This window comes from Protopterus annectens, chromosome 3.part1, assembly GCF_019279795.1.
Source record: "Protopterus annectens isolate FY-2018-M chromosome 3.part1, PAN1.0, whole genome shotgun sequence".
NCBI classification, from domain to species: domain Eukaryota; kingdom Metazoa; phylum Chordata; order Ceratodontiformes; family Protopteridae; genus Protopterus; species Protopterus annectens.
In genome coordinates, this window is record NC_056732.1 from 228,923,840 (window position 1) to 228,995,928 (window position 72,089).

Here is a 72,089-nt window from a genome sequence, read left to right on the forward strand (position 1 = left end):
GGAAGGTGTTGAGAATGCAAAGATCCAGGATTGGGCACCAAGAACCCTCTTTACTGGGTACCAGGAAGAGTCTGTAGTTGCATCCTTGAACCCTCTGTTCTACTGGAACTGGCTGAAGAGCTCTGATATTGAGTAGGGAAAGTACTTGGTTTTGAGCCTCTGCCCACTGGTTTGGAGGAAGGTCTGGAAATCCGCTTGGGGTTGGCAGTGAATGGAAATAAAATTTGTACCCCTGGGATACAATGTTGAGGACCCACTGGTCTTGAATGATGGACATCCAGTTTTTTGCATGAAAGACAAGTTTTCCTCCTAAAGACACAAGCAATTGGGCAGGGCTGGGGAGTGGAGTAAAGAAGTCATTGTGATCTTTTTCCGTAAGTAGGTGGCTTACCACTCCCTGCTTTAGGAGTGGGGACACTCCATTGCTTAGATCTCTGAATACCTTGAGACTGAAGTCTGGGTGGTCTGTTTCCCCTGGGTCTGGTTTGAGAAGGCCTGGAGGGGGCTGGAAATGACCAGTGTTTGGAAAGCCAATGCCTACTGAATATGGGGGGGTTGCACTTGTAAGAATTCTTTAACAGTCTGCATAGACTTAGCTTTTTCTTCCATCTTTTTTTAAGAACCTCTTCCGCTTTGGTCCCAAACAAACAGTCCTTATTCAAAGAAGTATCTAGTAACTTTGATTTGACATGGTCTGGCAAGGTCTGCTCCTTCAGCCAGGCATGTCTTCTCAGTACAGAGCCAATGACAGCTGCCCAGCAAGATGTTTCTAGGGTATCAAAGCCACACTGCAAAGTATGCTTGCTGACTTGGCTTGCAGAGTGCATAAGCTCCTGCAATTCTTTATTTTCTGCACAGTCTGAAAAGGTTGCCACTTTTTGTTTAATAAGTTACATAATATGTTGCTGGTAGTTCAGCATGTGAAACTGACAATTTGATGCCATAACAGCAAGAGTTGCAGAGGTATATACCTTCTTACCCCATCTGTCCAAAGTTCTGGAATCCCTGTCCAAAGGGGTGGGATTCTTGGTTGTAGTAGCCTTGATATCTTTAGGCCCCTGGGAAATGATCTCTGGGTCAGCAGTAGGATTCTTGAAAAGAAATTTGTGAGTGTCAGGTAATCTGCAGTACCTGTATGGTTTCCTAGGGCCAGGAGGTAAAGTGTCAGGAGTAAGACTGGATTCCATAAAAACATCATCCACAACATCCAGGACAGGGGGTATCGGTAATGGCCTGTGTTGAGGCAGTTGTAGAAATTCTCTGATTCTCTTTTTGGACTGAGGATAGTCTTATCATTCGCAGTGGAAATGCTCCCGTAAGGTATGCAAGGTTTCACCAAAAGAAAAATCCTCTGGAGAGGAGACAGAGGGAATGTATTCCTCTGCATCTGAATCCTCATAAGCAGATAAGGGCATGTCTTCATAATCAGAAATTTCAGAGTCATTGGACTCCTGGTCTGTAGAAGCTGAAGGGGAATGGACTCTTTGTCTCTTAGCAGGGGGAGGCTGACTTCCCCTAATCAGTGTAATAAGGCCTTCAGCCATTCTAAACATTTGTTTTTGTGGCATGGGAGCAGGTGCATGCACTTTGGTTGTCAGTTTTCTAGGCATAGTGCATACTCTGGGCCTAAGAAACTTGGTAGTTTTGGTTAAAAAAGAAGTCGTCAGTTTGAGTTGAACATTGGTTGAGCGAATAACTGCCTCAGAAGCCGGTGCCTGCTCAGCAACTCTGGACCCATCCAAGGTAGAGACATCCACAGGTTCCATAGTTGATGAAGTCTCACGGCATACTGGACTCTGAATGGGTCTCAGTAGAGGCCTGTGAATCCAATGAAGCGGGCATCAGGGGCTGCAAAAGCGCCTCACTGAGTACCGGTGGACTGGTGAGTAGCTTAACAGAAGTGTTGTCGACAGTTTTGGATCTATGCGGTCTGTCTCTGTCTTTATCTTTATGTTTTTTCAGAATATCGGTATTTGGATGGCTTACTGAAGCCATTTCAGAATACGGAGATCGACAGCAAAAGAATTTAGTGACAAAGAGAGCCCAATGATGAATGGTTTGGGCATTAAATAAGGCACAAAATTGACAGTGAGGGACGTCGTGGTCTGGGCCAAAACAGGTGATGCAGTAAGAATGAAAATCTCTGTGAGGTATTTGCTTTCCACAGGCAAGACAATTGTTAACTTTTTCTGGCATCGGTTAGAGCAAGAAAAAAGGATCCTCAACAGGGTACTTAGCTTTAGAAGACTTCAGGATTATTACATTTGTAAATGAAAATTCAGGTAGCGGTCAACCGGCACTTGCAAACTGCTTCTGCTTCTGGCTCCACAGCAAGAAAGACTGATGTAATGGTGTCGGCTGCCTGTTTTTATACCCCTGACAACCTGACGTCAGTCCTGGAGCGACAGCATCCGACGCAGACATACTAAGTCTCTGGTATTTGGGCTGATTGAGGGCTACCTGCAGGCAGATAACCCAAGTGCATGGGCGCCGGAACCATAGAGCGAGGGGGGAGGGGCACCCCCCACTTTTGCAGCACTTGTGACATCTTAACCATCCCATCACATGCGCAATTGCGTCAGCATGCCATGCGCCTGTTTGAATATGTCGCAGGAGGATTTACTTATTGTTATGCACTATGCCATTTGGGCAGGTGGATTTCTTTATTCTTTACGGATTGCCATTCGGGCAGAAGGATTTACTTTCTTCCAACTGCAGAGCTGAGCCATGGATTTGGAAGGTACTGTCTGCTGCAGCAGAGTGTGCATGTGTACTTGTGTTTTTAAGAGATACAGAAAGAGAGAGATACAAAATGAGCAAGTGAGTGACTGAACTAAATACAAGGGGTAGGAGACAGAAAGTGATCTACAAGTTTAATTGCAGCCACAATACTCCCTATATACTAAAAATAATGTAATTTTTTTCATCAAAAACACCAGGTTTTACTGGGAGTGTTCAACTTTCCTAATGCTGAAGATTAACTTTTTTCTTGGATTATATTTTTGAAGATGCATTGCTTACTTTGGTTTTACAGAGCCGAAGCACGGATTTGGAAGGTACTGTCTGCTGCAGCAGAGTGTGTTTGTGTGTGTGTGTGTGTGTGTGTGTGTGTGTGTGTGTGTGTGTGTGTGTGTGTGTGTGTGCCCGTGTGTGTGTGTGTGTGCCCGTGTGTGTGTGTGTGCATCAGAATATGTTAACCTCCCAAATACAAGACTAATTCGATCTGTCAAGCACTTTAATATAGACCTTTTTAAAACTGAACTGAGAGCATGTAATTGGAATTGCTTAAAATCACTTCCCCTAGAGGAAGCAGTACTATTCTTTAATACTACATTCCTATCAATACTTGATAAACATGCTCCAGAACGCTCTATTAGAGTAAAGACCAAATCTGCCCCATGGCTGACAACTAAAACTAAAAAACTTATGCATGCTAGAAACGCAGCATGGACAAAATGGAGATGCTATAGACTAAACCCTGATTTTATTAATTTCTGCCATCTTAGAAATCTAGCAAAAAATCAATACTCTGACAAGAAGAACTTCTACTGTAATCTTCAGGAAACTCATATTAACAACTCTAAACAGTTCTGGTCATCAGTAAAAGACTTCTTTCCCAGGAACTGCTAAAACTCCTTCACCTCAAAATTCAGACCCAGACACCCCTCTCCAGACTGCTAATGCCTTCAACTCTTTTTTCACAGAAACTATTCAATCCCTTGCCAAACAAATGAACCCTAACAACTTTCATATACCTACTAACAAAACTAGCTCCCTTTTCAATTTCTCTCTAAAGCCTATATCTACATCTTTTATCTACAAACTCATTCATAAACTGAAACCCTGCACCCCTTCTGCTGATAAACTCCCTTCTCTTTTCCTTCAAAAAGTTGCCAAAGAAACTGCTTATCCTATATCCTTACTCATCAACAGAACTATCCTAGAAGGAACCATCCCTGATATCTGGAAAGTCTCCTACATCATCCCACTGCACAAAGGTGGTAACTCCCTTGACCTTTCAAACTATAGACCTATTGCCCTTCTCTCACCCCTAGCAAAAATTATGGAAAAATGTATACATCAGCAACTCGTACACTATCTCTCTCATCACAACATAATAGCAAACAGCCAGCATGGTTTCAGACCCCACCACAGTACCACCACTGCCCTTCTATCCTTTGTAGATACTATCAATAAAAATCGAAACAACAATACACTCTCTTCCGCACTTTTCATTGATCTCGAAAGCTTTCGACATGGTCAACCACTCTCTCTTAATCAACATTCTTGAATCCCTATCTTCTGATAAACTATCCTCTGACTGGTTTAAATCTTACCTTAACAACAGACAACAAGCAGTAATATGGGAAAACCATATTTCATCACTTCTGCCTATTTCCATCGGAGTTCCCAGGGCTCCATCCTGGGTCCACTTCTGTTCTCCCTCTTTATTAACGATCTTCGCTGCTATCCCACAAGCTACCTGCATACAATGCAGATGATTCTACCCTTATCTGCTCAGCACCCTCCCCTACTGAACTCAGCTCAGTGACCCAAAACACCTTTAACACAGTAGAAACTTGGTTTTCTAGACGGTTTCTCCTACTAAATGCCAAAAAAACTAAACTCCTCCTCTTTTCACCCACCTCTCGATCTCCCCCATTAAACTTTACCATATCTTCAAATAATGGCACTATTATCTCACCTGACCCAACTACTAAACTATTAGGAATAACCATTGACAACCATCTCTCCTTCGATCAGCACATTAACAACACCATCAAGATTGTAAACAGAAAAATTGGATCCCTTTATCGCATCAAACCTTTCCTTACCCCAGCAACAAGAATCAAAATTGCACAATCACATCTCCTATCTACTCTCCTTACGCTTCCCCAATTTACACAAACCTTAAGAAAATCTATCTAAACAAACTTGTAACTTGTTACAACAACATAGCTCGTTTCGCCACTAGTAACCCATTTAGGACTCACCATTGTACTAACCTAAAACAACTCGGCTGGCTCAATTTCAAAATTACCTAATAATTCCTCAACTCACTATAGCCCACAACATATTGTACCTACCTGACAACACCCCAATACTCTCTCAACTTCTAACCCCTTACAGCAATCTGAACTCACTTTGCTCCTCTAGTAAACTCTTGACAAAATCAATAAAGGTAAACAATGCAGCAGGTGCTTCCCTTTTCACTAACACTATAGGTAAAACTTGGAATCTCTTACCTAGTGACATAACTTTGACTGAATCCCTGCCACAATTCAAGCAGAAAATCAAACTTTACTATCTAAATCATTGGCTTTGTTCCTGCAGCACACCAGACTAACCTTTTTTCTTCTCTAGTTCCCCTCACTCTTCTTATGCACTACCTGTCTCATTTCACCACCTTTTGCTCATCTAATCTAACTAAGTATATGTTAAGCAAAATAGTTGACATGTAATGAACTGCATATTGTAAGTTTGTTTCTCTGTGTTATTATCTTTCGCTCTGTGTGTTATTATGACTTTCAATTTGATGCTATTCCTTAACAGTAATGATTTTTTTATGTATCTTTCTTGGTAGTTTAGTGGAGCTTTTCTCCTCGGGCCTCTGCTGAAAATGGACATGTATCCAGCCAGACTAGCCCGGTCAACAAATGTAAAATAAATAAAATAAATAAATAAATAAAATGTGTGTGTGTGTGTGTGTGTGTGTGTGTGTGTGTGTGTGTGTGTGTGTGTGTGTGTGTATGTGTGTGTGTGTGTATGTGTGTGTGTGTGTGTGTGTACTTGTGTTTTTAAGAGATACAGAAAGAAAGAGAGAGACATAGAATGAGCAAGTGAGTGAGTGACTGAGATAAATATAAGGGGTAGGAGACAGAAAGTGAACTACAAATTTAATTGCAGCCGCAGTACTCCCTATATACTGAAAATAATGTCATTTTTTTAATCAATAACACCAGGTTTTACTGGGAGTGTTCAACTTTCCTAATGCTGAAGATTAACTTTTTTCTTGGATTATATTTTTGAAGATCCATTGCTTATTTTGGTTTTAAATGCCAGGCTGACTGAAAGTATGAATTTTCCAACTTAAATTAAAATTTTCATAGTCTGATAATTTTTTTGACCACTTTAGTCATAGAGTGTTTAATCATACATGTCTTATTCAAAATTTCCATAATAGACACAACTGCCATCCTGCAATGGTCAAAAGTTAGATATGCTGATCTTCACTTAAATGTTCTTATACCATCTGAAAAAATCATTTAATACCATAAAAGATTTAAAATAATACACATCTTACTGTGTTAATCCTTAGCATGCTGAGACAGCACAGCCAACTACTTTCTATCATAGAGTTAAATGCTGGTTTACTTATACACTGTTAAAATGGCTGTCTGGTTAATGAAGGGTTTGCTCATGGTGGTAAGATTTAGTTGAAACCAGTGATGAAAGTCAGCCATTGTTTAATTTGCATCGCCCGCAAAAAATGTATTATATTGTATTTATAAAATACGTTAGGTGTTTTGTGCTAAGAGGTTGAGAGCTATGATGAGAACTGAATTCAGTAAATGATAGCCATTTAAGTTTCAGTCTTCATGTCTTTCAAGAAACAGTTGATTTTGCATAGTGGTATGTTGCTCTGACTGTAGTGCACAGGGTTTTGGATTCAAGACTTGCCAGTGAAATCCACAGTGGTAACACAGCATTTTATGCAAGCAACTTTCCAAAACTATACAAGCAATGTTTAAAATGTGTTCCTAAGAAGCTGTGCAACATGCCTATGGCTTACACTACTGTGATTCTGTATTTATATATATATATATATATATATATATATATATATATATATATATATATTGTGTGTGTAGAAGTAGACTATCATGGAAATGTTCTGAATAGAGCAGTAGTTATTGGTGCATGCATTTTGCTTCATCGCCTATTGGAAAAATTTTCAAACAAATTTAAAATGCACTCTAACTTAATTATAACAAGTGTGCTGTATTATACAAGGAATATAATTTAATAAAGTCAGGAAGGTGTATCAAAGAGCATGTATGTTTCTTGTTTTGTGCGCAAGGGGCCTCTGATTTGAAAACAGCCCAAAGGTAATCTTTATCCACCACTGGCCAGATGCATTTTTTCTGGATGTGGTGTGGGTTTTAATACTGTTTCAATGAATGTAAGTTTCAAGGGCAGAGAAGTTTTAATGCCAAATCTATTTTCAGTGTGAGACAGTATTGCTTTGTTTAGCAGATATCTGTTAGTGTTTGTGCATTGTGCTATAAAATGTAAAAAAATGAAATCCAGAAAAGCAACTTGGATTTAAGGATGGGCAATAGAAAATGTACTCTAGGATTGCTCCTCATGCCACTAATGGATAGAGGCAGTTCCTAAATTCTGCATCCCTTATATGGGTCCCCTTGAATTATCTATGGAATTATCACAGTTATTCTCACTAGGGCTAATATACAATTATCAGCCACGGGATAGGTAAGATCAATCAGAAAATGTTAATTCAAGAATCAAGCACCAAAAGGGAATTGGTTAAGCTTAAAAGTCCTCCAAGTGAAGCTATGTTGTGGTAGTAAATAGTTATAAAAACTGCCCTTTTAGATCACTAAGTGCCCCTCTCAACCTCCACCCCAGTCTTCAACAGCTTCTGGTGCCTTTGCCCAAGTGTGATGACTGCAACAGTGAAACACAAAGAACATCTCACTGGGATCTTTTGAACTACATTTTCTCACTCTTCTGACCTTTAGGGTAACGTCTTGAAGGTACGCAAAAATGTACTCAATGGCAGACAGAGTTTTCCCTTCCTGCTCACATCTGGTGAGTGTGTCCTTGACTTTGGGTGCAAAAGTGAGGAACAATCAAAGGGGTGTTGGTAAGGTAGACTTGAAAGGCTTTGCAAATTTGCAGAAGTGCATCCAGGACTGTCTCCTCAGGAAACTCCTGAACCTGCTGCCCTGCTCGCTCCATCTGCTGCATTGGATGGAGGAGTTAACGATGGAATTTAAGAAAGATATCTCAGAGGTCACCTTTCTGACACCTCCACAGCCAATGAACCTTAGAGAGTATCTCCTAACTCCTTCAGGAGATCTCTTTGTAGTCTCATAAAGTGCATAAGGTAGTTTAGCGATCTAAGGTTAAAAGTCACTGATGAAAAAATACACTTCCCATATCTGTCCATTGTCCAGGAGTCCTTGTTCAGTGGACAGATGGGGATGTTTCAGAAAGCTCCTTCTTGGTAGGTGCTGCCACCACTATAGCATCTACAGGAACACCTTTCATGAAAAATTCTTTTTCAGAAAGGGCTGATAAGAACTTATTTGGCCTCCGAGCAACTGGTTCCATAGTGTCTGGTGACTGCCATGCCTTTCGACTAACCAACTCCAATAGTTCACCGAAAGGCAGAGATACCCAGGAGGCTGAAGGTTTAGATCCAAAAGCCTTCAAGTACACCAACTCCTCATCAGAAGGGTTGAGGTTTTTCCAGCCACTTCTCTGTTTCAGGATTTCTAGGATATCTACAAAGGAGATATCTTCAGAGGACGACTGTGGAGAAACTTCTGACTCCTCAAGGTCAGTGTCAGAGGTGATGGACTCATCAGGGGAGTCTATATGCTTCCTCTGGCATGTTCTCTTTTGAGGAACCTCCTCAGAAGGGTTTTCTGGGGAGGTCTTGGAAGAGTGGGGTTCGCTCAGTTGGGCTCTGTGAGGCTCTGAATCTCTACTGTCCCATGGATGGGATGGTGCCTAGACAGAAGCCGGTGCCTTGAGCAGAAGAATATTAGTATCCTTGTATAGAGCGTTAGGTGGGGACAGCACACACCTCATCAGCTCGAAGGCAGATTCCCCCCAGCTCCAAGGACACCTCCAGTTCCAAGGAAACAGAAGGAATCCCCGGCTCCATGGAGATCAGCTTTGAGGCTGATGTAGGAGCTGAGCTCAGCTGAGCCGAAGCTCTGAGAGATAAACTTAGAACCGAAGAAACTCGGGTCCAAGTGCCCCCCCCCTATGGCTATACATGCCTATGGCTTACACTACTGTGATCCTGTATTTGTATATATATATATATATATATATATATATATATATATATATTGTGTGTGTAGAAGTAGACTATCATGGAAATGTTCTGAATAGAGCAGTAGTTATTGGTGCATGCATTTTGCTTCATCGCCTATTGGAAAAATTTTCAAACAAATTTAAAATGCACTCTAACTTAATTATAACAAGTGTGCTGTATTATACAAGGAATATAATTTAATAAAGTCAGGAAGGTGTATCAAAGAACGCATGTATGTTTCTTGTTTTGTGCGCAAGGGGCCTCTGATTTGAAAACAGCCCAAAGGTAATCTTTATCCACCACTGGCCAGATGCATTTTTTCTGGATGTGGTGTGGGTTTTAATACTGTTTCAATGAATGTAAGTTTCAAGGGCAGAGAAGTTTTAATGCCAAATCTATTTTCAGTGTGAGACAGTATTGCTTTGTTTAGCAGATATCTGTTAGTGTTTGTGCATTGTGCTATAAAATGTAAAAAAATGAAATCCAGAAAAGCAACTTGGATTTAAGGATGGGCAATAGAAAATGTACTCTAGGATTGCTCCTCATGCCACTAATGGATAGAGGCAGTTCCTAAATGCTGCATCCCTTATATGGGTCCCCTTGAATTATCTATGGAATTATCACAGTTATTCTCACTAGGGCTAATATACAATTATCAGCCACGGGATAGGTAAGATCAATCAGAAAATGTTAATTCAAGAATCAAGCACCAAAAGGGAATTGGTTAAGCTTAAAAAGTCCTCCAAGTGAAGCTATGTTGTGGTAGTAAATAGTTATAAAAAACTGCCCTTTTTAGATCACTAAGTGCCCCTCTCAACCTCCACCCCCCCCCCAGTCTTCAACAGCTTCTGGTGCCTTTGCCCAAGTGTGATGACTGCAACAGTGAAACACAAAGAACATCTCACTGGGATCTTTTGAACTACATTTTCTCACTCTTCTGACCTTTAGGGTAACGTCTTGAAGATGCAATAAATGTACTCCAATGGCAGACAGAGTTTTCCCTTCCTGCTCACATCTGGTGAGTGTGTCCTTGACTTTGGGTGCAAAAAGTGAGGAACAATCAAAGGGGGTGTTGGTAAAGGTAGACTTGAAAGGCTTTGCAAATTTGCAGAAGTGCATCCAGGACTGTCTCCTCAGGGAAACTCCTGAACCTGCTGCCCTGCTCGCTCCATCTGCTGCATTGGATGGAGGAGTTAACGATGGAATTTAAGAAAGATATCTCAGAGGTCACCTTTCTGACACCTCCACAGCCAATGAACCTTGGAGAGTATCTCCTAACTCCTTCAGGAGATCTCTTTGTAGTCTCATAAAGTGCATAAGGTAGTTTAGCGATCTAAGGTTAAAAGTCACTGATGAAAAAATACACTTCCCATATCTGTCCATTGTCCAGGAGTCCTTGTTCGGTGGACAGATGGGGATGTTTCAGAAAGCTCCTTCTTGGTAGGTGCTGCCACCACTATAGCATCTACAGGAACACCTTTCATGAAAAATTCTTTTTCAGAAAGGGCTGATAAGAACTTATTTGGCCTCCGAGCAACTGGTTCCATAGTGTCTGGTGACTGCCATGCCTTTCGACTAACCAACTCCAATAGTTCACCGAAAGGCAGAGATACCCAGGAGGCTGAAGGTTTAGATCCAAAAGCCTTCAAGTACACCAACTCCTCATCAGAAGGGTTGAGGTTTTTCCAGCCACTTCTCTGTTTCAGGATTTCTAGGATATCTACAAAGGAGATATCTTCAGAGGACGACTGTGGAGAAACTTCTGACTCCTCAAGGTCAGTGTCAGAGGTGATGGACTCATCAGGGGAGTCTATATGCTTCCTCTGGCATGTTCTCTTTGAGGAACCTCCTCAGAAGGGTTTTCTGGGGAGGTCTTGGAAGAGTGGGGTTCGCTCAGTTGGGCTCTGTGAGGCTCTGAATCTCTACTGTCCCATGGATGGGATGGTGCCTAGACAGAAGCCGGTGCCTTGAGCAGAAGAATATTAGTATCCTTGTATAGAGCATTAGGTGGGGACAGCACACACCTCATCAGCTCGAAGGCAGATTCCCCCCAGCTCCAAGGACACCTCCAGTTCCAAGGAAACAGAAGGAATCCCCGGCTCCATGGAGATCAGCTTTGAGGCTGATGTAGGAGCTGAGCTCAGCTGAGCCGAAGCTCTGAGAGATAAACTTAGAACCGAAGAAACTCGGGTCCAAGTGCCCCCCCCCCCCTATGGCTATACATGCCTATGGCTTACACTACTGTGATCCTGTATTTGTATATATATATATATATATATATATATATATATATATATATATATATATATATATTGTGTGTGTAGAAGTAGACTATCATGGAAATGTTCTGAATAGAGCAGTAGTTATTGGTGCATGCATTTTGCTTCATCGCCTATTGGAAAAATTTTCAAACAAATTTAAAATGCACTCTAACTTAATTATAACAAGTGTGCTGTATTATACAAGGAATATAATTTAATAAAGTCAGGAAGGTGTATCAAAGAACGCATGTATGTTTCTTGTTTTGTGCGCAAGGGGCCTCTGATTTGAAAACAGCCCAAAGGTAATCTTTATCCACCACTGGCCAGATGCATTTTTTCTGGATGTGGTGTGGGTTTTAATACTGTTTCAATGAATGTAAGTTTCAAGGGCAGAGAAGTTTTAATGCCAAATCTATTTTCAGTGTGAGACAGTATTGCTTTCTTTAGCAGATATCTGTTAGTGTTTGTGCATTGTGCTATAAAATGTAAAAAAATGAAATCCAGAAAAGCAACTTGGATTTAAGGATGGGCAATAGAAAATGTACTCTAGGATTGCCCCTCATGCCACTAATGGATAGAGGCAGTTCCTAAATGCTGCATCCCTTATATGGGTCCCCTTGAATTATCTATGGAATTATCACAGTTATTCTCACTAGGGCTAATATACAATTATCAGCCACGGGATAGGTAAGATCAATCAGAAAATGTTAATTCAAGAATCAAGCACCAAAAGGGAATTGGTTAAGCTTAAAAAGTCCTCCAAGTGAAGCTATGTTGTGGTAGTAAATAGTTATAAAAAACTGCCCTTTTTAGATCACTAAGTGCCCCTCTCAACCTCCACCCCCCCCCAGTCTTCAACAGCTTCTGGTGCCTTTGCCCAAGTGTGATGACTGCAACAGTGAAACACAAAGAACATCTCACTGGGATCTTTTGAACTACATTTTCTCACTCTTCTGACCTTTAGGGTAACGTCTTGAAGGTACGCAAAAAATGTACTCCAATGGCAGACAGAGTTTTCCCTTCCTGCTCACATCTGGTGAGTGTGTCCTTGACTTTGGGTGCAAAAAGTGAGGAACAATCAAAGGGGGTGTTGGTAAAGGTAGACTTGAAAGGCTTTGCAAATTTGCAGAAGTGCATCCAGGACTGTCTCCTCAGGGAAACTCCTGAACCTGCTGCCCTGCTCGCTCCATCTGCTGCATTGGATGGAGGAGTTAACGATGGAATTTAAGAAAGATATCTCAGAGGTCACCTTTCTGACACCTCCACAGCCAATGAACCTTGGAGAGTATCTCCTAACTCCTTCAGGAGATCTCTTTGTAGTCTCATAAAGTGCATAAGGTAGTTTAGCGATCTAAGGTTAAAAGTCACTGATGAAAAAATACACTTCCCATATCTGTCCATCGTCCAGGAGTCCTTGTTCGGTGGACAGATGGGGATGTTTCAGAAAGCTCCTTCTTGGTGGGTGCTGCCACCACTATAGCATCTACAGGAACACCTTTCATGAAAAATTCTTTTTCAGAAAGGGCTGATAAGAACTTATTTGGCCTCCGAGCAACTGGTTCCATAGTGTCTGGTGACTGCCATGCCTTTCGACTAACCAACTCCAATAGTTCACCGAAAGGCAGAGATACCCAGGAGGCTGAAGGTTTAGATCCAAAAGCCTTCAAGTACACCAACTCCTCATCAGAAGGGTTGAGGTTTTTCCAGCCACTTCTCTGTTTCAGGATTTCTAGGATATCTACAAAGGAGATATCTTCAGAAGACGACTGTGGAGAAACTTCTGACTCCTCAAGGTCAGTGTCAGAGGTGATGGACTCATCAGGGGAGTCTATATGCTTCCTCTGGCATGTTCTCTTTTGAGGAACCTCCTCAGAAGGGTTTTCTGGGGAGGTCTTGGAAGAGTGGGGTTCACTCAGTTGGGCTCTGTGAGGCTCTGAATCTCTACTGTCCCATGGATGGGATGGTGCCTAGACAGAAGCCGGTGCCTTGAGCAGAAGAATATTAGTATCCTTGTATAGAGCGTTAGGTGGGGACAGCACACACCTCATCAGCTCGAAGGCAGATTCCGCCCAGCTCCAAGGACACCTCCAGTTCCAAGGAAACAGAAGGAATCCCCGGCTCCATGGAGATCAGCTTTGAGGCTGATGTAGGAACTGAGCTCAGCTGAGCCGAAGCTCTGAGAGATAAACTTAGAACCGAAGAAACTCGGGTCCAAGTGCCCCCCCCCCCCCGGAGCTGACTGGAGAACTTCGGCTCCTAGACGCCCCAGATGGCACACTGAGAATGTTGGAGCAGAGATCAGTTCTGAAATCTCCTGAAGGGGTCTCAGAACCGAAGAGTCTACAGCAAGCGGTACCTGGCATTCTGGCTCTGAAGATCCAGCTTGGCTAGGAGGAGGAATAGTCATGGATGTAATAGTCTTGGATGGCTCCAAAACCAGTTTGGTCAGAGCCAAAAACAATTTTGCCAGTGCTGGCAACTTCACAAGACTGTGCACCATCTTGTCCATGTTATCTTCCGATAAACCCCTAGAGGACCTGGAAGAGAGGGTTGGTGAGCGAGATTTCTTCAGTATAGGAGATCTCAAGGTAGGGGAGATTGGTAGAAGTTCTGTGGACGAGCTCCGAAAAATAGTCTCTTTCAGCTCCGAAGGCTGTGGAGCTGAAGGACTTGATTTGTCCAAATCTATGACCTCTCTCAGTTCTGAGGGCTGTGGAGCCAAGGAGGCCAAAGTATCAGAAGTTGTAGTACATTTTTGAGGAGGCTCCAAATGAACCAAAGAAGTGGGAGATGGTCTCTTTGTAGGCTTGTCACTTTTAGACTTGCTAGAAGAAGAAGTACTTTGTAGAGCTTCATAAAAGGAAGGTTTCAGGAGTCCCTTGAGAATTAACTTGCTTTTTCTTTCCTGTAGTACACAGGAACTAAATGAATGACAGAATGTACATGTCACTTGGAGGTGAATGACCCCCAAACAGTAAACACAAATATTATGCCCATCAGTTATAGACATTTTTTGTGCACATTTCTGGTACTTTTTAAAGCCTGATGACTTAGGTTCCTTCTCTCTAGTTTCTTTAGATATAATAAGAAGGAACACAACTAATACCAAAAGGAAGTAAGCAGTAATATACCTTTATATAAAACTAACACACAGACAAAGGTTAATATTCTACCAAACATTATAACGGGCACTAGTCCCTCTAACTTAAACGGACCTAGTAGAGCTACAAAAAGGAAACAAAGAACAAAACCTTTTAAGATAAGCTGGTATTTAGCTCTCTAACTAAAACATGCTAATATATGCGGAAAAGGAATAACACACTCTCTAACTATTCCACAGTAACCTACTACTACACCACTATAAAAACTAACATAAAAATTAGAAAATAGCCTTGCGACTAACGATGGCCAACAAGCAACCACACAGAAGCAAGATTAAATTGAACTAGTAACTACAGCACACTAAAAATAGAGAAGAACAACTATCTAAACAACTAACTAAATATTATTAATCCTAAATATATAGAAAATTTGAGAATTTTTAAAGAACTTAGCCACAGCCAAGAAGAAAGCAACCAAACTCGTAAAGCACCAAATGAGATCTGGGGAATTACACCACTGCATGATGGGATACCTATTCTGCCACAAGCCAAGTTAGAAACTTTGAGCTAGTGTATTCGGCCGAGTCGGAGCCAAGGATCGATTCTGAACCCATTTAGTAAGAATGAAGGTGAGATAGGATAACATAACATCAATTATTTGCATCTGAAACACCTAAATGTTATAAAAATAGAATATGTAACTGAAATGCTATAAGAATAAGCTTTTATTTTGGCAAAAAGTTAAGTTCTGTCCTTTGCACTGGCCTTGGATATGTTTTACCCTGCAAAACCTCACGTTTCTACAAAAAATGTCCCACTTTGGGTAATTGAAAAGGTGGCAACCCTACTCACATTTTACCCATTTCTAGCACCTCCCATACTACATGGGTAGAAAGAGTTGTGATGGTACACAAAACAAATTCTGTCTTTTTACAAACCAAAAAGAAAGATGGTAAGTTGGTTCATAGGTTCATAGGTAGGTACTAGGCTATTGGCCCAAGGGCCTATGCAAGCCTAGCCAACAAGGTTCCCTGGCTTACGCCACCCAAGAAAGTTATTTTCCTGTGCCACTGACAAGCAGAGACACAGAAGTGATCCCTGGGGTGTATTTCCTATTTCCCATCCACTCATCAAGATTTTTCTTGAAGAGTGCTAATGAAGAACTTTGCTTGACATAGATGGGTAGCCTGTTCCAGAGTATGGGAAGTCTCTGGGATAGGAATCTATCCCTCCAGCATGTCCTGTTTATTGTGGTGACAAGGTTTAGGTCCCTAGAGTGTGTAGCTCTGAGGGATTGGGATTTCTTTAGGTGTAGCATGTCCAACAGCTCTGGGTTTGACATAGCTTTATATGTTAGGCAGAGATCACCTCTGAGTAGGCAATATGCTTCGGAGTAAAGCTGGAGTTTTTTGAGGCGGTCAGTGTAGGGCATTTGTTTGAGTCCAGTAATCCTCTTTGTGAGGTACTTCTGTGGCCTTTCCAGCTGTTGCAGATGTCTTGTGAGGTACATTCCAAAAGGGGCATTGTACTCTATAATGAGTCTAATGAGTGATGAGTAGAGGGTAACGATGACCTCTTTTTCCTGAATGAGAACCCTTTTATGATGAGATGTGCCATGTAGAAGGCCTTCCTGACTACTGTGGTGATGTGACTATCAAAGGAGAGACTACTGTCCACCTGGTTCCCAAGGTCTCTTATCACGCATTTGGTGTTAAGTAGATTGCTGCCTATGTGATTGTTCATGGGTACAGAGTTTTTACCAAAGGGGATGACACTGCACTTTTTGGCATTGAGCTTGAGGCCATAGCTCTGACACCAGGCATCTGTCTCAGAGAGGCTCTTCTGTAGGATGTTCATATCATTTGGGGACTTGACTATGGATCCTAGTTTGCAGTTATCTGCGAACTTCATTAGCCAGAGGCCTTCTGTGTTAGCCTGTACTTCAGAGAAGTAGATACCAAACAGGAGTGGTCCCAGGACGGAACCCTGTGGTACTCCCACTTGTCACTGGTTTGAGGTCAGATTTGGAGTCTGCAACTTTTACAGTGTGGGTTCTGTCAGTGAGTCAGTTGGCAACCCATCTTGTGACACAGGCATTTATGCCTAGTTTATTGAGTTTAGCTATAATTCCAAAATGGGGGATGGTGTCAAAAGCATTGGCGAGGTCAAGATAGGCTGTGTGAACCACTTTACCCTCATCTATGGCTTTGGTGACTGCCTCAAAGAAGTCGATCAGGGTCAGGAGGCCTGATCTGTATGAAAACTACATTGGTTAGAACAAGCACTTTCAACCCCCCCACTCATCCATCCCTCAAAGTATTCGAAGAGATGGTAGGTAAAGAAATAAGGAAGATAAATTCTATGAATTTGGTTAAAACACCATCTAATATGAGAACAGAAGAAACCGCCTTGATTCAACTACTTAAGAGAGAGGGATGTAGAGTTATGAAACCCGATAAAGGAGGTGGGTTAGTTTTAATGTACACGCAAGATTATGAGGCATACCTTTTTAACATGCTGCAGGATTCTGACCAGTATGAACTGCTCTCAAGAAATGAGATGCATCTAGCCTATTCTAAAATCAATTATACTCTTATGGACAACTTATTACAAGGAGTTATCAATGAAAAAGCCTACAATTATTTGTACGTCAGCAAACCTAAGATCCCGATAATATTTGGGATCCCAAAAACACATAAAGGCCTGGAACCACTAAAATTCAGGCCTATTGTGTCAGGTAAGGGAGGTATTCTAGAGCCTTTGGGTAAGTTTGTTGACCAGATGTTGAAGAAGTTTGTTACAGCATTGGATTATGTTTGTAAGGACTCTTGGGACTTTCATAGGGGCATTCAGACACATTTTTTCAGCCTGATTTACTAATGGTAACCATAGACATTATGAAGTTATTCCCTAGTATTCCACATGGGATTGGCTTGGATTGGTTCAATGAAATTTTGGTCAAAGAGTCAGGTCTGAGTGCTAGTACCATTAACATATTGGTTGAATTTATGGAAGTCATACTAGAAAACAATTTCATGCTTTTTAACGGTGAAATATATAAACAAAAGAAGGCAGTGGCGATGGGTGCGCCACGTGCATCCCTGTATGCCAACATAGTACTGCACAAATGGAAGCAAACATACATTTTTTCTACCAAATGGGTGGAATGTATAAAACATTACACCAGGTTTTTAGATGACATAGGTTTATTGTGGAGTGGGACAGAAGATCAATTTTTGGAATTTTTTGAATATATTAATTCTTTTACTCCTTTTCTGTCCTTCACATACACCATCAGTAATGAAATGATGAATTACCTTGATATAACCTTACTTAAATATCATTTAAACAATGGGTTTGCATCCAAATTGTAGAGAAAACCCACTTTTTCCAATGCATATTTGCATTTTACGAGTGGACATCCTTTTTATCAGAAAAAAAGGCATAGTTAAAGGCCAAATGATAAGAGCTTCAAGGATGTCCAGCACTTTGGAATATTTTTTGGAAGAGTTGACATTATTAAAAAGGTTGCTTATGGAGAGAGGATATCCTGAACCCCTGATAGACAGGTTAAGTAAAGAAGTTCTTGATAATAGAGAAAGTAGATATCCTCCTTTGTTAGGTACAGGTCAGGCTTATGAAGAAGCATCTAAGAATGATGGTAGTACAGGTCATTGTAACAATTACACACATACTTTTTCTAATAACTCCCAACAAATTGAAGAAGTGATTTCTAAATATTGGCCAGTTTTGACAGCCCATGAGGAACTAAAAAAGTCCATTCCAGAATATCCCAGATTTACCAGACGTAGGGACACCAATATGAAGGAATTATTTGAAAGGAATCAATCCCATGAAAGAACGAATAAAAATTTGAAGAATGGAACATATAAATGCGGGATGTGTAAACAGTGCACAGCTATTATAAACAAAAGTTCCTTATACATTCCATCTAGAAAATTTTATTTTCAAGCTAACTGTTATACCAAATGTGGAACAAAAGGTGTGGTTTATCTGGGTTTTTGCACAAAATACCTTTAGTTTCTACATTGGTAAAACAGAAAGAACTTTAAGAAGGAGAATTTACGAACATTTGTATGAGGTCTCTAAAAAGAAGTCCAATGCCTTTTATAAACACTCCACTATATGTCCAGATATGAAAATTAACTTCATTGTATTAGAGCAAATACAAGTTGATGGTAGTGGTGGGGGAGAGTGGGAGACTCGATTAGAATATAAAGAACTTCTTTGGCAGCTCAAGTTAGATGCTGGCAGCAGTCCAGGTTTGAATGACAACATCAATATAAGTAGTGTTTTGAAAATAAGGATGGCTAGATTATGAACAAGAAGTATTCATAGTGTATGCATCATAGTCAGGTCTTGTTACAAACATTTGTTGAAATGCACTTCTAAAGGTGGTATCATTTATTATTATTATTTATTATTCTTTTTATATTTTTGTAAATATGTGTTAATGAGAACACATACATATATATATATTTTATGTATTTTTATTTTGTCATACATATTTCTCACATTTTTGCTTTTTGTATATATTTTACAATGGGAAGGTTTTGATATATAAACAAATCATTAGAGAAGTGAATGATTTTTTACAATGAATTTTTCAACACAATGTCCTTTACATGGTATTTAGAAACATCTACAAGTTTTAATTCTACATATGTTATTGAAGGTTTTTATAACCAGCATTTCAGTACAGTTTGGTTATAATGGAACAGTTACCATGTTCTTGACCTAGTTTTTAGATTGGATTTGGCTTTGCAATTATTTATAATTATTTTTAAAGCGATTATAGCTTTAAGATTTTACTATGTGATAGGTCACATGATGGTTTGGGAGTTGTATATAAATGGATATAATTCATTTTATATTTTATCTTGATAAAGCTTGGTACTGAGCCAAGCGAAAGCGCTTGATTTGATTTTGTGTTCACCATTGCATAAGATTAAAAGTTTTGAAACATCTTCATGGACTGGTTCCTCTTTCTGTGGATTTGTGTTTCCAAGTATATTTGACTGATCTGTTCGTTTTTTTGACTATCAAAAGAGAGACTACTGTCCACCTGGTTCCCAAGGTCTCTTATCATGCATTCGATGTTAAGTAGATTGCTGCCTATGTGATAGTTCATGGGTATAGAGTTTTTACCAAAGGGGATGACACTGCACTTTTTGGCATTGAGCTTGAGGCCATGGCTCTGACACCAGGCATCTGTCTCAGAGAGGCCCTTCTGTAGGATGTTCACATCATTTGGGGACTTGATTATGGCTCCTAGTTTGCAGTCATCTGCGAACTTCGTTAGCCAGAGGCCTTCTGTGTTAACCTGTACTTCAGAGAAGTAGATACCAAACAGGAGCGGTCACAGGATGGAACCCTGTGGTACTCCCACTTGTCACTGGTTTGAGGTCAGATTTGGAGTCTGCAACTTTTACAGTGTGGGTTCTGTCAGTGAGTCAGTTGGCAACCCATCTTGTGACGTAGGAATTTATGCCTAGTTTATTGAGTTTAGCTATAATTCCAGAATGGGGGATGGTGTCAAAAGCATTGGCGAGGTCAAGATAGGCTGTGTGAACCACTTTACCCTCATCTACGGCTTTGGTGACTGTCTCAAAGAAGTTGATCAGGTTCAGGAGGCATGATCTGCCTTTCACAAACCCGAACTGGGTGGGATCCAGAGTTTGGAGGTTACCAATGTCTTTGTTTATGAGTTCCATGATGATATGTTCCATAGCTTTGCAGACCAGGCTCATCAGGCTAATAGGTCTATAGTTCCCGGGATCAGTGGTGGCTCCCCCTTTGTGGATTGGGATAACTGTTTCTGTGCGCCATTCAGTGGGCACAAAGCCTGATGCTAGGCTATTATTGAACATGGTGCTTAAGTGGGGAGCCCGTTCATTCTGAAGTTCGTGTAAAATGCAGCCTGGGATGTTGTCCGGTCCCATGGATGCTGTGTTTTTGGCTTTACAGAGTGCAGCTTTCACCTGCGTAGTTGTGATTACAGGGACTCAGCATTCTTCCTGTATAGACATGGGCCCTTTTGGGGGTGAGGGGGGGCAAAGTTAGTACTGAACCTATCTGCCAGGATGTTGGTAATATCAGTTGGTTCTGAAAAAAAGCCTAAGAAACATGAACATGGTAAGAGGAATTTAGTGCAAAAAATAGCCTATCACTATGTGTCCAGACAATTACTTTTCAAGGCTCAGATGTCAGCTGAGAAAGGTGCCACCTTCTGCTACACATATCAAGGCTCATAGAAATAAAGTGATAAATCAAAGAAACCAGTCAGAGCTGGGCAGGAATAGTGAAAGCATTTAAGTTGTCAGATTCATAAGAATGCATTATTGAAGGATAGGAAGGCTCTTCTAGTCACCACACATGTGCCATTGTGTCTGCTATTGAATTCTGATTACTCCAGTTGCTTATATGCTAAAGCTACTACAATACTGACGTGGATTCCAGCACACAATATCCAGGATGATCATCATAATGTAACCTTCTCTGTCATATCAGCCTGAGAAATGATCTGATAAAATAAATGTAATTAGGAATCTTACATTACGAAATCTTATTGTCCTAAAACTGGTTGCCCCCTCTGGGTATTTTTCAAATCTATGAGGACTTAGCGACAGTCAAATGGAGGCCCGCTCAAAGTACAATTTACATTTATTAGTATTTTGCATGAATTAGAGCCAAGTGACATTGCTAAACTGAATTTTAATATTTGAATCACACACTGATTAAAATCATTTATATGAAAAGATAACATTTCAAACATTAAAATGAAAAAAAATGTTATACCATTTTCCTGTTCAATTAAAAGAACTTACAGAAAGAGAGAGAGATATAGGTAAATAGATCAGAGAAAAGGTAAGTGACAGCTGATAAAGGGTAAAAAAAACTCAGAGAAGTAAAAAAAATTAAGAGGAGAAGGTGAAAGCAACACTTCAAAACAGGAGAACATATTATCATGTTGCTTCTTAATTCTGAAACCAGCATGTACATAGGTTCAGTGGAAACATAAGTGTTGTAAGATGTCTGAAGAAACTATTGTAATATTTTGTTTTTGCTACTAAGACTAAAGATGCCAGCATCTGTTCTTTTACATGCCGTAGGAGCTCATCTGTACTACTCACTATGATACTGAGAGCTTTTTAAATGGCAATCTATAGTCCACAGTAGCAGTTTAGTAAAATACTATTAAGTACACTGGTAGTTGCCAGGGAAACAGTAACACTATGGCTTCATTGCCACGTTTATACAAAAATCATCTGAGTACAGATATATTAGTCACAAGGCAAGCTAAAATTACCTGCATTTGTTAAATAAAGTGGGAAAACTACTTAGGTTGATAAACCCAAATGTAAGCAATCACTTTAGTATTACTTTATTAGATGTCTACCTATCTATCTCTATCAATTTGTCTATTTATCTGTCCATTTATCTTCATATAACTATGCACGCACACATATATCTATATCTATATGCATATCTATAGCTATATCTGTCATACCCCTGAAAAACACACACTCAGAAGCCAGTTTCATGGAAAAAATTATTGAAAAGTTGACTGACGGAAAGCAGAATAAAACAGGAGTTTTCACAGGGAAGGGAAAGCCTCTCTTGCATCCCTTGCCCTGCTAATGTAAATATACCAACTTTGATATTGAGCAATACTGGAGAAAGGGTAAAATCTCCCTCATCTCTGGCATTTAACAATATCACAAAAATACCAGTCTTCCACTTACTCTGTTCTTTTCAAATTGCATTTCATTAGATAAATTTACTCATTTGCCCTCAAGACTGTGCTGACAAGCTAACTACCATCTCACACACTCTGATGAAATGATAAAAACCTACTCACTGTCTACAAGTAGAAAAAAAATGCTATCTTGCAGCAAAAGCATGGAACTCAGTCTCCATGGGCTTTAGAATCTCCACAACTATTCCCACCTTTAAAATCTTTTTAAAATCTCACCTCCCTGATACCCGGCTGTGCTCCTGCCTTATTCCAGGATGATACCACATATCAATTTCATGCATCACCTACTCCTTATAGTTACATCCTTCATACATACTACTAATTACTATTACCTCTTCTAGCACTCACTAATCTTTCTCACACACCTTTCTCTATACATCCCCCCCAAAAAAATTCCATCACTCTAATTCTGTGTCTTCCTTTGATATACAATGAATACTACAATATCCACTACAAGACAAAGACTCTTCCTCTGCCTCAGCATTTATATCATATTAACTATGCACCATCAGACATAACTCTGCTTTAAGCTATAAATTAATGAGTTCTCACTAGCCTACTTTCTATGAAAAAAGTAATATTTCTTATTTTATATGTTTGCATAATGTTTTGCTTATTGTATATTATATTGCTTATTATCTTACATGACCATATATAGAATATCCTATAATATGTTATTTCTGTGTTTACGCTTTCTTTATGTGCATTTAATTCTGATGGAGCTTTTCTCCCCAGGCCTCCACTTAAAACAGGCTTTTATGCAGTCAGACTATCCATATACCTATATTTGCCAGTCAGTTTTCCAATTTTTACTTTCACTGACTCACCGAACTGTTGTGCATGTTTTGTCAAAAGCGTTTAATACTGAATGCTGGAAATGTTGATGCTGGTAACATTTGCATTTGATAGGTTTTTTAAGGATTCTTTGCATGCAGTTAAGTGAAGTTTGTTTACTAAAACTGAAACGTTGACATATAGTGAAAGTTTCAGCTTTGGTGTAGGAGTGTATGTCTAGTTGTTTGTGGGTTAGGGCTAGAGTAAGGACTAGGTAAGGGGATAGCTACAGAGTTGTGTATGTGTGCTTATTTGAGGAGTGTGTGTGTGTGTGTGTGTGTGTGTGTGTGTGTGTGTGTGTGTGTGTGTGTGTGTGTGTGTGTGTGTGTGTGTGTGTGTGTGTGTATGTGTGTGTCTTGTGTATGGATAATATTAAGGAAAGGGTATTTTGTAAAGCAATGTGTAGGGTTGGGTTTGGGGAGTAATGACAGGGTTAGTGTTAGGATTAGCACAAAGGAGTAAAATGATACATGGGAGCATAGCAGAGGTTTGCATGACTGATTTTCAACATCTGCAGTAGGCCTTTTGTCAACAGCATGTGCAACTTGTTGAAATGTCAGACAAAATAGTGATATGTTAGACAGTATTAAGCCTACCATTACTATCTTGTATGGTATGAAGGCTGGCAGACTCCCAGGCAGTCAGTATGTATAAGATATGGATACAGTAAAGGCATTGCCAATATGTAAACTTTTAGACGTAAATAGCTAATAATGACAAGGATAGGCAAGGGTATTTGCTATTTTCACCTATATAGTTCTATGTGAGAGTTAATAGAACTCAGCATGGGAATTAATCTTGCAGGGAGTGAGGTGCCAACAAGGTTTTAGATGTGGAGTTCTTCATGTATGTATATTAGGAAGGCATGGCTGAGTGTTTGTGACACAGATCTATGATGGGTGAGCTTCCTTTCCTAAAAATTCTCTCACTTGATGCTATTGCTAAATTCAACCACATTTTCCTTGATGTCCTAAACTCTCTTGCCCCAACTAGCAAAATCAGAATCAAATCTAATTTCGTACCCTGGCTCTCCAAAGCTACTCATGATTTGACGTATGAAAGAGATGCTCTAGGAAAAAAATGGCAAGCCACTAAAACTCCAACCTTTCTCCAAGGTTATAAGCAACTCAGAAATCATGTAAAAAAAAACATAATTTTGGATAAACACCAATATTTCACTAAATTTTAAAGCTCTCACCCAAATGACCCCAATAAATTCAGTACTATCAACTCCCTGCTCCACACTAGTTCGCCTACCATCCTTAACCCCTTCCCCTATCACTCTCCCTCAGACTTAGTCAACAAACACTTCATAGACAGCATCTCTAAACTCCTACCCTCTGGTAAGTCTGCTCATCTCAACTCTTCTTTGTCACCCTCACCTCCCCCTAAACCTCTATCTTCCTCTGTCTCTCAGCCTTTTACCTTGCAGCCTGTTTCTACTAAATATATCAAGTCCCTGCTTCTTAAACTAAAACCATGCTCTCTGTCCACTAATAAACTCCCCCCTCAATTTCTGAAAATTGCTGCTGACTCTATTGCATATCCTGTATCTATCAATCAACTGCTCCATTAGGAATCTGCTGTACCGGAAATATGGAAATCCTTCTATACCATTCCTCTGCAGAAAGGTGGCAATTCTGTTGAACCCTCTAACTATAGACCAGTTGCTATTCTCTCACTACTGTCCTATTTCATTCACAAAAATCTCCTCACCCCCTCGCAACATGGTTTACACCCTTAACACAGTGCCTTGACTGCCTTACTATTCCTTACTCAAAAGGTTGTAGAAGCTAAGGACAACAACCTCCTCATGCCCTGTCTATTCCTTTTATCTCTCTAAAGCCTTCGACACTGTGTCTCATCCCACTCTTCTTAACAAACTCTCAGACTTAAACCTCTCTCCTTCTATTCTTGGCTGGTTCCAATCCTACCTTACTGGCTGAAAACAAGCTGTTAGATGGCAGCATGCTTTCTCACCCTTCCTTGCTGTAAAAACAGGAGTACCCCAAAGATCCATACTTGGACTGCTCCTTTTCAACATTTTTACCAACAATCTAGATTCATCCTGCAGTCTCTCGTCTGTAATATACTACTCAGATGACTCTACTCTCTTATCTATCTCCAATACTATCTCTGAACTATACACACTAACACAGAATTCCTTTATCTCTGTTGAGAAATGGGTCAGAAATAATCAACTAATCCTTAACCCGAAGAAAGCAACTCCTTCTCTTCCTACCTCAGACACTCTCTTACCTTAAACCAAACTTTTCTCTTTCCTCCCTAGATGGCACCACTATCTCCTCTGCCTCACATATCAAACTCGTTGGGGTAATAATTGATGACTGACTAAAATTTGACTTGCACATACAACAGGCCATCAAAAAAACCCCACCAAAACTTGGACTACTTTATAGGAACAAAAAATTCCTCACTACTGCCACTAAATGCACTCTTGTGAAGACATTTCTCTTACCTAGTATTCTATATGCTTCCCCAATCCTTACCAATATCCAAACTACCTCAATGTAGAAAATGGAACAAACATACAACAAAATTGCCAGCTTTATTCTAAACCAACAACTCTCATCACATCACTGCCTCTCACTAAACAAACTTCAGTGGCTGGAATTTCCACACCTTCTCCTACAATCGCAACTCCACACTACCTTTTCCATACTCAACAACCCCTCAGCCTGCCCTGCTCTCGCCTCCCATGTTACTCTCTACTCTCCCCCCAGCCTCTCCAGAGTTCTGATCAGCATCTTCACAAAGTTTATAAACCCAAAAGGAATATTGGCAAACAACTTCTTTAAAAACTCTGTCTCACTAAATTGGAACAAACTCCCTCTCCATATTAGATCCAACTTTTCCTTTCCCTGTTTTAGAAAGGAGCTTAAATCCCACCTACTAAACTTGAAATAATGCCGTTGCCTTGACCACACATAGTCTTAGTCTGTCCTACTGTATAACCTGTTGCATCTCCTAACGTTTTTTCTCTTTTAGTAACTTCCACTTAAACTAACCTCCTAAACCCTCAGCTCTACTACTATAGCCCCCTCCTTTCTCTCCCCCTCCCATTCTCCACACTATTTACCCCCCCACTTCCTGTCAATGTCTGTACAATTTCCTTCTTTTGAATAATGATTATCTTTTTGTCTTTACTGTTATATGTAGTAAATTTAGACCACTGCTATCAATGCAACCCTTAATGTTCATAAATTTTTTTCTTTTATTTTTCTCTTTATAATTAATTTTGTATTTGCATTGTTATTTTTAATAGTTTTTGTCCTGTATGTTTATCTTTGCTAATGTTTGCTGGGGTTCTTTCCCCTTGGGTCTCCACTGAAAATGGGTTAAATACTATAAATGCAATGCAAATAGTTAATAACCTTTTCTTCTTTACAATTATTTTGTATTGTGATTGTTATTTAATATTTGTATATTGTCATTTTATCTTTACTTATGTTTGCTGGGGATTTTCCCCTTGGTTCTCCACTAAAAATGGGTTTGTTTGCAAACTCAGTTCGACCAACTCAGTTAACAAATGTAAAATAAATAATAAATAAATAAATAAGCAGACTAACTTTTATAACGATCACTGTTTCCGAGAAAGATCTTCCAAGTGCTAGCTTTTAACAAGGAAGGAAGCTGTTACTGCACAGAGGATGTGAGGGCAGCAGGCACGATAGTGGGCATCTTGGGTCAGAAAGTAAAGTCAGTTCTCATTTATTCTAAATAAGGGATCAGGATGCTAGAGCACAAGCAATATATTCTACAGGCTGTTATCAGTTGTAGAATATATCTGTTAAGCAGTAGCACAGCTACTAATAGAGATGCAATTAAGAGTTGAACTAAGAGAGAAAGTTCATACCAATCTTGGGATCCTGCTCCCAGGATGGTGGGGTTCAGGTAGGGGGGGCAATGCAGGAGTCCTCTTTGAATATTGACAATTCACACTACCTCTGTTAGAAGCAGTTTTATTAAATTGATTTTGCAAAATTATTTGCCACTTATTGCAGGGTCTGGTAGCTGCAGGAGACTACGCTGATCGAATGCATGTAGGATTTGACAGTTTGGATACTGGAAACACTCTTGGTGATATTAAGGGACACAAAGATAGAAGACGAGATTTTGAGACTAGAGATTGCTGGGTAAGACTAGGAGATGTTCATTCAATCTTTTGTGTTAGTGTGCAGGTGAATATAGGAAGGTAGGGTTTCATTGCTTTGAAGTTGATGATTTGGAAGGCATGGTCTATTATGTACTGAAAGAGATGACCCCATTAAGGAATAAAGGAAGTCTGCTAGATAGAGAAGGGCTAGGGCATCAGGACAGGATAGTAGTGTAGTGTGCATTGATTATGCCAACTGACTTGCTCAAGGCAGGGAAGGACCTAGGCATAGGCATATGTCAAACATCCATTTGTCCAGGATGAAGGAGGGACTTGGGGAAAGGGGGAGATGTGGTTTAAAGGAAAGCTGGGAGTAAAAAGAATGTGGTGTCCATTCTGAGAATGGTATCTCTCATCCAGTTAAAACTTGAAAACCAACAGAGATGATGTTGACAGAGAAGAGTAATATTTTATTGGTGCAAAAACTCAAGAACAAAGTAGAGGATAGAGGGAAGCTGAAATAAGAGACTTATTTGTGAAGCAGCTGGATTATACCATCAAGGAAGGAAAGTGGGGGGATTTAATTGATTAGAGGTATTGCTAAGGTCATGGATAAAGTTAAAAGGAACAAGGTTAGAATTACTTACCTCTCAACCTGTTAGAGCAAGAAATCTGGACAAAGCAATAAATAATTGGAAAAGGCCAAAAACTAGATACACTTTTTAAATATTTCAATCAGAAGAAATCAGACCTTAGACTAAAAATTAAGAGTTTTCATTCATTTACTATTTTAAAACACGAAATTCATCAGAAACTTCATTTAAATGTACACTCTAGGCAGTGCATAAATACACTTATGAATATACTTCAAGCTGACACCCCACCAGGGCTCAGTGGAACTTTAAATATTAAATGTTTATTAAGATGGTTAAAATAATTGATGACGCCCACCTAGTGGGCGAGGTTCTAGTTATATTGTTTGCATTTAGAACTGTTACTATAGTTTTAAACTTCCATATGTTGTTTGCACTGTTTAGAGTGTACATTTAAATACATTTTCTGATGAAGTTCGTGTTTTAAAATAGTAAACAAATGAAAGTGCTTAATTTTTACTCTGTGATCTGATTTCTTCTTATCAAGGTTTTTTTTTCATTTTATGTAGAGAATGCATTTACCTCATATGATAGTTTCTTCTAGCATACTTTTTAAATATTTGTTCTTACAAACTTAGACAAAGTAGATAGAACAACAGGTTTTGCTTTAGTAGGAATTTTCTGAAGGGTGTGAAGTATGAAACTCAAATGACTGTCATTTTCTGACTTCAACTCTCAATGATTTGCCAGTGATTTACCAGAAAATCACAATTTTATGAGAAACAGACAAAAAAGTATGAGGCAAAAATCTGGACATTCTGCAAAAAATCTGTACAGCTGAGAGGTATAGGGAGGATAAATGGGAAAACAGATGTAAAATGGATAACTTAAATATTCCCAGTTTTCTGGAGCTGCTACATTGAGGTGTGACTGGTGAAGACATTAATATCATATCAGGAGCAATGAGTGTTTATTTATTTGGCAAGAAGGAATTTTATAACATGGAAAGACAATTCCTACTCAGGAAAATAGAATGGTAAGAATAGATATACAGAGAAACGTATAAATTAATTAGACAGTTAATATTTTCAAGGACTGACAGCACAAGTCAGCATATTGGATAGATTCATGATTAGGGGAATGTATATGACAATATGATAATGGAAATCATGATCTGAGATCATACTATAACAAATGGCCACAATAAAGTCACCCACCTGTGGCTGAGGCAAATTGCTAGCCTGCTGTGATGACAAAGGCTGTTTACTTAACTTATTCTTTTTTATGGCTGGAAGAAAGCCTGACTGTGACACCAACACCTGTTCCATGGTCAAATTGAAAATGGCACCTCTTTCCAAGTGAAAACAAGCAGCAAATGCCAGTAAAAAGTTTTCAAAAAGTCACTTTTTCCCCAGACAGACACAGTAAAAAGAAATTGAAAACACTATGCTGACCCCACAAAGTAAAATAAACACAACTGGGTTTCATTACTTTAAAACTTTTAAACTTACAAAAAAGAGTGTTTCTGTTTAAAGTACAATAAAGTCAAATGGCAGCCCATTAAAACAAAATCTCTTAACTTAAAAATGATTTTCCTGTTCATCAAGGCAAGTTTTACAATGCATTTCTGTGCTAAACTTTTCTTTCTTTACAATTTGATATTGTATCAGTCTAAACAAATAAGCTCTACATTGTCATATTTTGATATGATTTATGCAGCTTATAATTATATTAACAACAAACTCTTTCTAGGGAAAGCTGAGCCATTGTCCTCATGTAACCTTCTACTAACAAATACTATGTGCCCTGTTGTCAAATGTATTCACAGTGGCAAATCCTAATATACCAAATGTTCTAATAAACAATTAACAAGGTTTAGTTGCAGTAATACATTGCTTTTCAAAGATATGGCATGGCAATGTACTTTACAGCCTTATTTCTTACTCAGTCTGAGAAAGATTAGCTGAGCAGTCAAACAATATTCACTGTAAACAAGACAATAAACCCATCCATCAATCCTCAACCCCTTCTATCCATTTTGCATATGGGGTCGGGGTGTCACTTTAATAGTGAAAATCATCTCGAGCCAAGATTTACACCATCAAGTGGCAAGCCTTGCCACAGTAGTTCATCTGCACCATTCACTCACACACACATTCATACATATGGCCAATTTAGAGTGTCCAATCCTCCTACTACTGCATGTCTTTGGAATGTGGGAGGAAACCGGAGCACTCAGAGGAAACCCACGCAGCTGTAGGGAGGACATCTAGACTCTGCACAGAAGGCACCCAAGCCAAGAATCAAACCGGATAACCTCTTGCTGTGAGGCAACAATGCTAAACACTGCACCACCATGGCTGGCCTTACACAAGACATTAAATGGAGCTATAAAATAAAATGTTATATATGAATTTTAACTGTATAAAGCATGAAACAGAGCCATATATCACAAGTAAATGAAGAGTGAAAAAATATATAAATTATATATATATATATATATATATATATATATATATATATATATATATGTGTGTGTGTGTGTGTGTGTTTATAATTCAAACAGCACAAACAATGCATGAATCACCACCAGAGCGCACCAGAGAAAACAGAAACAGCAACAGTCCAGATATATCCAGCACCTCTGAAAAACTGGAAAATATTGCAAATGCAGTAAAATGAAGGATTTATTTGCAATAATAAATAGGCAGCAGCCAAGCTTAAAGCAAAACAAACAAACCGGTTTTGCCCAATGGCATCATCAGTGCAAACCAGGAAATGACTACAAAGTTGCATTTGAAGCCTACATTTAAAGGAAAAGTGCATTTTTTACAATAACATCAGATCGGATTCAGAGGAGCGAATATACATTCACCACAATCGTGTGTGTGTGTGTGTGTGTGTGTGTGTGTGTGTGTGTGTGTGTGTGTGTGTGTGTGTGTGTGTGTGTGTGTGTGCGCATTTATACATGGTTAACCATCTATATCTATTTTTATTGCTCAGAGGCAATATCACAAAGGCCTGAACTACTATGAAAAGAATTCCAGGAGATAAAAATGTTTCATTAAATTAAATGTTTAAAATAAACAAAAGTGATTAAGAGCCTCAATGACATAATCATATTAAAATGGTTATGGTCAATGGAATGTATGACTGCCTGAACTGTAGACCAGCTGAAAACAATGTTTTTTTACAAAAAAATGAAAAAAAGAACAAAGAAAGAAATATAATACATGCTTTGACAGCTCCATGGCAAAGAGGGATAAAGTCCTGAAATTAGTGCAGGTGAGCCCAGTAATAAGAGAGTCTCAAGAGGCCTGTAGGAGTTGGCCAGGGAAGGGTGTGAATGAGTAGACATTGCTGGCTCACCCATCCTGGGGGGTTGGCTCTGGACCTCCACAAGGGTGACATCTAGAGGGAGCAGTGGAATCTGAGCCAGCTAAACATGTGCTGTTATCATGCTTACACAGCAATATTGGGCTGAGATGAACTGACTTGGGGAGGGTCTGCTTTTTATGGAGAGAGAGTAGGCCACCCCAGTGACAAGCAAACTCTCCCATGTCCTACTACCCAACTCTTACAAGGGAATGGAAGATGTGACGGGGATTTCTGAATGGCAACAAACTGGCTGCCTAGCTCTCACCCAGTCCAGAAGTGTCCAGTTCCCATGTTTCCAGAATGAATGGGCCAACTGGGTGTCACTAATGGAGCCATCAGAAAGGGTACTGGGGTAAAAACTACATGCTTGATTAATTAGACTGAATGTTCCATTTACCTCTATCTAACTGTGTACCCTAGAAAATACTTATCGACATTTATCCCTCACATTTAGTATACTGCTATGATGTTACCAAAATACTGCAAACAGTAATGCACTGTTAATTTTTTCCCACTGCATGACAAACATTTGCCTTCCATAGGTTCATAGGTTGGTACTAGACTATCAGCCCTAGGGCCTATACAAACCTAGCCATAATAATTCCCTGGCTATTTCTTCCCACACTATTTACTTCCTGGACTCCTGTCTAGCAGGATGACTGACGTGATCCCTGAGGTGAATTTCCTTTCTCCCATCCGATCGTCAAGGTTCCTTTTGAAGAGGGCCAAAGAGGCACTCTGCTTGGCATGTATGGACAGTATATTCCAGAGTCTGGAGAGTCTCTGGGTCAAGAACCTATCCCTCCAGCACGTTTTGTTTATTGTGATGACAAGGTTTAGATCCCTGGAGCATGTGGCTCTAAGGGATTGGGATTTCTTTAAGTGTAGCATGTCCAACAGCTCTGGGTTTGACATGGCCTTATATGTTAAGCAGAGATCACCTCTCAGTAGATGATATGCCACAGAGTATAGCTGGAGTTTTTTAAGGTGGTCAGCATAGGGCATCTGCTTTAGGCCTGTGATTCTTTTAGTGAGGTATTTCTGTGGCCTTTCCAGTTGTTGCAGGTGTCTTGAGAGGTACATACCAAATGGGGTGTTGTATTCCATAATGGGTCTAATGAGGGATGAGTACAGTTGGATAATGACCTCCCTTTTTCTGGATGAAAAGCCCTTAGTGATGAGATGTGCCACATAGAAGGATTTCCTGACTGTTGTGACAATGTGGTTATTGAAGGTGAGACCACTGTCCACCTGTGTCCTTATGTCTCTTATCACACTTTCGGTGTTTAGTGTACTGCCACCTATATGGTAATTCACGGCTACATGTTTTTTCCCAAAGGGGATAACTATACATTTCTTGGCATTGAGCTTGAGCCCATGGCTCTGGCACCAAGCATCTGTTTCTGTAAGGCCCTTTTGTAGAGTATCCACATCATTTGGAGATTCAATAATGGCTCTCAGTTTGCAGTCATCTGCAAACTTTGTTAGCCAAAGTCCCTTATTATTGGCCTGTACTTCAGAAAAGTAGATGCCAAACAAGAGTGGTCCCAGGACTGAACCCTGAGGTACTCCACTTTCCACTTGTCTGGAGCTGGATTTGGAGTCAGCTACTTTTACAGTGTCGAGTCTGTCAGTAAGTCAGTTGGCAACCCATCGAGTGATATAGGGATTAATACCCAGCTTAGTAAGTTTATCTATGATTCCAGAGTGGGGGATGGTGTCAAAGGCCTTGGCGAGGTGCAGATAGGCTGTGTGGCCTGCCTTACCCTCACCCACAACTCTGGAGACTGATTTAAAGAAGTCAGTCTGGTTCAGGAGACAAGATCGGCCCTTCACGAACCCAAACTGGGTAGGGTCCAGTGTTTGAAGGTTGCTAATGTCTTTGTTTATAAGTTCCATGATAATACGTTCCATGGCCTTGCAGATCAGGCTCGTCAGACTGATGAGACGGTAGTTCCTGGGATCCAGGGTGGATCCCCCCTTATGGAGTGGGATAAATGTAGCTGTGTGTCACTCTGTGGGCACGAAGCCTGAGGTGAGGCTAAGATTAAACATGACACTTAGGTGAGGTGCCAGTTCATTTTGTAGTTCATGCAGTACACAGCCCAGGATGTCATCTGGTTCCATGGTTGCTGTATTCTTAGCTTTGGAGAGTGCGTTTTTTACCTGTGTGGCCATTATTACCGGAATTTGGCAATCTTCCGGTATTGAGATGGGCCATTTATGGGTGAGAGGGGGGTGAAGTTGGCACTGAATAAATCTGCCAGGATACTGGCAATATCCTTGTGATCAGTATATTTAATGCCATTCTGTTGTAGCTCGGAGCAGATCTGAGCATTGCCGTTTAGATTCTTGACATAGTTATAGAATGCCTTGTGGTTGTGTTTGGAATCTTTGGCAATTTTATTTTCGTAACTAACTTTGGAGGATTTTATGAGGGATCTCAGCTTCTTACTGAGGCTGGTAAGGAAGTTTTTTGCATCATGGGAATTTCCTCTTTTCTGCAACAGTTTCTTCCTTTTGTTGCAGTTTGTTTATGGCAGAGGACCACCAGATTGGCTTCATTTTTTTAGAGGAGAGCATCTTGGTTCTATTTGGGATGGCACGATTCATGCATGAGTGGATGTGCTCATACAGTGCTTTAGTGTAGGACTCAGCAGTTGAACTTTCAGTTCCTGTCTGCATGGGTGTCAGGAAGTTTGTCACTTCTGACATGAGTAGCATGAAGTTGGCTTTGGAGAAGTCTTTTATGGAGGTTTCCTTACTGGGGGTGCTCAGCCCATTTATTCCCCAATGAGGCAAGATCTGATTAAGAGAGGCTATCATCCAGGCAGCCATCAGAGTTGTTCCTTGTATGGCCCTCTTTGGTGGCTCATGTGCACATTCACATATGTGAGGGCCTGTTACAACTTCCTATGTGAGCATGCACATTCTAACACATGACCCCTGAAGGCTACCATGAACATAACTTTTCACAGCCAATAACACATCCCTAGCGCATATGCACTGCATGTTGTGCACCACCTCGAAAGAAGTCACCAGTATTACAGCAAGACAGACACCTCTGCACCTAGGATGGATGAGCTGATATTGTTCCTTCATCATCTAAGCTGCTAGTCAACTTCAGGCCATCTGAGTCATACTGGCTTTATCTCTCTGAACTATGAAACCTGATGCAGTGTTGCTCAAGTACAGAAGAATATTTATGCAGTCTCTTCCTGCTGTTTTGCACACCACCCCTTTGGATAGCACAGATTGGCAGTTATTAATACAGGATAGCATTATATTGTGTTCACCTTACAGACTGCACTAAAATGTTTCCAGCAATACAGCGACAAATGTTTCTTTCTGGAGTCATTTAAAAATGTTGTATCTTTCTTCCACATCATCGTAAAGTGCAAAATAAATATCTAAAAAAAATGCATGCTTCTCTGCACTATGTGCATTAACATGTATTGTGCAGTGCATTTCACTAATAAATTTCCTGTCACACTGTTTGGTTACTCTCACATAGTGTAGTTTTTAGCAATACTAAAGTCCCATGCAAATAAATGTTCACTGCAGAAAGTGTTACAATATGTTTCTAATAATGTGCAATATTAGTCTGTCTACCTGCAGGTCCGTGATGTAATAACTAGGTGGTATATGTGTAAATGTCTGTGAAAATAGTCTATATGTTGTGTACATATTGAGTCTGGAGACACAGAATTTCACTCAGTTTATACACTTGTGTGATTTCCGAATGACAATAAAGTTTACTTTGACTTTGACTTGACTTTTAGCCAGTGTTGTAATAAGACAGAAGGCACTACCAAAAATTAGGTAACATGACCATTTTACGTGTTTTGCACCATTAACACTTTAACAGATGTTTCTGTCACTGTGGACAAAGTACACAAAACAATAGCAAAGTGGAATTATGTAATCACACTAATGTTGTCTATGTTAGTGCTGTAACAGAAAGCCCTGTTTCTGTGGCAGTTATGCCAGCCATAACACTATTGCAAAAGGAAAAACATGCCTGTTCTATAAAGCATGATTTTGATGTGTTAACTTATCTCAAAGAAAAGAACTACTACAGTTCTTTAATAACATTTTAGAATTCTGTGTGGTATTTCTCCCCAAATTTCTATATTTTCTGCATAATCTATTTAGACAAATAACAAACTGCTGATAAAAAAAGTTCTATATAGCTTGTTATGATTTTTATAGCATATAAATATAATAGGCTATATGCAGCAATTGCTGAGCTGTTCCCTTTAGCGATCCCATAATGCTGATCTAATGCCAAATGTATGATCTGACAGAAATGAGGGAATGAGTAAATGTTCTGAGAATTCCAGTTGTAGCAATTCATAGTATTTTCTAAGAAACTGGGAAACATCAGTGTTCTCCCAATGAAAACACAAGCACATTCTGGAAACAGTCTCAGAGAAAGTGAGTCCATCATTGGGGGATTCAGAGACCATACTTTACTCAGAAATTGAATCTGAAACCTAAACAGAAAAAAAACATGCATCTGTCCCTTCAAAGTCCCCTGCATATTCCAAATCTTGAAACTCTTTAGGGAAGGAGGAATCCCCTTTTCTTTTACCAAAAATCACTTTACAAGAAAGGAGACCCTGAGCCAAGCCAAATAAATTATTCCTTTCTGGAGAAACTGATAAAGGAGAGCAAATGATTAGTTTTCTTTTTGACAGGAAAGCTGGGGCAAACAGATCTAGGACTCTGAGCAACAGCTACCCCAGGGATGGGTAAAACATACTAGCTAAGCAATGGCATATTCCCTGTCCCTTCTCCCATGACTGACAAAAGTGGCTCTCCCTTGTCCACTGAGATGACCTCTACAGCAGGAGAGGACATAGGTAGCTACTGGTCCCTGGTGGCTGTATGAACAAAAACAGAGAGATATGAGGAAAAATATGAGTGGTCTGAGGAAACAGCTTTGGCCACTGTAGAGTCACCCACTTCTGGCCATGGCAAATTATGATTATGCTGTGATTACAAAGGCTACTTAACTTTTTTCTTTTTGTTGCTGGAAGAATGTCCAAATGAGTGAGAGGTATTTTGTTCCATGGTCAAGTTAAAAATGGTGCTTGTTTCCAAGGAAAGCTTAAAAGTAATAGTAAGAAAGGAAAGTAGCAAAAAAAGTCTCTTTTTCCCCATAAAAAAGCATAGTAAATAGCACTTTAAACACTTCCCCAGACCCAAAAATAAACATAGCTTTGACATAGAAAAAATAGTTTTGACAACTTTTTACCACAGAATTAAAACAGTCCTGTTTATAAGTATATAAAAGTACTGTGGCAATCAGTATAATTAGTTTTCCATAGATTTAAAGTAGTTTACATTCACAAAAATGTAGTTTAACTCATTAACCCCGAGTAGCGTCACATAGCACCTCTGTGCTTAAACCCGAGTGCGCTATGCGACGGTAGTAATTGTAGGATGTTACACCCGAGTGTCTTCCACAAGCGCGTGAAACTTTACAGTCGTAGTGTTGCCCCACTGTGAAAAAATAAAGTTGAAAAAGTAGCTGAACTTTGTCAATTACTTTCTCAACTTTGATTTCACAGTGTAGTTATGTGTTTATATTTGACTTTTAGGAGACAATCGGCTCACCATGCACACTATACACTTCTTATCACAGCAAGCCAATTCTCAAAGCATCTTCGGCATGTAAAGTTTTTTTTTTTTATTTGCTGCTGTACTTCCTAACTTGTAAGCTTAACTCTCCCTTTTACAATAGTGACATTCCTGGAGTTAAAACTACTGAATAAATCACAAAATCAGTACTGTGCATAGTTATACTAAAAGTGTACACACATAGCTCATTCAGAAATATGGTTTATCACCTTTTGTTAATAATGTTCCCAAAATATGAACAATTTCCTTCTAGGATAAATAACAGGCAATATAATTACAACAGACTGCTTGCCTCCACATGAAAATCATATAGAAAACAGCTAAATGCAGATTCATAAAAAGTAAAATATGATCAAATATCAATTCAGTCCAAAACGTCTACGCTTGCAGAAGTCCAGAGGCATGCATCCTGCCCTTGCACATTCTTTTTACAAAAACAAGTTTACCCCCAGAACAGACTGCAATCTTAAACAGAAAATAAAAAGAAAAGAAATTTTTACCTCACAAAACTGTGCAGTTATATAGTTGGAGGTAACCAAAGTGCACTAAAACAGTTACTTTTGAGGAATGCTTTGCATGGAGAAATATCAGAGGCACTGACAGGTACAAAATTCAGAGGAAGGTCCTTGTCATGACGGTTCTCTGCTCCTTGAGTGGACTGTGGTGCATAAAATAAGAAGGAATCACAATCAGTGGTCCCTAAACTCATGCCATATCTACCATCAGCATACAGCGATCATTGCTGACATGTACCGAATCGTATCCTCACCAGTAGCGTAGTTGTGGGGGAGTGTGGAAACTGTTAACATTAAACGTTACTTCACGCTTGTATGCCAGGAGCCAACTGAGAAGAGACTTAACTGACATTATTTCAGTTTTAAGCTTTACTGGTCCTCAACTCAGTATCAGTCCAGTATACTGTTATGTTCAACATTTCAATTAGATGGTTAAGATCATGTGCTAGATTATTGTCTGTCAGAACCAGGTAGTTATCTGCAGAGAGATACAGTCTTGTATCAGCTTCTGTGAATTCTGATTGTTTAAATGTTGTACAGACATATTTTGCAAGGGCTCTGTGGCCAAAAGAAACAGGCTGGTGGAAAACAAACAGCCCTGAGGGAGTACCTTTTGACATGGGAAAAGGGGAAGATAGTGATGTGCTAGACAGAATGGCAAGTGTTTGCAGGGCTTGTAGAAAAGGGCTGAAGTCTGCCATTGTTTTCATTCTGACCCCATGTAGCAGCATTTGATAAAGCTGAGCGATTCTTCTAAATGTACCATAACTACTGTAGAGTACAGGAAATCTTCTACCCTGCAAATTGCCTCAGTTTTGTTTACCTTACTCTTTTGCCAAGAACTTTGAGTAAAAGTCCTGGAAGTATCTGTTTATTTAAAAAGTGAATGGGTTTAGTTTTCCTTCATCTCTCATAAGGTAAATAGCCAGCTTTATTTGGCACTGCTTTAACCACTATGCCAAAAACTATCCAGGTTTGTCCCTTATAGTCTGTAGTTGCAGGGCAGCTATTTGCAAATTAATTGAGGCTTTTCTATTTAATACTAGCATAATATTCCAGCTTTCTTTGTAGCAGAGGTAGTAGAGTAATGGAACTCCTGCCACTCATAAATAAAATGCCTTACCAGATATATATTCAAGGAGGGCAGGTGAAAGTAAGGAGGCCCAACTGTAACAAGCCTAACTGCACAATAAAACGGCACAATATATAATTTTAAGTCTCTTTCCATCACTAAGAACCTATGTTTATTTGTCATTCATGTATTGAACTGGTGAACATCAGAACATACCCATGAAGCATTCCAGCCGCAAAAAAAGGTTTTTTTTTTTATAATGAAGTTGCAATGGGACTAAAGAAAATGTTATCATTTTAAACACAGGGACCAATAGTAAAAATTGTCACAGTTAAGACATCAACTACACTAAAAGCTGATACCATATCATTCTGCAACCTGAACTGCAGAAAAGGGGGTAATATCCAATCTCAGCTAGAATTTTCTTCAAGATAATCTTATTCCATGAAAAGTGTCTTTCATGCAACTGTATTAGATATGAGCACATTTTTTGGATCGGTATAAAATATAGAAAAGAGTACATTCAGTCTACAGGTTAGTAATTCTAACCCGGGTTTCTACCCATACATCTCAACTGTTGTGTAACATAGATTTAAGAATTGTCCATACCTCTCAGGTCAAAGTTCTCATCTTTCATTCCTGATAAAGTGGACCACCAGTGGATCATTTCCATCTAGACATTCTATTAGCTATTCATCCTTCCTCAGTTGATCTGTTCAGCTATCCATTTGGATTACAATTGTAGAATATTAGTTTTGCTACAAGGGCTATGTGGCAGAGTTTATTTCTGTGGTATAAACTTTCTTGTCAGCTGTTTCTTTTATACTCATTTGCCTAGCAATGAGCAACAGTCAGTTTGTGGGACAACCATTACTGGCTTATGTGTCTTTCTAAGTTACCCTGTCCCATATCAACACTGAATTTGAAGATCAGTTGTTGGGACGTTACCTGGGTTGCCATTTGTCACTTATTCAGTCTGTTGTATTCACATGCTGACCTATGGTAAAACATAATGGTCTGTTATTTATAAGTTGAAAATGTACTTTGTGTGTTTGTATTCTGACACCTATGACTCATCTAGCTATTTTCATATAGAAATTATTAATAAACTCATATTGTTTTATTTGTCATTATCTTCATATGACCTACCTTGGACATTTTTGAGTGTGTATTATCTACTGTGATTAGGAATCTTGAGCCTATGGAAAGTCTACTACCAGCAGGGCGCTACCATATACTTTGGGCAATATTCCTGGCTTTGTCAGTCATGTATGGAATTTAGGTGGGAGGAAGGGCTCAATAATATAGAACTGTTATACTATTTTTCTGAATTACTCAGGTCTTCTCCTTACAGATGATAATGAATCTGCGTTACATAACAGCTGCACAAGGTCATATAATGAATGTGTCGCAATTATCACCTGTGTCTCAGCATGCATAACTTTGCAATAATGTACTGCAGGTCAAGGTCATTGTCACATTAACAATAAGTGCATTTACAATATAGCACTGAGTCATTATCACTTTTCAGGTAAAACCCTCATCAGCTGTCACTGTGATTCACATAAGTAGAAGTTATCATATTGATGAATGCACAAGCCAGATGTGGGTTTTTGTCTACCTGCAGTCATTTCAATACATCCCCCAACCAGTTTCTTTATGTCATTTTTACAATTTGTTTTATACACAGTAAAGTCCACATTCTGGTTATATGCTTCATATTTTTTGAATTACTACAATTAAACATCGTATCATGTAGTAATTTTCTGTATGGAGTTCTGGACTTTGGTTATGGAACTTATGATTTTTTTCATATTTTGGTTAATAACTTTGCTAAGAAGCAAGTAATTGTGCTAAATAATATCTCATTTTAAAGACAGTATCCGTCCATACAACAAGGTAAAAGAACTGTGCCCATGGGCTGTACACATGTACAGATATCACAGTTTGTTTCTGACTTAGGTTATGGAAATTATGATTTTTCTCATATTTTGGTAAATAACTTTGCAAGGGAGCATCTGAATGTGCTAAGTAATACCTCATTTTGAAGACAGTATTGATAGTTCCAACATGGTAAAAGAACTGTCCCTGTATGTTGTACACATGTACAAATATCACATTTTCTTTTGGGCTTAGGTTATGGAAATTATGATTTATTTTTCATATTTTGGTAAATAACTTTGCAAGGGAGAATCTGAATGTGCTAAGTAATTCCTCATTTTGAAGACAGTATTGCTGGTTCCTACATGGTAAAGGAACTGTGCCTGTATGTTGTACACATGTGCAGATATCAAAGTTTGTTTTGGAAATAGGTTATGGAAATTATGATTTTCTTTTTCATATTTTGGTAAATAACTTTTCAAGGGAGCAGGTCAGTGTGCCAAGTAGTACCTCATTTTGAAGACAGTGTTACTCCTTAGAACATGGTAAAAGAACTGTGTCTGTGCACTTTACACTTGTACAAATATCACGGTTTTAGTCTTGTACAATTATGACAATTATACATTTCCAATACTTCTCATTATTATGCCCATATCTTTGCAAGGGAGCATGGTGATCACACAAATGATGCATCATTTTGAAGCTGACATTGAGACGCACAACTTCTACACTGATATGTAGGCTCTGTCTGTTACAGGTGATGAGATATTATGCTTTATCAATTATGAGAAATATTATATTAATCATATTTCTGTGAATATCTTCATAAAGGAGCATCACACAGTAATGGTTATGGTATCATTTTAAATCTGACATTCATACTAACAAATTAAATACAAATTGTATGGTTCTACATGTACATTGACCATGATATTGTGCTTTGCTTTTCCAAAAAGGTAGAAAATATTCACAATATCAACATTCCTTGCCAGATATTTAATAGTGACTTTGATATGCACTATCAACATTTACACTGTTGGAAAGGTCAGTGTCTGCTGAACAACTTTCACATTTACATTTTTAGTCTATCTCTTATAGTTAAAGAGGTGTGAACACTTGTTTTCTGTATGGTATTACAAATAGATTTTCTGAAAATGAGCTCAGGCTGCACTATTGTTCCTATGGCGGAATTAAGCAGGCAGCTTTTTCTGAGCTGCTCCGGAGTGAATGAGTTAAACAACAAAAAAGTGATGTGGAAGGTTTTTCCCCAAAAGGAAATTACAGGTGTATAAGTAAACTTACCATAATAGCAGATGTTTGAATGATCACTGCAGCAGTAACCCTAGTTATATGGCTCTTATCCTGGAAAGGATATAACAGCTGGACAGTTTCCAAAGTTTCAGGGTATGTCACACCCACCCAAACTGTCAATCAGCTCAAGCTGAGCTGACTAAAAGACAAGTTTGGGGGCTATGCTCTTCAGAGCTTTTCTTCCAGTAGAGGTTGGCAGCTGAGCCCTGAAAGGACAATGCAAGAAACAACTAAAAATAAATGTCCACATCGTAGCATAAAAACACACAAAAAGGGGGGTGTGAAGGGAAGCAGCAAGTAGTGCAGCAGTGATCATTCAAACATTTACTGTTATGATAAGTTCATCTTACACAACTATACTATGTTCACCATAGTGATCACTTCTGCAGTAGCCTTAGCTATATGGGTAGATTACTACACCTAACTACATTTGGGAGGTGGAAGGTGAAGAGTCCAGGAACCCCTGGAGAATGGTCCTAACAAAGCTTGATCTAGACCTAGAGAAGGAATCAAGCTTATAGAGCTTTGTAAAAGTAGATACAGAGGAGTATCAGCTTCTAGAATATTTCTAGAATACAACCCTTTCTAAAATGTCATAGATTAATTCAAGGCCCTGGTAAAGTGAGCCTTTGCCCTCCGTGCAATATATTTGCTGTGGTGAATATAACAAAAGGCAATAGTCTTAGACAACCATCTAGAAATAGTCTGTTTTGACAAAGGTTGTCCCTTCTTCTTGCCTTCACAAGAAATAAGCAATTGATCGAAAGATCTGAAAGATGTAGTTCTGTCAAAAGAGTACTGGAGCTTTCTGTGGTCATACAAGGTATATAGAATCATTTTTCCCTTATTTTTAGGTTCAGTAAAGAAAATAGAGATGGATACTCTGGCATAAAGTAAACCTGAATACTACTTTAGTCATAAAAAAGGATTAGTTCTCAAATAAATCCTGTCCCTATGGAAAATGAGATTGAGATTACTCACCATAAGAGCCTGCAAATCGCATACCTTTCTTATAGACATCAGATCAATCACTAAAATGTTTCCCATGTTAAGAACCTCAAGTCAGCCAGATTAGCTAGTTCAATTGGAGCAAGTGTTAGCTTTTATAACAAAAATAATTAACCTCCCAAGGAGGTGCCACCGGTTTCTAATGGAAAACCCCTTTCAAGAACATTTGGACTCAAGACTGCTTTGAAAGAAGAGGATCCTTGGACAGACAGGCTGAATTGTCTGACAAATGAACCTTAAAAGAGGATTAAGAAAAGTCATAAAATAGTAATTAGCACAAATATTGTAAACCCAGAAACAACTTTGCCCTGAATGGGTGCTGGTTATGTTGTTGGTACCATTTAGAAAATATTTTCTGTTTGCTAATTTATGATTTTCTAGTCGCAAGCTTCCTTGCCTCCATTAGTACCTGCTGCACATCCTCAGAAAATAGGTGTCTAAAAGGAATTAAGACCTTATCATCCAGGCAGACAATTAAATATGACTGATGTCAGAGTGTATCAAACACCCCTGTTCTTGAGTGAATAAGTCCAGTCTATGAGGAAGCTTGTGATAATTACCCCTGACCATTTCACAAAGAAGGAAGAACCATGGATGCCTAGACCAGAAGGGAGTTACGACAATTATCTTGTGGGATTCCTTCTGAATCTTCAGAAGTACTCTGGATATTAGTGGAAAGGGTGGAAAAGCACAGAAGAACATTCCAGTCCAAAGGATAGAAAAGGCACCTGTCTTCCAGGCCTTCTTTCACAAATACCCGAACAGAATCTTGCCAGTTGATTGTTCAAAGAGGAGGCAAAAAAGTCGACTCAAGAAACTCCCCACAGATGGATAAAATCTTGGAAGACTCCCTGATCTAACTACCATTCATGAGGACCTGCCTTGATCCTCTCAGCTTGTCTGGGACTCAGACTTGCTGTGAATGAATGGAGGATGCCTACAGAATGAGACTGAGCCTGTGAAATATTCCAAGCTAACATGGCTGGCTTGCAAAGTTGGGAGGGGGGAGCATGACCTGGTTTCCCTTTGCTTGCTGATGCACTACATGGATGTGGTATTGTCTGAAACCACTTGAGGAGGTCCTGTGGGCCAAAGATGGTTCAGACAAAGATAAGAGCCTTGATCAGGGCAAGCATCTGCAAATATATATATATATATATATATATATATATATATATATATATATATATATATATATATATATATATATATTATATATATATATATATATATATATATATATATATATATATATATATATATATATATATAAATTTATATATATATATATATATATATATATATGCTAACATCTTGTCCTTGATGTCCTACACACCCTGCACTTTTATTCCTCCTGAAAAGTGCTCGCCAAGCAAAGTCCGGAGTATCTGTGGTAACTGACTGCTTTGGATCAGGAAGGGAGGAAGAGAGATCTGGATTTAAGGATATCTGTTGTCTCCACCAAAAGATCTCTTTTCTGACAAACCCCAACACAGGGATTTAAAAAGCTAAAAGGGTGTTTATAAAGAGATTTCATATACCACTGTAGTGTTCTCATGTGGAGTCTTGCTAGGGGTATCATGAGAATCATATATGCCACAAGACCCAAAATCCTGAGGTATTCCCTTGCAGTGACCAATGTCTGAGTGGAAATCCTTAGAAATAAATATAAAATACATATTTTTCCTGTGGAAGAAAATGTTTTTGAACTCAGGTGTCTAATTGCAATACGAGGAACACAATCCTGAGTGAGGGTGTCAAGAAAAGACTTTTGAATGTTCTTTTGAAATCCCTGCTTGTGTAAGAGCTCTCTTACCAGTGGATAGTTGAAAAGGGTAAGGCAAAGAATTGTTAATGTGATCCGAGCACACAAAACTTTAAAAATGTCAGACGTCTGGATGAATTGGGATGTGAAGAAAAACAGATGCAAAAAAAAAGAATCTGACCTAGGGGAAGAGGAACGACCCCATGTAAAGGAGGAATTTCCTCCCACTGTCACATATAACCTTAGTGAATGATTTATGGAACACATTTGTTTGGCACAATCTGTACCAAAGAGAGAAATGGAAATTCAGACTTTCTGGAAGAATAAAGGGGGCAAGGTGGGAGTGGATCACAAGGTCTCTTGAATAGTCATTAAGACCTGCCAGACTGTTCTTGGTTTTTAGAGGTTAGAGATTTCTCTTTGGAGCCCCTTGCCATTTCTTCTTTAACATCGGTTTACCTGAATTTGCTGAGATTGTTTAATCGCTTTTGCTAAAATTGAATGAAGAGATAGAAAATCCTGTTGGCAATTTGGAAAAGGAGGGCTGAAAAATCTTATAGATTTCCTGGATCAGCTTTCCCCTTTCATCACATTTTTTGATCACTGCTGTAGCAGATGGGAAAAACACTAAATCTCTATCCAAAGGAGAATTTAAAATCTCATTTTAACATCATCTAGGGGCTCTAAGAATGCAGCTATGCAAAGCTCCTTAAAACAGTGCCAGTGGCGACAGCTCTGGAAGAAGTATCAACAGGGTCATACACACACTGAAAACAATGAATAGTCACAGGTGCACTAGATGAAACTAAGGCATTTAAAGCACATTTTTCTTCACAAGAAGAAACTGCAGATAAAATATTCCTCATATTTTCACGATTTGTCCGAACAAACTCTTAACATACGAGCCTGACAATCCAAAATTTTGAAAATCAAAGTTGCAGAAATATATACTCTTTCCCATACCTATCAATAATTTTTCCATCCTTCTCAGCTTAGCAACAGTGGGATCAACTAAAGATACAGCTGCTGTTTCAAGTTTGGGAATAGTATATAAAATTTAGAAGACCAAATAACTACACATCTTATCTGCCTTTTTAGGGACAGCTGACTGACTATCAGGAAAACTGCAGTCAATAGCATACAAATCCTCTAACGTTGAGAAAATGGGAGGAATGTGTGTGAGCTCTAGAAAATTCTTCTATAATAACCCAAATTTTTTCTGAGGGACTGAGAAAGTTCTGTGTTCTCCCACTGAAAACCTAGCACACTCTAGCAATAGAATCAGAGAAATAGAAACCCCCACAGGAAGAATCAGACACTGAGCTCTCCTCTGAGCCTGGCTGAATCAGAAATCTGAGGGAAAATTGTATACATTCCTGCATCTTCCTATTCAGAATCTTGAATCTCTTCAGGAAAGGAGGAATTCCTCCTTTTTTATCAGAAAGTACTTTACATAAAGGAGCAATAACCTGAATTAAGCCCTAAGCCAGAGCCAGTAAACTACTCATATCCAAAGAAATTTGAGGAAGAGTAGATACATGCTTGGTTTTCTGTTTCTTTTTGATAGGAGGAATTTGACCAGATGTGATACTAATGGTAGAAGCAGCAGCTGTTTCCCCAGGGATGAACACAGTATTCTGACACAACAAGAATCCTTCCCTCTTCCCTCTTCCAGAACTGACAGAGTGGCTCTCCCTTGCAAACTAAGGAGACTCAGTCGCAGAGGACATGGCTAACCCCTGGTCCATAGTGGCTGTAAATGCTACATCAGAGGGATCCACAGTAAAAGATAAGTTACTTGGGGTGCAACAAATGGCCACAACTAAGGCATATGCTGTGGATGAGGTAAATTGCTAGCATTCAGTAGTGGTAAAGGCTGTTTGCTGAACTTTTTCTTTTTTTATTCGCTGGAATAAAGACCAGCCATGGGACCGGTAATTTGTTCCATGTTCAAGCCAAATATCATGCCTCTTTCCCAGGGAAGACAAGCAGCGATTGCTGGTAAAACTACCAGTCCACAAAATTTTCTTTTTTAACAGAAAAAACAGAGAAAAAACACTTTACAACACTGTATCAGCCCAACAACAGAAAACTAAACACAGTTCTCCACAGAAAGTACATTTTCAGTTAGTTTACAATACTTGGCCAAAAACACAAGTGCTCTGTTTTTAACGTATGTAACAGTTTTGATACATTCAATAAAAACACAACAATCTTAGCTTTGAAATAACTTTCTTGAAGAAGAACATAATAAAATATCAATACAATAAAAATTTGAAGTTTTTTTTTCTCCAAAGTTAACCTATCTGCCCAGCAAAGGAAAGCAAAACCTGACTGTTAATCCTCAAAAGTCTTACAGGAGCATACTCTTCAGCAGCAGTAAAGCTGTGAAGGGCTTTGCACCCAAACTTATCTTTCAGTCAGCTCACCTTGAGCAGCTTGAGAATTTGGGCACATGGAAGCTTTCCTGAAGGTTTGGAAGCTGGCCAGCTGTTATACCCTTGACAGGATGTAACCCACAGTTGAGCAGTCTTCTTTGTGGCAGGAAAGCTCTAAAGGTTTTTGGCATGGCTGCATCAAATGTTCTATGACTTGAACAATGCTTTGGAAAGTCCTCAAATGTAACACAGGCTTGTTAGTAAATTCAACAAAAAGTGATATCATTACAGAAAGTGAAGCAGTACTTGATTATAAGATGTGAGACTATGAAACTATGTTTATTGCAGAGAATGTTTATGCTGGGTTTCTGAAAACGTAAGTGAGACGATTTTAAAACGTGTGTACACTGGAGTGTACTGAAGAAAATTGCTAAACTTTCTGATAAACATAGACAGTTCTGAATTTTATGCAGTAGAAACGTGTGATTAACTACAATATAAACAATTTATTAAATGGTACTTAAGCTAAAAATTCAGTAGTATGGTGCTTCTGAAAAAAATGAAAAGCACTGGTGCTCAGAATTAAGCCCAGGAATATTTCTGCATTGTTCTGTTTAAGTGGGATTTAAGTTCTACTGTGGAAGTTATGTACCATGTAAATGAAGTGCTTGTTAAGAAAGAAACCCAAGAATGTGATCCCTTTGCAATGAAAGAAATTTTGGCTGTTAGATGGAAAGAAAATACGTATGTGTGGCCTTTGTACTAAAAATTAATAACAAAATCATTTGTTGAGTTAGAACTAGCAGCTTTATACCATCATGCAGAGTTTAATCTCAACAATATGTGCCTTGAGCCCACATAGAGACCTGCCACAGCAAAAAAAAAAGTGCCTTTGTGACAGCCAAAGGATGGTCTGGAAAATGAGGTTTGGAGCAGACCATTTTGTCCAGGGATATCTTCAAGGTGGGGGGTTTAGTTAGAGTTGCAGGATTTGTGAGGATAGGGGTAGGATACGGTTAAATAGGAATGGATGAGGTTTGGGAGGAAGTGAGGTAGGGGTAGACAGTGGCTTAAAGGATGTTAGGCAAGGGTAACTGGATTAGGAGTCACATTCTGGCTTGAACTTGCTACTTGCTACAGCAAGTACTACATCCTTGATGACCTGTAGGTGCTTAAGGGTTCAGGTAGGCCTTGGGTTAATAGTGGTAAGGTACATTACAGTTGTTTTTTTTTTTTTTTTTTTTTATGGGGGGGGGGGTTCCTGGCCTTGTTGGGAGGCAGGTGTGGGGTGATGGGTCTTGCTCTGCTGCCTTGGGGAGGGAGCCCAGGGATGGTGAGTGCCCGGGGTCTCTGCGGTGACATAGTCATCAGTGTTTTCCTATCAAAGTGTGGTGGAATTGGTATGTGAGCTGGTGTGGGGCTTGATTGCTTTGGGTGCACAGGGGAGGTTGCATTTGCAGTTTGGGTTCATGTCTTGCGGGGGTTGTGTGCTGGTCACTCCCTGTTTTCTGGTTTCTGAGGTTGATGGTGGCTGCGATGGGGGCTGTCCCCAATCTGCTTTGGGAGTCGGTGTTGGTCTTGGGCCATTTGTGGTTTGCATGCTGATTTTGGACAGTGTGGAAGCACTGCAGCTTCCTTTTCATGGGCTTTTGGTTAACAGCGACATCGGTGTAGGCATGTGCAGTGGTCTCCATGCAGTTTCAACATGCTGTGGGCTGGTGTTCATCATACATTCAAAGAATAAATAAATAAATAAAGCACGTCTGATTTGGCGTATGTTGTTGTGGCTGGGCACCAGTGGTTCAATGCTGGGTATGCCTCGTCATGCCTCTTGAGTCCGGTTAAGTTTGGGCACTGTCAAACAGTTTGTTGTAGTGCGGGTCGGTGTCCATGCCTTGCGACTGTGCTGACTTTGCAGAATGGCCAGATTTTGCCTCATGGTTTTGGTTGGTGGAAAAGTTGAGGAGAGATTCCACTGGAGTTGTGCAGCTGGGACGGTTTTGTCTCGGAGTGAGACCATGAGAAAGGATCATATCTGGTGTCTGACACAGGGGAGGGGCTCACTTCTGGAGGAATTGCTTCTGTTTCTGAGAGATTCACAGGGGGATTGAGTCCTTGGTTACTGGTGTGAAGGCAGTGTGATCAGTCGAGCATTGATGCTGTATTGTTGTGCTGCAGATGGTGAACATTGCTTTCTCTGAAATCTGGAGGTTTCGATCCCATGTTGCTTTGATACATGGGGTGTATAATTTGCTGCACCAAGGGATAACGTAGTGGCCTTCTGTTTAAGGCTTAGCTGGGCCTGAGTAGATGAAGACTGGAGGGCACCTCATGGGACCATCAGGTGGGGATGGTCTTTTGTGCCCTCTTGGTGCATCAGTTGGATTTCATTTGTTGCCTCTGTGGATGGCATCTCTTGTGCATGTGTCCTGTGTCTTGTATTGGAGCATTGAAAATTGGACTCTGACTGCACAGTGATTCTTAAAATAGGGCTGTTTCATTCTGCTGAGTGTGGGCTTTTCTGGTTTGGCTTAAAGGGCATTGGTGGTGGTTGCTGTTCACGGGCTTTTCCATGAGTGTATCGCTGGTGGTTGTTATTCACGGGCAGTGGCTGCTTTGCCGGTTGGCTGTCCAGTTTTTTGAGGAGCTCCACACTTTTGCCGCACAGTGTCTGCTGTTTTTCAAAGAAAAAAGGGAAAGAAAAAAAAAGGGGAGATGAATGGTTGGAGTGGCAGGAGTTGATGCCCTAGAGGAGGTAAAAAAAGGGGAGATGAATGGTTGGAGTGGCAGGAGTTAATGCCCTAGAGGAGGTAAAGAATTTGGGCTGCATTGTTCAGTTGGAGTTGTTTCATAGTCCAACAAGTATTGGAACTGTTTGAATGTTTAGATAAAATTTCATGGGGTGGGGGCTGTATTGTTGGGCATAGGGCTCTGGATGGTTTCGGGGAGGAGAGTGCTTCATTGGGTCCTCATGCATGTCCGTTTGCATGTTGTGTCACTGCTTGATCCTTGTTGGTGTGTTTGGCGCTTGGATTTCAGGCCATTTGGACGATGGGGTTCGAGTCTGTGCTGCTTGGCCTTGACATTGCGGTCCAGCTTGTGGCATGGATCGGTGGCGGCTCTGTAAATATAGACAATACTCTTTTAAACTAAAGGGAAAAAAAAAGGGTCAAGCCTGTTTTCTCCTTCTTGTTTGGTGTCAATAGTGCATTGGGGAGTGGAGGAGTTCTCCTACAGCAATATTGGTTTGAAGAGAATGAGTGTTCTTTTCACGGGCTGCAAGTTTCCTGCAAAGAAGGGTTGTTAGTCGTGCATGCATGTGGGTCACAAATGGCCCTGGGGGGAGATTTATGTCAGGGTGAGGCTTAAAGTATTTATTTATTTCACTCCACTCCCTTCCTTTTCAGTTTTGACAGGATGATATAAGGCTCAGTACAGCAGACCGTACATGGGAAAGCACGACCAGACTCCTGCAAAAAAAAAAAAAAATGGGGGCCATAGGAAGCAGAGCTTGATGCTGAACTAGTTTGGTAAAGGCTAGCAATCAGAATGTGTTTTTATTTTCCTGGTACCATCAAATCAGGGGGAAAAGGCTTTGTATTGAAATAATTACAAAGTTTAGAGTGCTGGGCAGGGTTTGGGCAGTCCTTGCTACTTCGCATCTGGTGGGGAAATGGTCTAATACAAAACCGTACTGACAGGGGGTGGTGACGGCTCTTATGTGCTATTAGGTTGTAGTTTGGGACACTAGCCCACCTTACAAGCTGTATTAATGGAAAACCACACTTTGGATATCCAGTTGGATTCTTGATCTATAGTAAAGCATGGCCTAGCATTCTTGGCAATTCCAGATAGTTAATGTTTTTGAATTTTGAATTCTATACTTTTATACGTAAATAGTATACTAGCCATTGTAAGACGGAATTTTCTTTTACCTCACAAGTTTGATATACTAGTATTGCTTTTTCAGCATGTTGAGGTTTTAGAATGTTTGAATTCCGATTTGTGATGTTTCTCTTCTTACTGGATGGTTTTGGAATGTTTGAACCCAGGTTGTGGATACTGCTAGGTCCCTTCATGTGTGGGGTTTAGTTTAACATATTCATCTGATAGTTATCTTGGGTATTTGCTAGGATCATTGGAAGTAGGTTGTCCTTAAAGCATAGCTTCAGTTATGGCTGCTTTGTCATAGATGTGAGTGGCAGTGGTACATTCCTTCCCATGTTGGCAGGATAGGTTGCCCTTGAAGATGTCTTGGAATAGGGGTTATGTATTTTGGATGATTTACATGTCTTTCTTTCTTGCAGATGGGGTCTTGGAATGCTGCTGCCATAATTTGGAATAGGTGGGTATATGATGGAGCCTTTTCTTTACATATTAGAGGGTTTACTTTTTTCCTTTTCTTTGTAGATGGTGGTGTGCCGAGTACCAGTGGAGGCGATATATAGTGAATTCACAGATGATAGAAGCAGTGGCGTGCAAGGAGATTTCACATGGGGAGCACAAGTGGGCAACAGTTGCTGATGGAAGTAAGTAGATTTCAAAGTTGTTGAGTTTTAGTAGGGAGGATTTACACTGCTAGTCAGAGAAGGATAGGCATTTGAGTTTTTGATTTCAGAGTGAATTGGTTGTACAATTTGTTCTATTACCCATTCAGTATGTTAGATTAACGTTGGAAGTTGTCCCTGTTTTGGGCATTTGCATTCAATAGTAAAAGGGAGCAACAGCCATAGGTAAGAGTTCGGGGTGCACAGGAAGGCCGGAGATGGGCATGTGCTGAGTGATCAGTAGGCAGCACTCTGATTAAATGCCTTTGAAAGGTAATGGATGCTTTATGTGGATTTTGATGGTTGGACTAGTGTATAATGGAATTGGGGATTTTGGTGCTTGAGTGGTGCATAGTGGGTTATGTAAGGAGGTATGTTTGGGTGAAGGTAAGGTAGGACTAGGGGTGTGATGGTGCAGGTTCCAGTGGCTGTTGTCATTGATGGAATGGTGCATAAATGTGCTTGATTGGGGGAGTGTAATATAAACAGTCACTGTCCTGCAGGAAATAGTTAAAAGTAGTTGATGTTGAGGGGTTGAACGTTTGGTTTGTTGGAGTTGTGTACAAAGGGGTCAAAGGGAATTTTATTTTATTCACTGTTTAGCAAGATATGCCAAACTTGGTGCAATTTAGGTAGTGTATTGACAAGTAAAAGAGTAGGTTGGGGGCTAGGTAAGGCAGGGTTGTGGATCTGTTATGGGGGTGTTAGGACCCTTAAAGTCAATTTATTTATATTCATTTTATTTATGGCTATTATGCACTTGTATTTGGAGGTAAGGTATTCTGCTGGGGGAGGATGGGTTGATGTCTGGTAGATGGTATGTTAATAAGTGTTTGTTTTGTACTCATTAAGACATTTCAAGGTTGGTGCAGCTGGGTAGTGTAAGGCCAAGGGAGGATAAGGTGTGTTGAGGGCAAGTTATAGCAGGGTTTGATATTTGCTTAGGGGTAGTTTTGGGTTCTTACTGGTGTGAGGAGCAGCACCAGTTTCAGGAGTTGGGGTAGTTACTAGGCTAATGGCTCTAAGGTTTTGATGAACTAGACAACCTCACTAAGTAAGATTCCTTAATCCAGAGTGCATTCCATGTTACTCTTAGTCAAGAGGGACATGGGTGATTGTTGCCCATGTCCAAAAGGAATATAGGTAGACCTGTGGGGGGAGAGGGATTTACACTTCAGGTTTGTTAATAGGATATAATAGCATGGCTATGGTTGTTTTTTTCTTTGTCTTAATTATGGTTAACAAAGTTGTTAGGAACTAATCGGTTGGGAAAAGAGTGGTAGATTATTTATAGAATAGGCCCCTTTGTAATGCAATCATTTGTTTATTTCGCATGGGTATTAGTTGTATTGTGAATCTGTCAGGTGTGGAGAAAATCTTACAGGTATTTTTGTTAACACATCTTAAGTTTTATTGGTGCTTTGTATGCGATAGTAAATGCATTTTAAGCAGTTGATGAAGGAGTTACACCAGTGGTGGTGCATACTGTCATTAAGAAGTTGTGATTATGTGTGGATGAAGTATTTACAGTTTTTTTCTTTTACAAGTAGGTGGAAGGAAGGTGGCTTTGACAGGCGAGAGAGGGGGTTGAGGTTGATGTCGGTTGATGGAGTGGTGTGAAAAGAGGTCATGGTCTTCCAGCAAGGCAGTCATATATGGAATTGTTATATCTTCTTCCCAATAGTTACAACATAATAGTTTGTTTGCTTGTTTCGGGTGGGGAGCATCAGGAGTTGAAGAAGAAGAAGAGAAAGAAAAGGTATTGTACCTACTTTAAAGAGATCTCATTGGTATGATGGTATGCAATGGGGTTTAATAACAAAACAGTATGGCTTGTTTTGTTGAGTTGCTAGAATGCCATGATGGCTGAGCTGTTGTATTGCTTATAAGGAATAGTTAGTGTGATGGCGGGTTTGCTAGACAATGGGATTTTATGATAGTTTTTTGGTTATTTTGGTTATTTTAAGCAGTGAAACGGGGCTGGGATTAGGCATCATGGTTTGTTCTAGCTTCTGTGTGGTTTCAGATGATGGTGGGCTTTGTGTTGATTGTCCAGTTGAAGGATAATTATGGGGGAGTCATTAGAATTATTTATTTATTTATTGTTTGTTTGTTTGTTTGTTAATCAGGTTAGTCCAGTTGTGCTTATGGTCCATTTTCAGTGGAGACCCGAGGAGAAAAGCTCCGAATACAAATACAGACATTTGCAACATTACAAAATATAAGTACAGAGTTTTGTAACACTAGGAAAAGGCAAAAATACAGAAAGTTGCCACTGGCATTAAGGAGCACTCATTTGGTTATTAGTGGATTGGGTGGTAAATGGGGTTCCAATTTGGTATGATGGCATGTGACTCTGCGTGGTTTTTATAATGTCCTTGAAGTCTTTCTGGAGCTTTCTGAAGGGTCAGTGTTTTGTTTTCAGCGATTTTGGTAACTGGTTATTTTTGTTATGTGATAGGGTTTTAGGAGTTAACTATCTCCACCTTGGTTAGTGCGGATGGGGTACACCGAATGATGTTTGGCCAGATGCCTTAATGGTGTTTAGATTGCTGGAAGTCTGCTGCAGAGAGGGGGAACAGCCTGGTCAGGCTGGTGGGAAGAGAAGAGGGGCAGGCTTGCCTTATTCTGTTCCCCCTCTGGTGCTGGATGGTCAATTTAATAAGTTGGAAAAGGAAAGTGAGAGGTTATGCTGCTTGACAAGTACATAAGTAAGCGGAGGAAGCTGCTTATTTGGTTGATGGTATAATGCAATAAATGGTAATGAAAGTGAGCAGTTACACTGCTTGATAAGTATATAAGCAAGCGGATGAAGCTGCTTATTGGATTGATGGTATAATGCAATAACTGGTAATGAAATTGAGCGGTTACTCTGCTTGATAAGTACCGATAAATGATAACAGAAGTGAACGGGTATGCTGCTTCATAAGTAGGTGAGTGGAAGTATGGATGCTACTTACTAATCAGGATGAGCAGGTTTACGCTGTCCTGTCCTAAGTTAATGTTACATGGATGTTATTTTATTTATATCATGTTTGGTTGAAATGAATGAATATTGAGTAACATTTATGTTTATGGAAATTGAATAAAGGTCGTCAAATGTCATTCGGTATAATGTGTTTCTTGAAGAGGAGTGGGACAAAGGAAGTTATTTGATAGCATTACATTAAAGATGTGAACAAAAGTGGCTCAGAAAACTACTGGCATTGTATGACACTAAACATCTCTTTAAAGTATTAATTCTGAAACCCTCTGGTAGTGAAAAAGTGGGTTCATTGCCAAGTAAAATAAGACAAAGTTTGTATTTTTTTTTAAAAAAAGTTAAACCCTGTGGCAGGGAAAGTGGCACATTGTTGTGTAAAACAAGAAAGACATGTTTGTTCTAAATGTAAACTGAGAGTTAAAGAGGGGTTACTGTTGTATAAGTTACAAGAAAGAACAACAAACCCCATTGGATTTAAGGACTGCAGGTGTGAAGAGTCTGAGCACAGGGAAGCATGGCCAGGATGATGAAGAGATAGGAGCAGAATCTCTTAGTTCTGCTGTTCTTAATATTCCTGTTAGGAAATTTTATTCATCTGTTATTGCTTTTTTTATTTTCTTTGCAAATGATTTATTATATAAGTTATTTCCTACAGTAACATATAAAAATTATTGAAAATTTCATTCTTTTTCTGGTCTAAAAATCAACTAGAAGAACACTCTAAACTTAAACAAGATGAGTCATAGTAAAGTTAACTCTCATGACACTTCTTCAAGGAAGAAACTCCAGATGTTATTATCCAATATACAGGAACTTTCACTTAAAATAGATAAGATGTGCTCTAAATTTGAGAACTACAGGGACAAATGTAACAAACAACTGGAACTGGTTCAGGAAACACTCACTCAACAAAAACATCAAATCTCTGAAATAGAAGAATCTCTAAATTATATGGACAAAAGACTGTCAGATGGTGAGAATATCTCTGAATTTTTGTTAAAACAGAACACTTTATTACTGACCAAGTTGGATGATTTAGAAAACAGATCTCGCAGAAACAATGTAAGAATTTTTGGTCTTCCAAAAAAAAATTGAAGAAGACAGTATGATAACTTTTCTTACCTCCTGGCTACCTAATGCGCTTGAACTAACTGAAGGAATGTCTTATGGAATTGAGAGACCACACAGATCTCTCACAATGTCTCCTTATAACAAAAACTCTCCTCCTAAATCAGTTATTGTGAGATTTTTTTCATCACTTGACAAAGAATTGATTTTGAAGACAGCTTGGCCAAAGCCACCCATTTAAATAGATGGAAAAGTAATCCAGTTTGATAATGACTATTCCTCCACAGTAATATCCTAAAGAAAGGAATCGCTTCCCATCATAAAAGAATTGAAGAAAAATAGATCAAGGTACACATGCTTTTCCCAACCAGACTTAAAATATTTCTATCAGAGGAAACAAAAACCTTTGAACACCTGAATTTTGAACTATCTTTCCTTAAAAATAAAAAAAATATTGATCAAACTGAAGAAATGGAGTGGAGCAACAGTTCATTGAAAAGACTGGCTGAAAATAATAGTTGGAAAACACAAGAGAAGAAAAAAGAATTGAAAGAGAAATGACTATCCAATGAATGTATATAATAATATGTTTTGCATACTTATTAATGCTTGATTCTCCTTGGCTTTTAGATATATTTACCACAAGACTAATTAATTTATTAAGTTACTCTACTGTCTTCATATTCCAACAAATACAAAGTAACTTTTTTTTGTAATAATCTAATTCTATTTAAAGATTATTATTTAACATTTTCATAACTATGCTCTAAAGTATCTAGGTATATATGAAAACATATAGCTATCTCACTCATCATATTGTTAAGGCTAGAACTGTTGTTGTTGTTGTTTGTCTTTCGTTTTTTCCCGGTTAGGGGTCCCCACAGTGGAACTGTGGTCCGCTAATGATTGGCAGTTAGTTTTTTTTTATGGTGTCGAGTTGCCAGCCCAATGCCCAACCTTCAGCGAAGGCATGCCCATTCAACACATGTCTTTCGAATGCCCACTCAACCGCAGGGAGGACATGGAGACTCCACGCAGAAGGCACTCCCAACCCAAGCTGAGAATCGAATGGGAGAACCTCTTGCTGTGACGTAACAATGCTAGAACTGTAATAATGTTAATTGTTTAGTAGGAATGTGGCAATAACATTTTCATAACATCTTATTATATTTTTAAACAGTTAGTATTTTCTTTATCTTTTTCTCCCCTTTCTAGCTCCTTATACATTTTTATTGCTGTTTATATTGTGTTTTTTTGAAGGGTCATTACATTGTTTTAATTTGTATTACTGTAGTAAAAGCTTAGAGTTTTTGGCTTTTTTAGTTATCTTAGTCTATTTGGTAGTCTTAATGGAAATACTTATGATGCTTGGTATGTTCAGCTTGTCTTTGGAGTCTCCTGACTTTTATGGATCTCTTCTGGGCATGATTCTTATTCTGGATGTTTAGTTACTATTAGACTGATGATTTGAATGTAGTGGGTTTCCTTTCTGCCTTTTGTTTTTCCCAGAGAAGAAGAGGGAAGTGATTGTTCTTGTTAAGGGGTTTGGTTTCATACTAGATTGCAGTATATTGTGTCGAGAAAGACCGATAAATACAATTCGGTGGGCAGCGTTAAAGAGCTGTGGTGATATGCTGTGCTTCTCTAGATTTGAATGTCTTGATGTCAAAACATAATAAATGCTAGGCTTCCGCATGGAAAAATACAGTTACACAAGTATTGGGTATGCTAGATATTCACTTTAAAAGAGTGCTGTTTGTTCTCGCAAGGATGTGTATTTGAAGTGTATTTTGACAGGTTCTCTTGTGCTTTGACAAGAGTGGAAGCATTCATGTTTGCTGCTGGTTTGGGGCTCTTTATGAGATGTTTGTTTGTCAGACTTTTTTTTTGTCTCTTCTCTTGAGTCTATGTGAGCTTCTGTAATCAGATATTAGTGAAAAAGTAACTTCTCAAGCTTAAAGGAGCCTGAATGAACAACAAAGTACAGGCTTGAGCTGTGTGTGTTTTTTTTTAACTGCTTCTGACTTCCCGCCTGAAGGGTTGAATGACATAGTCTAATGAACAGTGGGAAAATCTGCTTGAGGTTAAATAATAATGAAAGGTAACTTCTTAAACTTACAAGAGCTTTCCTGAACAATTTGCATAGAGTCAACCTGTTCTTTATATTTCAGCTGCTTATCACTTCCCGTTTATCATTTAAACATTAACTCCAGTTTTCAGAACCAAATAACGATGTCAGCTAGTGGGGGTGTGTCACTAAATACAGGTGGTGGATTGACAAAGAAAAATTGAGATAAGCAGATAGAAGATTTCATGCTAAATAATCTGCTGATGTTGGAATATTATAACAGAAAAAGTGAGAGGGGTGCAACAGGGAGGAAAGAAGAGAAGAAAATGTAAAGCAACTACATTTATTTTCTAATTAATTATGACTGTTATATATATTACAATATATAGATGGCATATCATACTTTTAAGCAATAAATTCCAGATTTTGACATTGATACTATTTGAAACAGGATCATAAAGGTTTGAATGGCTGACTTTAGCATATGTATTGTAATTTAGAGAAATATTTTAAATAACTTAACATCTCTTGAACTTTAGACATAATGTCTTATAGCGTTTGCATTTCTTTGTAGATAGAGATCACAATGTGCTAGAATTCATTCTTCTTGCAAATGTAAGAATGGAAAACATACATATATTAAGATGCTTAGACATCAACTTGAAAGAATAGTTTATGTTCTGAGTGTTGTATTTAATTAATCGTATGCATAAAAAACAAAAATATTGTTGAATTGTAGCACTTAAGAGCTTTTAAGAGATATCATAGGAGAAATTCATTCAAACCCAGAAGCTGTTTAGAATTATACAAAAGCATGTGACTTGTGGGAATCCTTTGCATTCATCTGTTTTTGACCATGTTTATGAGAATGGTTATGCTGGTAAAATTTGCACAAAAATTAAAATATATTGAAAACAAGGAAGGGAGGAAAAGGAAAAAAGAGAAAAGAAAAAAAAATAGTAACCATAAATGACTGCAAAGTCCAGTTTAAAAGCAACAACATTTTCTGTAATGGTAGTTGTTAATCAGATCAATTGTTTTGGTTAAGGAAAACCTGAAAAGATTGCAGACTACTGATACATCATTAGGACAGTCACCTAAAACACAGTGTACTCTAAAGTTTACACATAATGTAAGCAGGTTGGCAATGTTTGAGAAAAGGAATTCCTGTATTCATGTCACTTCCCTAGAGCCCTAATCAGTAGTGAGACATTGGGGTCACTGACAGTCATGGGTTTCGCATATAATAAAAAAGAGGGAAAGGAAGAATAATACAAAAATTATTATTAATAAGTGTTAATAAAATCAAATAATACAGAATATAAACGGAATTTTATCATAATGAAGGTGTTCCCATATATCTACATTTATATATATAATTTAATTTCATTTGTATAATCCTTCAAGTGCTTAAACTTGCTAAAGAAGGAATACACACCAGGGCTTGTCTTTGTACAACATTGTATTTGCAGAGATGTCTTGTACTGAGGGCATATTGGATACACCTCCTCATACACCTGCTTCCTGTTACAATTAATGTTCAAAGCACTAAAGATATCTGTTTAACATGTATTACATTATTCTTATACATGATTGGATTTTGAAATTTTGCAAATCTATACCTGGTGCTCTCACTGGGATGAATTGCTAATCATCCTGTAGTTATTGTTGACAAAAGAGCCCTGCTGTCTCATTACCTTGTCATCAGATATTTCCAAGCACATGTAATCAATTGCTTTTTCTGAATACACAATAAATCTTGTTTTTTTTTTCAGATAAAGTATACTGACTGCATACTAATGTCTGATACCCTTTGTGTCTATTTAATGTCATTTTAAACTTTCAATGCTAGATTTTTTTGTTATTTATGTTATTTTTCTTAGGATTAGTACTGTAAGGGAGAATAAGAAGAAAGAACAAAGGAATATGAGAGGGAAAGTTACTAAATCAAATATTTCTTGTTTGTGTTTGTGTCTTTCAGCTTTTCCCGGTTAGGGGTTGCCACAGCGGAACTCCGGTCTGCTAATGATTGGCAGTAGATTTTTACATGCTGGCTTTCCGGGCCTAATGCACAACCTTCAACGAAGGAACGCCCATTCACGCATGTCGCCACACAGAAGACACTCTAACTGAAAATCGAACGGTCAACCTCTAACTGTGAGGTGACAACGCTACCGCAGCACCACCACTAAATCAAATATGTCTAATTACTACAAACTCATGGTGATCTGATTTATTTAGATTGAATAAGTACCCTATTGAGATGATTGTACTTGTTGCTAGGTCATCAATGCCACATCTTATAACACAGAGTTTTACTCATATCTTGCAACAGTATTATTATCTCTAGCATTTGCTGTGTGATGTAAAGAAGTTTTTCTAATATTTTTGACTCAACAGTTCAACATAGTATTAATTGAAATATCATTTTTAGTCATCTAGTGACAATATAAGTTTGTATGTACATAACAGGAAGACCTTAATAGTATTTATTTATTATTCCATTCTATTTAAAATTTAAACTCTTATTACTTAAATCAATTAATCTTATTAGATTACATTTACAGCTAATTAACACATTAGTTGATGTATTGTTTTTTGTTGTTATAAAACTTGTTGTTAATATAGCTTTAAGACAGTTATGACTCAATTCTAGAACGTAAGTGATTATGAGGGTTTCTTAAATATAAACATAATATCATACAATAACTCTAATTTTATTTAACAATATATTATGTTAAAACTAGAACTTGAATAGTGGAATTAAGTTATTTCTGCTTCTTTTGATGGATAGCATGGCTTGTGCAGTTATTCTGTCTATGTCTGGAGTTCTTTACTCCATGAAAGGTTGGGTTGTTAGAATGTTATTACTTTTATCAATGTTTAATATAATTTTTTTTAATCTGATATCTACCTTCATAACATTTCTGTCTATACTTAAAATATTAAATTGCAGTATAAACTTCTCAATTCTTCTAGTGGTACAGATAAAATTCTACAATATATATTACAGATTTTTCATATGGAACAACTCTGGATTTAAATAGATGACAAGTTTAAAATATTTATCAGTAAATATAAATGGACTGAATAATGGAAATAAGAGAGCTAGTTTTCATAGATATTTAAAATTATTCCCTCCTCAAATTGTTTTTGCTCAAGAAACTCATCTTTTATCAAAAGATGTTGCTAGAATTAACAGCAAACAATATACAGTTTTAGCTAGTTCTCACTTCACACATAAAAGAAGAGGATTATCTATCTTATGGAACAATTCATTGCCTTTACCAGATATTGTAGATGCTTATAGTGATGAAAAAAGAATGCTATGTTTAGCAATATTTTATTGAACAAAAGGGTATATTCTCTAGTTAATCTATATTGGATTCCAGCATTAGGGGTTAAAACTGCGAAATCACATTTGGACTTGATCTTACAATATTCTAAGGGAAGTCTTATCATTGCTGGTGACTTTAACTGTGTATTGCCTGATAAAGACTCAAATACCAATGGAAAACACAAAATTTCAGCCACTGCTAAAGCTTTATTAAACTTTAGTAATGCTCTAAATATTAAAGATTCAACTGAACATTTGATTAAAGATTCTTTACGTTTTACTCATCTTTCAAATAGACATGGATCACAATCCACAATTGACAGAGTCCTTCTTTCAAATGATTTGATCAATAATTTAGATAAAGTTAAAATAGTTTCTTGTCCGATTTCGGATCATAATGCCATAACGTTTGACCTATATATGAGTTACAGCAATAGTATTCATATTAAAAGAATTCCAGCCTACATTAACCTAAAAGAATTTAAAGAAAATTTGAACAAAGACATTCAAAATTATTTAGAATTTAATAACACAAATTATACAGCAGATGTGTATATATAGGATGCTCTGAAATCATAGCTATATGGTAGAATTACAAACTGGTACTCTTTAAAAAGAAAACAATGGGATAAACACCTAAAGGAATTACAAGAAAAAAATTGATGTTAAAATTAGAATGTCAAGCCAATTATAATGCACATTCATAAAAGATAAACAAATTACAAAGTAAGTATTTGGAAATCTTAAATCACAATGTAAAAATTAACATGGAGAAAATGAAATTAATAAATTACTCTACCAATCCCAAATCCTTACATAGACTAGCCACTAGAACTAAATTGGTTATAAACTCAAATCAAATTAAAGATATATATAGTAAGGATAAAAAGAAAAAAGTCACTACTATAGAAGATATACTTACAGAGATTCTTTCACACTTTCAAAATATTAATCAAGATGAATCAGTTAGAGACTCTCAAGAGGCAATTAAAGCATTTATTAATAAATATACTAAAATTAATTTAACGGAGCAGCATTTGGAATTTATAAAGAAACCCATATCTATGTCTGAACTTACTAAACAAATATCTAAATTAAAAACTAACAAAGCACCAGGCAATGGCGGAATAATACCAGAACTTTATAAACTGATGCCTAAATCTGCTTTAATTATTATTTTACAGGTTTTCCACTTAGTGAAAGGTCTAAAAAAATACCTCCTTCATGGAAGTATACACTAATTTTCCTCATGTTAAAATCTGATAAGGACCCAACAGAATGTATTTCCTATAGACCTATTTCTTTGTTAAATGTGGACTATAAATTATTCATGTCAATCATAGTGAATAGAATTCACTTATTTTTACCTCATTTAATTAACAATGATCAAACTGGCTTCATAAATAATAGGAATGCCTATGGTAACATTAAAATAATTGTATCCATCATTGATTATACTAATAATATAAAGGAACAGTTAACATTAGTGAGTGTAGATGTTAATTGTGCCTTTGATACAGTTAGTTGGGATTATCTTCTCCTGGTATTGCAGGAATGTAATTTCCCTACTGATTTTCAACAGCTCGTCAATAATCTGTATGAAAAATCACAAGCATATATAAAAAATTGGTTCATATTTATCTCAATCAATTCCCATCAATAAGGGCACAAAACAAGGTTGTCCAATGTCGCCATTATTCTTTACTTTAGTTATGGAACCCTTTGCAAATTATGTTAGAGAGAATCCTGAACTTAAAAGAATTTAGTTTGGAAGCAATTTATCTTCAAAGCTACTTTTATTTGTTGATGGCATCCTAATTACATTAAGTAACAATGCAAACTCCTTAATAATCTATTTAAAATTATTAAAAAAATGCAATCGATTTCAGGTTTATAATTTATTGAAAATAAGACAAAAAAATTGTGTACCAATTCGTGTGTCACTAAAATTTCAGAAAAAACACTCAAAATGTTTAGTTAAAGATAACAAAATAAAATATAATAATTCAAGACTAGCATTTCAGGATCCATCTCAGAAAATAAAACAGTAAATTACCAGAAACACTCAGCTTCAAACACTATGGTTCCAAAATATAAATGAAAAAAAGCGATTTAATATGTCACAAAACTTATTTATTAAAAAAATAAAAAATAATGATTTAGCGCTTTCATCAACTACAATGTTGACTTTATTAGAATACATAATGAATGCTAAATATTGTTTAAATACCATTTAGTTTTAGGGTCAGTGGGTCATAGACAATAAACGTCTAGTAAAACTTTAAAGTGATACCTAATACTATTTTCTCTAACTCTATATGTTAAAAATACCAATTTTTTGTGGTCTTAATACACACAAGATTAAAAAACTCTATGTACATTCACAAACATTTAAATAAATTATTGCTATCCGAATAATATAATTCTAAGTTCTACCTATGTCTGACCTGCTAGTTCGTAAATGTGCCTGTAATACAGGCTTAATAAGAATGTTGTCATTCAGTCCAGGGTATGTGGTGGCATCCAAAAGCAGCTGCCACTTCACTTCTTTCTCCCCCAATATAGCCTTGATGTTCCCTCCCCTTGGATTACTATAGACTTGTTCCAATATAGCAAACCTGAAACTGATTTTTTTCCCCTTTGATTGCTATGTGTCTATAAAGGGCAAAATTGAGATCCTTCTTCCTAATATTGTACGAATGATCGTAGATTCTAATTTTTTAAGAATCTATCAGTTTTCCCAATGTAATATCCCGGACATTCCATATATTTGGCTAAATATACAACATGCTTAGTGTTGCACTTACCATGTTTGAACATAACTTTTGTTTTATTCACATTATTAAGAGTAATGCTATCTACTTCTAATAGGGAGCATTACTCTTAATAATGTGAAGGATCTCAATAATGCCCTTTATAGACACATATCAAGCAAAGGGGAAAATCACAGTTCAAGTTTGCTATATTGGAACAAGTCTATAGTAATCCAAGGGGAGGGAACATCAAAGCTATACTGGGGGAGAAAGAAGTGAAGTGTCAGCTGCTTTTGGATGCCACCATTTCAAACTTCATCTTCATTGAGTTGGAGGCTTTTCTCATGGAAACTTTTGCATAAAGCATTTATTGCACCTCATAAAATACAATTGATTTCTAAAAAACTGGTTGGAGATGTGGGTTAGATATTATTGGTGATTGGCAGCATATGTTTTATGAATGTAACATTATATATCCCTTGTGGATTAATATTGCCCACTTGTGTGAGCAAGGAATCCTCTCACTCCAGCTAAAAGCAAAGAAAACTGTAACCAGCAATCATCCAAAAATAGACTGCAGCCCCAGGTTTAACTCCAGGAACCTTGTTGTTGCCACTTGTGTAGTGTAGGTGCCAGCATTTGTAACTACTATTATGCCTTGTTAAAATCTGTTACAGTCAGCTAGAGTGCATACCCCAGGGGCAACAGCTGCAAACCTTCTTCCTCTTAGCCCACCCCCACCCCTTTCATCCATTTCACTGTTGATAATTTGTTTTATGTTAAGGTATTTAGCCCTTCTCAATAGTCATAGCCTTCAGTCCCTCTTCCTCAATACTTATTCTTCACTAAACACCAAACAGAGGTGCAAAGTCTCCAGCTGCTTTTATCTTTAGCTACATTGTGTGCAGCAAACAATGAGCAAATGGGAATGCAAACATAAAACAGAATAAAATCTGCCATTGCAGACTAGTAAGCAGCATACAACTTCTACCTGTGGTGTACTCCTACACATAGTTTTTCTTGGAGAAACCTTCCAGTCCTTGAACAAGGGTGCCTGTATGTTTACCTTATTTCCTTGGCTGTCCTTTGATAATTAGCTAGGTTAGCAGAGTGGCCTTGGATTCTCCCCTGCTACTTTAAACTCCAATTGATGGTTTCCCTCCCTTCCCCCACCCCCCAAGTGATTGCTCAGGTACAACACACCAAAGGTTTTAAAAACCCTGGATGCTATATTTGCTCTAATTGCAGCTGAAAGCCCTCCAGGTGTAGCATCTGTAGTAAGTGATATTATTTTTCTTTTTCTCAGTGCTGTCTTCCACACTGTAAACTCACTTTCCCTGCATAGAGTTACAGTAATTTCTCTCTAAGGTAGCTTTCCAGTTATTTTTTATTTTTGCTGGTATAGTTTATATTTGGTTATTAGAAGCTTATGTTTTTGCTTTTGCTTGCTCCCAGTTTCAGTAACTTGATTTAGAGTTCCTCTAAATGATAGTGCTGAGGTAGAAATACTCTCTTTCTTTTTTAAGTGCTGAATGATATGTATGGTGAACTGGTGAAACTGCTACATTGTTGCAATATTGTCTGGTAATAATATATTCCACCTACTTACATTGACTGTTGCTACTGAATACTCTGTTTCTGTAAGTTAAACATACATTGTAAAGTGCTGAATGATATTTATAGTAAACCTGTGAAACTTCTACATTGTTGACATATTGTATGGTAATAGTATATTCCAACCAGTTACACTGCTGCTACTGTATATTCTGTTTCTGTAAGTTAAACATACACTGTAAAGTGCAGAATGATATTTATGATAAACCTGTGAAACTGCTACATTGTTGCCATATTGTCTGCATAGAGCTACAGTAATTTCTCTCTAAGGTAGCTTTCCAGTTATTTTTTATTTTTGCTGGTATAGTTTATATTTGGATATTAGAAGCTTATGTTTTTGCTTTTGCTTGCTCCCAGTTTCAGTAACTTGATTTAGAGTTCCTCTAAATGATAGTGCTGAGGTAGAAATACTCTCTTTCTTTTTTAAGTGCTGAATGATATGTATGGTAAACTGGTGAAACTACTACATTGTTGCAATATTGTCTGGTAATAGTATATTCCACCTAGTTACACTGACTGCTGCTACTGAATACTCTGTTTCTGTAAGTTAAACATACATTGTAAAGTGCAGAATAGTATTTATGGTAAAGTGGCGAAACTGCTACATAGTTGCAATATTGTCTGGTAATAGGATACTCTAGTTATACCGACTGCTTCTGAATAAGACTGGTTGCAGAGTCTGAATGTATTTCTTTTGATGACTTCTAATAGGCTATGTTCACTTGCTCTGCTTTCTGTACAATATTTATGATGGTTGTGCCTATTTTGATGTCCTTATTTTATTGCTTTTAGTCTTACATTCTTTCCTTTTGTCTTCTTTGCAACTTTTAGAGCCACTGAGCACCTGATCGCTTTGGGTCCCCCCACTTGTGTAAGCAAGGAATCCTCTCGCTCCAGCTAAAAGCAAAGAAAACTCTAACCAGCAATCATCCAAATATAGACTGTAGCCCCAGGTTTAACTTCAGGAACCTTGTTGTTGCCACTTGTGTAGTGTAGGTGCCAGCTTTTGTGACTACTGTTATGCCTTGTTAAAATCTGTTACAGTCAGCTAGAGTGCATACCCCAGGGGCAACAGCTGCAAACCTTCTTCCTCTTAACCCACCCACACCCCTCTCATCCGTTTTACTGTTGATAATTTGTTTTATGTTAGGATATTGATTGTTTTTTACAGTTGCTGTGGGTACAGCCCCACTCCGTTCGCCCTCGCTATGGTCGGGCTCACTTCACTCACCTCCCACCCCCATTCCCATCCACCCCATATCATTTCCTTTATAACTAACCACTTGTTTCCTCCTACCCAAGCACTCCACCTCTTACTGTTCCTCACAAACACTCTACTTCCTGCCTCCAACATAGAATCCCTACCTTCTCCACCACCTCTCTATACACACCACCCTATAACCATTAACTAGTACCTATAATTAATATTTTTAACTGCAGTAAATACACATATCTGAACATAGTACAAATACATTGACAATAAATAATTCCCATTCACCTTATCCATAGTCAAGTACATCATTACAGATAAAGTAGAAAGTACCCCCACCCCGTATTTACTAACTCACTATCTCTGCTACCTCTCTTAACTAGAGGATACCAATTACCTGACCAATACTTCTTGGCCATACTGCAGCTCCCTAACACATAAAATGATAGCTCTTGCACTGGCCATAATCTCCATCACTTTTCTGTAGCCATATACTCAGCATTACCTGATGCATATATAGCTCCTAAGTCCCTAACATCACTTCAACTTGTAGCTACAGACAACTCCCATTAGCAAGTCTTACACTCTCATCCACCTATCACTTCAAACCTCTTACCCCTCTTAACAACAAACTCCCACATACACCTAATACCGCACCTTTAATACAACACCAGTCTCACTCATTCATAGATAGTAGCCTTGCATGCAACACATTCTTTCTGAAACTAGATAACAAGTGTTACACATATCCAACCCAACTACTAAAAACATCATTCTACCCATTAATAATCTTCACCTACTACTACTTTCCATCCTGTCCTCCTACCACACTCAGCTTCATAACCACACCCCATCCCCTTGGCAAACTAATTCCACAGCCAACACCACCAAACTAAAAAAACTTCCCAATATGGCCACGTGACCTTACCTCCCCCTACCCTTCTCTTACTTGCGCATTAAACTAAAAATCCAAACTAACCCCCTCTCTTCTCAAAGACAAACTAAAATAATTCACAAATTGACCAAACTCTATGTACACCTACTCCTTAAACTCACTTGCAGTGGTGATATACATCCCAGTCCAGGACATAAAACATCAATCAGCCCAGACTTAACTCAGCTAAATCCCCGACACCACAGACCTACCTCAGTTCTCCTCTTCTTAAACATTAATGTAAGAAGTATACCTAACAAAATTCATGACCTTCATGCCCTACTAGCTCTATACAAACCAGATATCACTGTGTTAACTGAAACATGGCTCAAACCACAACATCACAATAATGAGATTACTGCCCCAGGATACAACATTATCCAAACAGACAGATCAGAGAAAAAGGGCTGAGGTGTTGCAATATTATTCCAAAATCATCTTGCCTTAGAACAACTAGATCACAATACCCATGAATTCAAAGATGTAGAACTAATCCTTGTCAAATTAATAATAAGTTCCAACAAACATATAATTATTGCAGGTGGCTATATACCACCAGACAATAACATCACTGTAATGGAAAGCCTGCTTAATTAGACCTCCAACTCCCTTCCACATAAACCATACTATTAGGAGACGTCAATAGTGACTGGCTTCACTGCTCCAACCATAACCCCTCTGCCTTCATACACCTCCACAGGTTTACCCAAACTATAACCACCCCTACTTGAATTGAAAAAACTTCCAAACACCAGTCCATCTTAGACTGGATCCTGGTATCTGACCCTGCTCTTGCACAGCAATCTGGTTGTCTTCCAGATACCCTAAGTGGCCATTATCCAACCTACCTAATTAGGAACAGATCCCAAACCATCAACCAGCCTATCCTCAGAGTAGTTAGAAACAAGAAAACCTTTATAGCTACTGATCTCATCAATACTCTAAAAAGTTGTAACTGGACACCCCTAAAACATCTACCTCTAGACGATGCCATCACGTTCTTTAACAGAACCTTCATAAAAATCTTAATCCGTCATGCACCCCCTAGAACAATTAGAATAAAAACTAATTATGCCCCATGGCTAAGAAAAGATACTAAAACTATAATGAAAGAAAGGGACAAGGCCTGGATTCAATATCAGAAAAACAAAACCACTACTTTGAGACAAAACTATGTAGAGCTTCGTAACAAAGCCAAACAACAAATCAAACTAGACAAATCCAGCTACTATACAAGCATTCAAGAAAAATATGCTCACAACCCACAAAAATTCTGGGCCTCAATAAATGGTATACTACATCCAGGAAAGTCCACGACTCCAACCCCTGTGCTTCCAAATAACCATGAAAACATTCCTACTCAGTTTAACAAATTCTTTACAGAAACAGTGCAGACCCTTGCTAGTACCCAAAATAGTAATAGCAGCCCCACACCAATAACTACCCCAACCCACCCCAATATACAAAACAATAGCCCCAGTTTTCACCTCCACTCTGTATCCACCAAATCAATATCTGAACTCCTTGGTAAACTTAAACCAACCACTCTAGCAGCTGATAAGCTGCCAGCAGACTTCCTTCGGATCTCAGCTGAAGTTATAGCCTATGATGTGTCTATTCTCATAAACAGATCTATCTCAGAATGCAAAGTCCCCACCTCATGGAAAACATCATATATAATTCCACTGCACAAAGGAGGCAACTCCTTAGAGCTCACCAACTATTGCCCAGTAGTAAACCTATCACCTTTATCGAAAATATTAGAAAGAGTTGCTCATACTCAACTAATACAGTACCTCCAGAATAACAACCCACTCTGGATATCCCAGCATGGCTTTAGACCTTCCCATAGCACCACAACAGCACTAATGTCATTCTCCAACATAGTTAACCACCACAGAAACAAGGGTCTATTTGTTTCTTCCATATTCTTAGACCTATCAAAAGCCTTTGACATGGTAAACTGCAGTCTGCTTCTTGATACCCTATCCACCCTAAATATAAGTCCCACCTCTATATCATGGTTCAACAGCTACTTATCTGCCCATCAGCAAGCAGTCCAATGGCAGGACCAGTTGTCCCCCCTGTTACCAGTAACCATAGGAGTCCCTCAAGGATCCATCCTTGGCCCATTGCTGTTCTTTCTATTTACAAATCAGATCATTCTCTCCCACTGCCTCAATAGTACAATATGCAGATGACACTACCCTCATATGTGCTTCCCCTACCCTTAGTGAACTGCAAACCTTTACCCAAAATAACTTCACCCTAGCTGAAATTTGGCTCACTAACATCAAACTACTTCTTAATCCCCAAAAAAAACAAATTCTTTTCAGCCCTGGCAAAGCTCCTCCCCTAAATAATAATTTCACCATTAGCTCCAAAGAAAACATTCAAATCAGTCCAACCACACACACTAAACTGCTAGGCATAGAAATAGACAATAACCTGAGGTTCAACATCCACATAGCACAAACCATTAAGAAAGTTAATAAAAAGCTTGGTCTCCTCTACAGCAACAAACAGTGTATGACAAAACGCACCAAAGTAAGTATCGCAAGGACTCATCTTCTATCCACCCTCCTCTATGCCTCTCCCATCTTGACCAATCTCTGCCAAACTGATCTAAATAAAATGGAATCTTGCTACAACAGGATTGCCAAGTTTGCTACTGAAGCCTCATATAGGTCCCACCACTGTCTATCCCTTAAGCAACTCAACTGGCTTGAGTTGCCTCATATACTTCTACTCAATCAACTCTCTATAGCGCACAAACTCTACTACCTTCCTGAGATAACTCCAGCACTTCAGCATCTAATTCAGCCCCACATTCCCTCTAGAGCCTTAAGATCTAGTAACCAGAAACTCATAACGGTCATCAAACATAAAAACAAAGGTGGTAAGTCCCTCTTTGCCAACACCATTGCCAAAACCTGGAACACACTACCAAGCCAAATAACTTCTACCACCTCCTTTAGTCAATTCAAAAAAACTCCTGAAACCCCACTAAGTAACTGGCTATGCTCATGCCACTCACCAAGCTAATCCATACCAAGAGAATTTGTCACGGTACAGCTATGTATAAACAGTTTCCCCCCTGAAAGCTTCCAAACCCATATACATTTACCTTACAAAACTTATAACTACAAAAAAAAAAAAAAAAGAAAATGTACTCTGATTGTCTACTGTAAGAAATGTTAATCACTGGCATGATGTCCTGTTGTGTGTATATAGGCTATATGTATGTTTGTTAATCACCAGCATGTTGTCCTGATGTGTATATATGCCATATGTATGTATGTTCTACTTCTTTTTACTCTCATGTAATGTATTGTAATGTGAAGCTTTTTTCCCCGGGTCTCCCCTGAAAATGGACCTGTGTCCAGTCGGACTTTCCTGGTAAACAAATATAAAATAAATAAATAATATTAACTTTTTTAAAGGCTTTAAATTAAATTCAATTTAAATAAATCATTATTTCTATTCAATGTACTAGTGCCCTCTTATGTTAAAAAAGATTCTTTAATATTGCAATGGAAACATGTCAAATGGAAATCTTAACCATTAAGCAAAAATCTACTAGAATAACTTCATCTTTAAATTCCTGGATGAAATTAAAGAGACTGTTAAACAAATGGACACTATTTTATTTTTGATATAATTAAATGTTAAACATGTGCTTAGAATCTACAATTTTTCAGTCGACACCTTGTAAATAGTTATTTTTTTTCTATTTTCAATTAATTTATTGTTTATGGTTATTTCTTGACAATTTTATATTTCTTTTCGATGATCTAATGTAATTTCTATATATCTACCTGTGTAATATTTTTGTCAGCTAATTGAATTAATAAAAATATTTAGCAAAAAAAAAAAAAAGAATCTGAGCACAAAAAAAAAAGGACTGCAAATGTATTAACCTTAACCTACTCTATGATGAAATATCAACATTCACTTAATGGCTGCACCATCCATGAGCTTGATAAAGCAGTGAACTCTAATAAGGAATTCTATATCCATTTAGAAAAAAATGAATGCATCGAGCTAACAGTCCATAACAAAACCAAGTAACATGGAAAATTTAAAAATAAACCATGTACTGGTCAACTACAACCAGTAAACTCTACAGCAACTACAATAAAAGAAAGAGACTCCTTAAATTATGTCACATATACAAAACCTCTCTCCTAAAGGAAAATATCAAAAGCTTTACAAAAAATTAAATAACACCAAGGAGCCCATGAGCCTAAGCTGGCCTCTGAAATCAAGGGTAATTATAAAACTTTCTTTAGCTATGTTAGAATACTACTAACAAAAAGGGAAAAAAACAATGGAGACAATCCAAAAAAGTCACCTAAAGGGAACCAGTAAATATTCAAAAATTATTTACTAGTTCCCTTTGGGTGACAGCTGGAAATATCCTAGAACAACAGAGGGGTGATTGTGAATAAAAGAAAGCAAATGAAACTATGTCTCAATTTTGTATAACTCTACAAGATGATGTTAGAGCACTGAAGAAGTAGAACTGCTAAGAGATCCTGGAGCACTGTCTCTTAGCAGAAAGAATTAATAGCATTTTATTGAAATAGATGGTTTCAGAAAATTACAACAAAATGACAAAAAGTTTACAAGGTTGTTGGCTGATGTTGACTAAGAAAAGACAGGATAAAACTAAACAGACAGAGAAATAACTTTACCTATCCAAATGGCTCTTTGTACGTTCTTTACAGCTGGAAACTGTAAAGCACTCACACACTCACACTTGAATGTTTTATCTCATTAACTCAAGTAACAGCACAAAAAAAAAAAAAAAAAAGTACTGGAAATTGAAAGACAAAAGAAAAGTCACTTTTAGAGCCAAA